Below are 72,089 nucleotides of genomic sequence, written 5' to 3'. Positions count from 1 at the left end.
TAAGGCAATATATTAAAAAGTACCTTATTTATTTTAGATAAAATAAACATATTCTATATCTACTTTAGTATTTAGTTCAACATTTGAATTTGAGTAGCAAATATAATAAGGAAAATATTTAGATCTTGCAACAAAGTAAAATAAATATATAAAATTGAAGTATGTCCTAACCTCCCTTAGTTATGGAAACTGAAGGGCTTTTTAGTAGCATGAGAATTCATTTATTACTTGGAGTTAGTATATGAGATTTTAATATGAGAACCAATAAAGGGAAAGAAAATAGCTATACTGGTATAAATACACCCCTTTAATACTTTTTGAAAATATTATGTGATACAATTGATAAGTTGTACCATAGTTTGAAATCTACATCCACCAGTGTTATCAAATATTTTAAATCTCGAGCCCTCTAAAGTTGTTAGTTTCTAGGTGTGGTGATAAAAACAGACTGCTTCTTCCTAAAATAGTTTTTAAAAAGGCATATCATATAATAATACTTGGTAATCAATAGTAAATAGAAAATGGTGCAGAAAGGGAGAAAAGCACGATCTCCTTTAGACTGGCATCTGTCTAGCAATTCTAGGAAGGGCCTCTGACAAAGTCCCACACATGTCTTAGAAAATACTTCCATGGACCTCTTTCTGTATCTTTTTCACTTAAATAGCTTTCCTTGGGGGACCAATTTTCAAGATTTAGTGAACCAGTCTCTTGAGTTCCTACTGGAGTTACAATCACTTACTTCATGCCAAGAATGAGATATTGATTAGTGGTCTGATTGAGAAGTGGAGAATCAACTTCTGGCCACTTCATAAAGCAACACTGCAGGTGGACATCCAAGTCCTCTGATTCTCTAAGCCATTAGATAAACAGTGGAAGAAAAACCCAGCTGTCCCCTGACTTATTCTCACTGGGAGGACTGCTCTGGGACAGAAGGAAAAGAGCTCATGGTCCATTCATTCATTATATATCTATGTCTATCTCCATGGCTGTTTTCTCAGATTTTGGCAAAAATTTGGTGGCCAATCTTCGTTTGGGCACTGTGATTAAGCCTTCATTTGTATAGTCTTGCTTTTATTAATGTATGTATTTTCTTGGGCCTTGGTTGGTATTTCAATGGGAATATAGTAACTATAACAGAGATTGTTAGCTATTCTCTATTTCGTTCCAATGATAAGCAAAAAAGATTTTGAAAACCTGACAATAGTGAAAAGATAACAACACTATCAAATTATAAAGGTATAGCAAATTTATTAAATATATAATGGAAAAATACAGAGAATTTCTAGGTTTATCGGCTCTATTGGATTGAGTAGGATACAAGCAATTTTTTGTCTTAGTTTGTCTTCAAATCCAGTCTGTCAGATTTGCTTTCCCTGCACCTAGATTATAACACAAGTAGATTTCAAAGCTTCCAGGTCACTGTCAGATATTGATGACAATCCCATTTTCAGACATTAGCAAGTCCAGTCTGATCTACATCAAATCTCTTGTTCAGCTCAAAGCTTACCGCAAACAAATCTTGAGTAGAGGGAAAGGATAATGTTGTTATTTCTCTCCATTGATATTCTATTACTTCTCTCTTAATAATTTTGGTGTTTGTGACTCCCCTGAGGTTAGTAGACAAAGAGAATGAGAGATGAAGAATTGATTGCAACCTGTAGTTTGGGTTCTACCATTTGGTGTAAGGTGACCAACTGTTGCATAGTAGGAGATATCCCCACCACATAATCACCTCCAAAGATTCATGGTTTCCTGATGCAACTATATAACCTCTGGATAACTACCTGTGACTACGTCTCTGCTTCCAGAGTAAACCCCATGCAGACTCTTTCTGCTGGTATATATCATCTGTCTATCATCTATCTGTCTATCTATCTATCTATCTATCTATCTATCTATCTTTCTATCATCTCTCTATCATCCCTCTCTCTCTCTCAACGTGTATATGTATATATATGTCTATTTTTATATATCTCTATATTTTATATCTCTCTTGACATATATATAGCTCTATTTTTATGGAGAACTCTCATACACTGAGGTTTATAGAATATTTCAGCCAACAGCAGCAGAATATACATTATTTTCAGTGAACATGGAACATTCACCAACATAGATCATATTCCACATTTGGGGCCATAAAACAAAGCATAAGAATGTAAAATAAATGAAATAACAAGAAGTGTTCAAAGATAAAAAGGTAATTAAACTAGAAGGTAATAACAGAAAGACATCTGAGAAATTCCATATATTTGGCAATCCCGCACTTTTATTTTTTTTTTAAGTTTATTCATTTATTTTGAGACAGAGGGAGTGAGCAAGGAGCACAGAGAGAGGGAGACAGAGAATCCCAAGCAGCGCCAGGCCCGAGGTGGGGCTCAAACTCACGAACATGAGATTATGACCTGAGCCAAAATCAAGAGTCGGACAGTCAACTGACTGAGACACTCAGGCACCCCATTCAACACACTTTTATTGTTGTTGTTGTTTTTAACGTTCATTTATTTTTGAGAGACACAGAGATCCAGAGCATGAGTCGGGGAGGGGAAGAGAGAGAGAGGGAGACACAGAATCTGGAGCAGGCTCCAGGCTCCGAGCTGTCAGCACAGAGCCCAACACGGGACTCAAACCCATGAACCATGAGATCATGACCTGAGCCAAAATCAGACACTTAACCAACTGAGCCACCCAGGCGCCCCTCAACACACTTTAAAACCATAGAAACTTCTGCCTCTGAAATGGAGTAGCAAGGACTAATTTACCCTCTTTCCTGAAGCAACAACGAAACTTGACGAAATATGTAAAACAGGTTTTAAGACATTGACATCAGACAACAAAAGAATGTGATTTCTCAGAAATGGGAAACAAATGAGGCAAGCTCTTCATGTGCCCTAGTTTTTGCTTTGAGAGAATTTCCAGTCCAAAGTGTAGGGAGGCAGAAGCCAGTCAGAACCCCTGGGACACTGAGTCGGGGAGCTGGCGCTTTTGTGGAGTTCAGGGAGATCAAGACAGCTGGAGTTCACAGGACAGATGGCAAGAGAGGAAAGAGGCAAACAGAGAAACAACTGTCTCCACCTGCAGATGGTTGGTCTTGAGATCAGTGGAATCCTGCTTAGCATATGTGTGTGAGGAGGCTACCTGAGGCTGTGGAGAAGAAAGAGCCAAAAGGATTTGAGGCAACAGTATTCAGATTGGTTCCCCTTCCCACCAGCCAGAAGGAAAACTTCCAATTCACAGGACATTTAGCAGACTGCTCAGAAGGGTCCCGTTCTCTTTGGGACCAGAGAGCTTTTTAAAAATAGCATTATCTCCCATCTGCGTTTCTGTCAGAAAAAGACTAAGTTTCCTTTACCAAATGGCAAAGTATTTCTTAAATTTTTGGCAAGAGGAATTTCTTTTGGGCCTTCTCAGTGGACATGATTAAGAGAATCATGCCATGCTTCAGTATTCCCATCCCCTCAAGTTTTTGAATTCCTGCTTCTACTATATACCAGTGATTTCTGGTTGACAATCTTCTTTTATGTGAGCCAATGATAGATTTAATTTTGTACAATAACCCAGAAAACTGTTAGAATTCATGCCCATTTGAGTACATTGACTGTAGCCTCTCTGGTTGGAGCACTAATTATCAATAAATTTACCCTCATCTAAAATATGTTCAAATTCCGTTGGGTGAGCCACCCTAAAACCCATTCCCATAAATAGTCTGAGATATAGTCTAATATTAATGACCAAATCTCTGGGTATATCAATTTTTCTTCTTTATTCTAATTCTGTTTCATTCCCAGGGAGTGCTAACATCTGGCCTATTGATTTAACAGGTTGGGATGATTGGTCTTGTATAAAAGAGCTCTATCCAGTGTGAGATTAATACAGAATGAGCTATAAAGGAGTCTCAGCCTTGGGTAAAGGAAGCTCAATGAGGTATTATAGAAGCTTTGGGGTTTAGGGTTCTGTAAGTCATTTTAACCCTTCCAACAGCCCCATTTCCACCGTTGGCATACCTCTGTTTCCTGCGTGATGCCACAGTTTCATATAAGGAATCTGAATCTGAAAGTGGTATTGTGGTTATGTTTTTAAAATAGTCTTAATCTTTTAGAGAGGCACAAAAATATACAAACGAAATTATTTGATTTTGGGGAATAAACTCAAGTTATTTTGGGGAATAACTCAAAATAACAGAAGAAGGTAGTGCATGTGTGGGAGTGTAGTTGAAAACCAGTTAGCCGTGAGGCCCTAATTATCAACGTGTATGTTAACATCTTATTATATACCTCTGTATATTTTTACGTGTGAAATATATTTCACTGGTAAAATAGGAGTGAATGGAGAGAGACAATTAATATGGCATTTTAAGCAAGTCAACTCAGAAGCTTATCTGTGGTTTTGAGAAGTAATGGGAGTTAGCAAATGGGAAATATGACCGAGAATTCTTGAATATTAAATATTTATGGGAATGACTTTCAGAGAGAGAGACATTGAAGACACAGGAGCAAGTGGGTATAATAAAGATACGAAGACTTTTATAATGTGAAAGAGAATGATAGACAATAAGGGAGGGGATTGGTCTCTTCCAGAAAAAGTACATACCTATCTATGTAGATAAGAGGAAAATCAGAACGGAAAGTAATAAATAATAGAGGTAGGGAAGGATGCGGAGATTTGGGAGATGAGAAAACATGGAATTTGCTGTTTAGTTTTACCTATTTTGTTCAGGGAAGCACAAGGCAAGGTCTTCAGATAACATTGTGTGTGGAAGGCTGGAGAGAAGTTTGAGGAAATGAGAGAGGTATGGCATTGCAAGATGTCTATGCCATGCTGAGTGCCATTACCAAATAGCTAGTTTGCATACTTGTTTGTCAGTCTGTACCCAATGTCAAGACTCTGTTAGGTCTCCAGACGCTGCATTGGAGAGAGTCGTTGCCTGTCTCGAACCGAACAACTGTCAGGGTGGTGGGTCTGTCCTTTTTTATTTTCTTGATAACCTCTTCTCCAGAGGCAAGGCTCTGGTCCTGAGAATTCTTCAAATTATCTGCCCCACCCCATCAAACACTGGGTCAAGATCACCCAACTTTATGCACTGCAAGGCAGTAATCATTTTCCTAACTCAGCTGCTCAATAAGGCATATGGAAATATTTTCCCAAGAAAATGATATTTTATTAAATAATGCATATCAACTTTCTCTGAAACCCAATTTTTTTTTCCAAATTCACATTTTATCATCACACGAGTCATTGGCATTTTTAAAATTCTAACTCATTTTTATAATAACTACATAAATTACATCAAACCTTTTTTTGTGTGCAATATGCCAACACTTTCAATTAAGTCTATTTTCTTAGATGCCTAAATCAATTATAATTAACTTAATTAATTAATGAGGTCTTTCAGGAGAAATTAAATAACTCAAAGATAAGAAAAATTTATTTATTGTACACATATTATTGCAGTCTCTGGGGAACATAAATGGAATAAAAATATATTTATGTACAGGGATCCTGATGTACTGAGTTCTCTTTTCTAACTCAGTGACAGACAGTAGAAAAAAATAATCAAGATCTGTAAGAAAACTCTCCACGATGGTAGGCACACTATATGAGCTGCAATTAAGTTTATGTGCTGAGTTCCTGTCCAAAAATATCAGTTCATCTGCAGTGTGATTTAAGTGATTTTTTTTCTTTAAATATTGAGACACATTTTGCAAGTTTTGGTAATTTAATACATAAATGACAGTTCAGCCGCGTTTGTTCTCTGCCTTGACTCTGCCTTCAGTTCCATGGACAGATGTAATCATATTTTACTCAAACAACTTTTTGTTAGCAGAGGAATTTCATTTATATGCTTTTATCCCAGGGAACAAGGTTTGCTCCATATTTGAAAATCAATCAATCTATTTTACCGTATCAAGTCTAAATTAGAAAAGTTCATATGATCATGGAAGATAGATTCAGATGTGATCTTGTGGCCCTGGGTTAAGCAAATATTTCTTAGATAAGACATTAAAATCAGTGGCTATGAAATTAAAAATATGATAAATTAGACTCCATCAAAATTAAAAACCTTGGCTCTATGAAAGATATTATTAGGAGATGCAAAATGGTAAAAATGTTTGCAAAACACATATCTGGGGAAAAGCCTTATATACAATAAATATGAAAAATTCTCAAAACTCAGTAACAAGAAAAAAAAGAAAAGAAAAAACATACCCAATTAAATGTGGGCAGAAATTTTGAATAGGCACTTAACCAAAAAATATATGTATTCGGCAAATAAGGGCACTAAAAAATATCCATATTAAAACTACAATGACGTATCACCATATACACATCAGAATGTCTAAAATTGAAAGACTGCTCATACCACATGTTGATGAAGATGTGAAGTAATTGGGACCCTTTTTACACAAAGGAGGGAAATGTGAATTGGTGCAACCACTTTGAGAAGCAATGTGGTAGTTACTCATAAACTTAGGCATTCACTTACCATACGACCCAGAAATGTGCCTCTTAGGTGTTTAACCAAGAGAAGACAGGTGTCTGTGAACCAGGAAGCAGTCTTTCTCCAGACGTAGAATCTGTGGTAACATAATCATGACAATCATAAGTCTCCCAGTCTCCATAACTGTGACAAATAAATGCTTGTTGTTTAAGCAACCTAGTCTATTGCATTTGGGTTATAGCAGCAGCCCAAATGGGCTTAACTGTGTTCCCCAGAATTTCTATGTTGAAGCCACAACCCCCAGTATCTCAGATGCAACAGTTTTTGTAGATAGGACTTTAATTTTTTTTTAATTTTTTAATGTTAATTTATTCTTAAGAGAGAGATAGAGCATGACTGGAGAAAGGGCAGAGAGAGAGGGGGAGACACAGAATCTGAAGCAGGCTCCAGGCTCTGAGCTGCCAGCACAGAGCTGGTGGCACAGAGTTCTATGCAGGGCTCCAACTCACGAATGGAGAGATCATGACCTGAGCTGAAGTCGGACGCCTAATCAACTGAGCCACCCAGGCGCCCCTGTGGACAGGACTTTAAAGAGATGATTAAGACACTATGAGGTCAGTAGAGTGGGCTCTAATCAAATCGGACTGGTGTCCTTATAAAAAGAGCTCAGGACACACAGAGAGACCAGGGATGTGCATGTGCAGAGGAAGTAACACGTGAGGACACAGCAAGAAAGCAGCATCTGCAAGCCAAGGAGAGAGACCACAGGAGAAACCAACCCCACAGACACCTTGATCCTGAATATCTTACCCTGCAGAAAATCAGTTTCTGTTTAAGCCACACAGTCAGTGGTATTTTGTTAGGGCAGCCCTTGCAAACTAATACGACATCCCAAGACAGGATTAGCTTGGCCCATTAAAACAATACAGGGACTGAAAAATTCAACAGAGTGTTAAAAAAATGGTCACTGAACCAATATCAGAGAAATATGCATCAAATCCTACCAATAAGTTTGTCACTAAATTATCGATTAGGTTTTCCCTACAGAAGGTAGTTTACACAATTCTGATCAAAATGGAGTCTCTGGATTTTGAAGCTGGAGGTTCCCATGTCCTCTTTGTAGAGTAAAACAGAGATGCAGAGGGTTCAGAGAACTTGTCAAGACTTACGGTTACTTGAGCAAAACTGTACCTGAATAAGCATACAATTTTACTTGAAAATAGCCTGTATGTCCTTAGACAGTCTCTGTTGTTCCCTTAAGAAAATAAGCTATCTGTCTCTGACAATTCCTCTGCCAACAAGACTTCCCTCTTTGCATATTTCCCTCATTATTCATCTTAATTTTCAGTTGTTCTTTTTTAGCCCATTATCAGGAGTGTGAATCCCTTGTTAAATCTCCAAGTTCTGTCTCCTTGGCAATTGGAAGATCAATATCATTGTAATTTTTTTTTTTCACTTAGCCATTCAAATACTCTGGCTTTTATGTAACATCTTCATTAAGGTTTGCTAGTTTTTTTCTCCTGATTCAACTGAAACTAGTAGCTTGCTAACTTTGGAAAAGACAGTCCTTCTCTTTAGCATTGGAAACTTTTCATTTACTTTTAACACAATGATTAGCTTAAATTTGTGTGCTCTTAGACTTTTACCAAGTGAACTCAACTTCTGTCCATTAAGTAAAATAGTCCAAATTCTTCAGTAATTTGCCAATATTTCAACTTCAAATTATATTTGGAATTTTTACAGTGTAGTTTTGTTTATGTTACTTTTTAAAAAAGATTCTTTGAGTAGCTTTAGTGACCTCTGCTTTTACAAATTATGTGAAATTTGCCTCAATATTTCATAATGCTGTTCTTGACTTTAGCTCCACGTGATGCAATACTCAATTAAATTATTTTGTGTGCTAAATGAAGACTAAAGTACAGTTTCATGTCATAAAAACTGGGCAAAAACTTGATAATGAACTTAATATAATAATACTTATACTTTAAAAATATTATAGCTTGCCAATATCACTATCTACCCATTTTTCTTAAAAGCAGAATGTGAGTCATTGCCAGCCGTTCACCTTTTTCCTTCATTTTTGAGTGAAAAAAATCCTTTTCCTCCAAGTCAATCGATTTCTCTAAATTAATTTTCAATAAGCACAATCTTTCCCATTTCAAGTGCTCATGCATCGGGTCAAAATTTGAATAAATGCAAAATAGATTCTTTTTTAGTTTCATCATCTTTGTCACCTGAATCACAAGACTAAATTCATGACTAGAAAACTGTTTTATTATGATAGAAGACTGATGTTTAAGTCTTGTAAATGTCATATAACAAATTATATCCCATATATATCATTCCTACCTGATTCACAGGCTTATCAGGTCTTAGATAATATATGTAGAAGCCCTTTGAACACTAAAAACTAATAAAGTATCAAATGAAAAGAATAATAAGAATAATATTTGAGCAGTTTTCACCTGCTTCATCATTTTCTTCTGTTATAATTCAACCTTCATTATTTGGGATCAAAGTTCTCCCTCCCTCATTTAACTTTTTCTCATGGTCAGACCATCTCTAGGAGCATCACTGGGGAGTGAGGTACTCTATTTAATTGAGGATTTCTAGACTGCATCACAAACTTAGAATCATAATCTTGGGGGATATGACCAAGGGATTTGCAATTTAATGAATATCTAAGACAGTTCTTTTCCCCATTAAAGTCTGAGAAACATTAATCAGTGTGTTTTTCATATCTTTCTCACTTTGTTATTCTTTAAAATCTTCATGTAGATTGTGAAAATGGCCAGATTTTTCATCCCTGTTTATATCCATGCTTTCTGAAATGTGACTTTGTAGTTCCTCCCATCAATAGGTAGAATTTATTTCCCCATCATTTGAATTTGACTTGCTTTGGTTAATCAAATTCCACAAAAGTGGCAGTGTACCAGTTTCAAGCCTAGGTAATAAAGGGATGTGGGCACTTGTGCTCACTCTCTTGGAACCCTGCGACTACCACCATGAGAACAATTGCAGCTAGCCTCCTGGAGAATGAAAAAACACATGGAAAGACCTCGTGGTCTAAGCTGTTTCAGTTTAGGGCCCCCAAGACCAGCTACCTATCAACTGCCTTTGTAGCCATTTACAGACGTATAACTGAGCCCAACCAAGACCGAAGTCTCCATCTGACCAATAGACCCATAAGCAATAATACATATTTAGTGTCTAAGCCACTGCAGTTTAGATGCTTTGTTATACATCAATCAGTAACTAATACACTTCATGCATCAAGAAACTGAGTTTAGGGAATTTTGGTAGTTTTCCAAAGTCTTCATAATCAAAGTCAACCCTTTACCTTAAACATACACATCATGTATATACTTTCACAACTTGAAATTCTCCTCTGAATGTTTCTAGCTTTATAATTGGGGGGGGGGGGGGGGGGGGGGGGGGAGGTGGTAGTCATAAGTATCATCATGTTATTTAAAATGCATATATAAAATAAGATTATTCCTTTAAAACTCACCTGAAACTTTACCTCAATTGTTTTTTTTCTAAATAAATAAAAAATGGGCATGTAAGTGATTTTCATTGAATTTCACAAAGCAAAACCATAAATCCAAGTGAGTATATTTAGTCCACATCATTGTCTAACTTAGAACTGCCTTCAAGTTTGAAGTCTTTGCAGCACTTTTGTATACCTATATAATCTACATCATCATAGGTAGTTTGCATTAGCTCCAAACTTCATTTGAAGAGACAGAATATCTACTTGGTTAATTAAATATGTTTAAATATGTAAGATAATGTGACTCTATAGTATCTGAAAAGGGAGACATAACAATGGAAATTTTCTATTTGCTCATACACCCTCCTCTTCTATACTTTTTGCCTCTCCAAATTCAGTCACTTATTTACTGTTATTAATTCCATGCAATTAACTTCAGAATCTCTGTGCCTAACCACAGCTTACTTTTGAAGCATCAAATACCCTGTACCAACTACCTGTTAGATAATTAGACTTGGTATCCTGCAGGCACCTGTCAAAGCATATATAAAATTTGAGGTCATGTCTGGTACAAACTTTCAACTTTACTTTTTCAAGGTCTTATTTAAACTTTATGAAAATCATGTTATGGCTCAATATAATTTATTTTCCAAACAAAGCAAAGACACTTTGGAAATATTACAACTCTAAAGGTTAAACTTGTATATCAGAAATAAAGCAATTTGACAGCAAGAGAATGCTTTCAACTTTTTAAGCATTGAATTTCCAATATAAACAACTTATTATTTAATCCATCAGAGTTAAATTTAACCCTTAACAGATTATGTCAACACTTCTATTTAACAGATGTACTCTGCTTAGCAATGTATTTAATCCATGATTGTTTGTTAGTTTTAATATAAATAATTCACAATATAGTGTCATTAAAAAAACAAAAAATATTTTAGGTTTGTGAGGTTTGTTTCAAATTTTCCTTTTAATGAAACCTGTTTCCCTAATTAAAAACTGACTAACATTTATGATTCCATGTTTTCCTTTTTCAAAGAAGGATTTAGTCATTTCCACACTCAAAAACAGATGTGTTTAAAACTCAATTCTTCATTTTCTCCAGAAAACCTCCAATAAAAGCTTTTGTTGCTGTTGTTATTAGTGTAAAAATTATCTCTTTAAAACACAATTATACTTTTAGGTCTTTCTTTCATATATCACATGTTTGTAAATACTTGCCAAATGTATGAAAAGCAAATACTTAGTTTTACAAATAGGCGCATTCTGTTTTTACACTATTTATATAAAAGGGCCATATTTAATGGCAAATAATGGTAATAGCAATGCCAGGAAGAGAGGGAGTGAGCAACTTTTAAGCTTCCAGCCACTAATTCCAAACTGGGAACTGGACAATGCAGTAAAGAGTATCCTTACATTGTCTGCATAGTAGTTTATTTTAATAATTTATGTAATAGTCTATTTTACAAAGTGTAGAGTGCTTCTTTGTAATGGTAGAAGATGCTTTCTAGGTGGACTGAAAATATCATCTATTGATGGGTAGCAATCGTCAAGGAGACGAAACCTTCCTTTCACCACTTAGTGCAGTAACAGAAGAGAGAATATTCAGGACAGCTACAGCAGTTGGTCTGCAGATTTGACAAAGATATTTATAAAATGTACTTATACTCTCGGTCCTCAATAAATCAGATTTCATGTAACCTGCAAAATGCCAGGTTGTCAAAAGACAACCCAAATCTTGAGCATTCTGTAAGCAACATGAAGGCAAAGACAGAGAAGCTATCTTTCTAATTTTACTATCAGCCATGAAGCAAGAGACTCTTTTTGTTGTTCATGGATTTAAGTGGAAATTCATGGAATAGAAATGGTAAGGGAAAGATCCAGGGTTAAAATAGTGATAATGAAAGAGAATATCTTGTTATTGCTTGTGCAATAGTTTATTTTAAAGATAATTCTGGATAAGTGGTTTGATGTTTGTGTACAAATGTTAGTTGATTTTCAAAGAAACCCAATCAGAAATTATGGGGATGGGGGTTAAATAGCATAAAATTTGCTTAATTTTGATTAACACCATCAAGCATCGTTAGTATTTACCCATGGAATGGAATAAAAGAATCTAACAAGCATGGAAAACTTAACCGATTACCCTTGGCCTCAATGTCTAGAGTTCCTGCATTCCTCCACTTTATCGAGGTCCTGCCATCAGATTTGATCGTAAGTCTGGCCAGTTCTGCCATTAGAATATCATTGTGCTGCCTTCATGAGTTTTCTGTTTAAGGAGTTAGTTGGAGTGCTTGACCATACAGACAGACTCTCCTATACTTCAGTGTATGAACACATAGTTTAGGTTTGGCAGAATTTGATTTAGGGCTTGCTCTCATTATAATTTATCACTTGGTAACAAGGTTGTGGTGGAGGACTGCACAATTCTCAACTGTCTCTAACACTTGGAAAATATCAACATTTAAACAAAGAACCTAACATTTACCAAATGACTAAATTGACTAAGCCAAATATAGATGAGAGTTAAAACAGTAAAGTTTCTTTTAGTTCTGCTCAGATAAAAGCCTTTCCAATTGATTGTTAAAAATGACTATTATTTAATAACAGAACCTTGCAGTGAGTATATCTATGACACTGGTTATTCTGTGTTGTACCACTCATAAATATATATGTATCTTCACGTATATTTATACACGGTAATTGTTAAACCAACCCTAACCTCCTCATTTCATGGGATAAAGTCATCAATGATGACAATCCAGTCATCAGACGTGTACTATATCTTCTACTGTGTGCTAGTACTGTGTGCTGTGTACGATATCTTCTACTGTGCACCACAGTGTGTAATTAATGTGCAATACGCCCTGTCATAGGTCATTTTTAAGACAGCAAGAGAGACAGACCAAGTAATAGGTCATATGTAACACAAAAGTAGGATGTGATGAATTATGATGTCTTAAACAAAATGTTGTAGGCAAAGACAGCGTGCCACACAAATATTCATACTGGAGAATCAAAAGAGTTCTCACAATAACGCAGAGTTCTCACAATAACGCTCAATATGAACGCAGAGTGAGGGTTTCCAAGCAAAGAGGGAGTTAAGTAAAGGTATACCAGATGAATGGAATAGCACAGCTTTACAACAATACCTCTATACTTCAGGAATACTAAGAAGCTCAAAGTCAGTATAATAAGGAGATAAGGGTATGAGAAGGGGAAAGAGATGCCACTAGAAATTGTTCTGTTGAAATCAGATCATGCAAGGCTTCAGTCACTAAAGAAATGAGTGATCATTTTAACTTACGGTGATGGCAAGAGAGTTATTTCTGTCTGTTTTTAACAGGAAATGAATGATGTAATGAAATCCACAGTGAGGAATGTGTGAAATCTACAGTTATGAGTATGTCGCAATGGAGACTGGTTTCAAGCGGGGCAAGACTGGGGGAGGAGAGAAACATGAGGAGAATATTGTAGGATAACAGTCCCATTTCTCTCTTTACTAAGTATCAAAGATTAACAAAACATAACAAGGTCTAGGGCATGAAACGGACAGCAACCAAAGCCACCCCGAAATCCAGTGGTATAAAAATGATGTGGAGAATCTTGCTAAGACCTGTATAGACACAAGATCTCCAAAATGTAAGGAAAGGTATCACAAATAAACAAAGTACAACAAGAAATTAATCTGACGTTATCTTTACATTTTCCAAGAAGAAGGAGAACGGGACAAGCAGACAAAATTTGAGTAACTTCTGATGTGTTATTAGCCTTACAACCCACCTTTAAGTTACATTTAAAAATTAGCTTAGTTTTTTTGGATGGAGACAAGGAAAGCCCTTTTTATGCGTGCTCACTACGTGCCCTATGATGAGAAGAAGCTTCAGGAATCCCTAGGTCTTTGATGTATGCTCGCTTAGAATGTCAGAGTCATATATGCTCTTCAGGGAAGCTCCTTGAATCTATGTCAGCTTAAAAGCTGCTTGAAACACCAACCCATAAAGGAATTCTGTCAAATACTATAAAAACATGCAACCCATGCTTGAGGTTCTATAGTTCTATACTTTGTTGTGACCTACAATGATTTGCCATTTAATATTAATAATAGTTCTTAGACCAGGATTCTTAAAAAAGCATGAAAAGCTGACTTTGATGTGTGTTTTCTTTGAAAAGTCGTGATTTCCAGCCCTGTGCGACATTAGCAATTTTCAATGCACTATGACCCTTTAATTTGGATTGGAAACTAAGGCTACATGTTTGCCACGTTCTATCTGCCATATTCTTAAAGGTCATAATGAATTTTTTATTTGCTTTTTTATATTTCAGTGTCAATTAGAGCATAATTCAGTACTCTTCAATTTCCAAGATGAGAAGTGAAAAGGCTGAGAAAAGCAATTACTGAGATTTCTTATTTTCACCCCAGACTTTGTAAGACTCTATTCTCACTCAGCGCTAGGTCTCTAAAATAACAGATGTCCTAGAAGTTTATAAACTAGCTTATGTCGACGGTTTTGAGTTTTGCTGCAATGTTAGATATAGAAAAAAAAAACGTCGGATACAAAATCCACCCAGAATAAAAAGGCCTTAAAACTGACCAGAAAGGGATAATAAAAGGGCACCAAACTCAGTGTGGAAAGAGAAAAAAATCTATTAAATAACTGCCAGCATGTGACTTGCTATGGGTCTGCACTCTTGTTGCTTTATTTCTTAGTGTTCTAGTATTCTTATTTATAATGGAGGTATCATACCTGCCCTACTACTTGGCATTATGTATTACAAATTTTCCTAAAAGATAATATATAAACTGTAAGTGCGGGAGCACACCATAGGAAATGTTTTATATATTTTATGCTTCCTCCATTTCATTGAAAAATAAGTTTAGTGAAGGATCAAAAAGTAAAATGATAGTATGTAAATACAGAGTTTCAGTTTCCAAGACTAAAGTAAAATTTCTACCCAAAGAAACCCTTCCACATTTTAAAAATCTTCCAAAATGTAAGACTGGTTTAAGTGTAATAGTATGAGAAATACTAAACAACTTGGAAAAGGAAGGGAGGAAAGAAAGAAGGAAGGAAAGAAAAATGGATTTAGAAAAGATGCTGTTTACCCTTCCGTATTCTTGACTGGGACATCTAAACAGTCATATTTGCTTAGAGTTTTGCTTCAGTGGTCCATTTAAAGAGATCAGAAGAAAAGCCAAAGGTAACATGAAGTAGAACCTTTTGTATCTGAACCCCCGTAAATGGAAAGAACCAATAATGGTGGCAAACTGAGTGGATAAATTAGGGAAAATCTACTGTCTAGTGAAAGACTGTAAGAATATTATCATCAGCATTGACTCTGGATGACAGTTAAAAATTATTTTCCCCGAAAAACTCTCTAACACAAGCCAAATTCTATTTAAATTAAGAACAAGTATTCTTAGTAGCTTCATGGCTAAATACCAAAAGACAAACAACAACAACAACCCTAGGAAAAATGTGCACCCAAAGAAAATTTTGAAAGATTACATTTAAATATACAAGAGCTTGTAATGGAATAGACAATGGACTAGACAAAGAGTCAGAAGAAATAACAAATAATATATTCTAACCCAGAAATACAGCAAGTTTTGGCATTATCAGATAAATAATATGAAGTAATAAAATTTAACATGTTAAAGTGTTAAAATGGAAAATTAACAAATAAGAAATATATAAAAAACTATACAATTTTACCGGGAACATTTGAAAAAAGTCACATAGAATTTTGTTAAATACAATATAAAACAATTGAGATTTACTCAATAAAGGTGCTTAGTAGCAAATTCAAAGGCACCAAGGAAAGAATTAGTAAACCAGAAAATCAATCTGAAGGGATATCGAAGAATGGATTACAGAGAGACAAATAAAAAATACGAAAAACAAAATTTAAGAAACACAAGAAACTAAGAAAGTCTAATGCTTAATCAAAGTTTGAGTAAAAGAAAGAAGAGGTATAGGTTCCATTTTGTGATAATCCTAGGCTTTTCCCTCTAATATACTCTGTCGGAAGAAATAATGGCTGAGAACTTTCGAGAAGGATAAAAGACATAAATTCTTTGATGCAAGGAGCTCAATCAATCCTTCCCCAAAATGACAGAAGATAGATAGATAGGGAGATGACAGACAGAATAATAGATAGAAGATAAAAAAACAAAACTAGAGACATTTAGATCACCAAGGCATATTTAGGAGTGGCAGAAGAAAAGACAATAGAACAGGCCACTAACTGCTTCAAAGCAAAAACTAGAAAACAGAAAAGAGCGCTAGTCTGCCCAGAAAAATATGGAAGATTAGTAAACACTCAATTACATATAAATTGAGTGAAACTCAATGCCAAAGAAAGAAATGTATTCAGATTGAAGGGAAACAATAAGATCAGCAAAACTGGCATAGGAAAGCACAGTGGGGAAGCAGGTGAACAAGCTCAACTAAAAAAAAGGGGGGGGGGTTGTTGAGACATCCTACTGATAGGCAGAGCCAAGAATTACCAGCCAAAAGTCCCTTCAAGTGAAAAAAGCATCCCACTACTTTTAAGATCTAAAGAGCCTAAATGTCCATCAACTGATGAATGGATAAAGAAATTGTGGTCTATATACACAATGGAATACTACGTGGCAAAAAGAAAGAATGAAACCTGGCCTTTTGTAGCCACGTGGATGGAACTGGAGAGTGTTAGGCTAAGTGAAATAAGTCAGGCAGAGAAAGACAGATACCATATGTTTTCACTCTTATGTGGATCCTGAGAAACTTAACAGAAGACTATGGGGGAGGAGAAGAGGGAAAAAAAAAGTTACAGAGAGGGAAGGAGGCAAACCATAAGAGACTCTTAAAAACTGAGAATAAACTGAGGATTGATGGGGGGTGGGAGGGAGGGGAGGGTGGGTGATGGGCATTGAGGAGGGCACCTGTGGGGATGAGCACTGGGTGTCGTATGGAAACCAATTTGACAATAAATTTCATATAAAAAAATTAAAAATTTAAAAAACGATCTAAAAACAATCAGGATAGGGAAGAAGCCTTGTGATGTTGAAGAAAATAAAGCATGGAAGGTATGCGGAGGACAAAGGAAGCAGAGCAAAGTCAACACAAGATCTAAAACAGAAGGGACTATCTTGGGCTATGGGGGCAATATCTGTAAGAGTCAAGGTAAAGAGAAGGAAAGAAATGTTTATTAGTAGAAGCCCTCCAGAAATAATACAGCATCACAGGAGCAGATTTTTTTCTGGCCACAAAAAAACAACAAATATCAAAGAAATTACTCATCATTTTATCAGCAAAAAGGTATCCTTTGGGCTAAGCAACCAGTTAAGTACGCTAACTTCTTATCTTTCAGAAAGCCTTCTACTAAAAGCCAGTCGAGAAAATCCAATTTATTCAAATATTGACGACATAAAAATAAGACAGTACCACTCATACAAAGACATTTCAAGATAAAAGAAATACATTAAGCAGAGCCTCTTAGAACCCAAACCAAACTCACCAGAAAAAAATGTCATCACCAACAGAAAGTTGTAATGAAATATTTCAATCTGAACTTAAAAGAAACTCAAACAGAACAATTGCATCAGCGAAGAAACATCACAAAGCAAAATTAAGAAAACAAACAGAAAATGTCAAGAAAACTTGGGGTTATAGCGCAACAATGAGAAACTACACAGGGAACTCACAGATTTCAGGAAAAAACTGAAGAAAAAGACAAAAAGTTTTCATAAATGAAAGCTAAGTTACAAGGAACACCAGTGGGTATAGCCACCACAAAAAGGTGTAATAAGGGACAAAAAAAACAAACAAACAAACAAAAAAAACAAAAACAGAAAAAGGACATGTGAAAAAAAAATGAAACAAAAAAAGATTAAAAGGGATTAGAGAAAACATGATTTCGGCTAGAATGACTGGTGTCCTTGCCAAATGTGGATTCTACCTTTTGCCCAGGGTGACAGGTGCATCCCCTAAAGGAGTGGCAGCAGTCGCCCTTCATTTCTGAGAAAATACCACTTCCCCCTGGAATTGTGGCCCCTTCTGCCTTTCTTCTGAAGGATGGCATCCACTTTTCCATCCCATGTCTTTTTCATCTTCTGGCATTTCATTGTCTTCACTACGTTCTTTGGGGTTAACAAGCCCCTTGCTTGTGTTCTCTTGATGTTTAGCTGCCTCCATAAACTTTACCCTGATGGATAGACTCACAGGATGAATGTGTGGCAGGCAAGTGATACCGATGAACTAAGAGGAAATCGAATGATGATAATAGTCCTGGAGATGCTGGAGAGTTCAAACCTACCAGAATTGTATAGGTGGATATACTAACATTTAGAAAAAGACATTTATTTTCATATAAATCTTCTAGGGAGCAGAAAAGGGCCAGACTTATGTGATAATATTTATATACCAAAGCCAGACAAAAAGTGCTAGAAATTATAATTAATATCCATTTTCATTTCATTAATATGCAAAATTATTAAGGAATGTGTGATATTAGAAAATAAAATCTAACAATGTATTCAGATTAATGTATCATTACCAAGTTCAATTTATTCCAAGGATGCAAAGTTGACCCGTCATTTGAAAACTTATTTATTCATCATATTAATAAACTAATTATATGTTATGTGTATATGATCATGTCATTGTACAAAAAAACCCACATTTGATAAAATTCCATTTCTAGGCAATGTTGTATTTGAATTTTAACTGGAAATCAAAAAAGTTTATATCATGTTTCACATCCCACCAATTTCATCATCTATGGCAAGATACTCATTGACAAATGTTTACGGAACAGTGTTTTTAATTCCATATGACCCCAAAGGCACATATAGCAAATTATGAATTTTTGTCATTTTGCAATTGTGAGTGATAAAAAATATTGGCCAAATAATGGTAACAAGTCAAAAATAACCACTCAGGCCCAATAATCATCAGTTGTATTGCTAACCCAGATCTAGGATCTGATACTATATTTCATCACACAATTCAATCAATTATGAGTAAGTTTTCTCATCTTTGAGATTTTTAAGTACATTTTTAAGCAAATAGTTGAAAAAGTCTCATACCCTACTGAGGTTTTTCTTTCATGTGCCAGAAGCAGTCTCACAATATTTAACACACAGCTCTCAAGTTAGGCCCAGGTAAAAAACACACAACTTATTTTTAAAGGGAAAATGTCACCCTTTGACACAAAAGCCAAATGTGTTTATACTCACACTCTACTCGGAGGTCACACATGGTCATGCCAATGGAATCACAGAAATTGAAGACTAAACCTGTCTTGCATGAGAAGGGCCTCCAGAAATACCAACTTTGCTTCTTAAGTAGAAATAAAATTTATGAAAACAACTACAGTTTTTAGAAGAACAAATTATATGTTGATGACTTGCATTTTATTTAAAAACATTTCTACTTCAGTCAAAATGAAAATAAAAGAAAAATTAAATTCGACTGAATGCAACAAATTTCCTTGAGTTCTAAAGTATTGTAAGTGAAGAAAAAAGGCTTAAATGCATTCAAATTCCTTTTTCAGGGCCCCAGTACAAACAGCGCTGCTGTCTCATTACCTGCCCCTACAACAAGAAGGACAACTGCCAGCTCTTGTGTTTTCGTCATTTTCTTTCTTTCTTTCTTTTTAAATGTGGAAATCAGAAATAGGATGAGTAATTGGAATCCATTAAGGTGTTATCTGTGGGCATATCATTGTCTTTAATTCCTCACCCATGTAGAAAGCAGAGCAACAAAACTTAGTGATTGAAATTATTGTTTCTTTTTAGTCCCAGGTGTCAAATGCCACAGGGCACAGACCAAAAGTGTGGGCAGAGAGAGAAAGAGACTATATAGGCCATTAACAGGGTAATTAGCACTAGAACAACAATTGAGAACAGAAGTAATAGCCTATTTTTTGTTTTCTAAAAGGCACTAGAACATCTCTCTACCAAAATGCCACTTAATCGGGTGCTACCCAGCCTGAAATTCTGTAGTTGTAAATCTGGTCCATTGTTTTAATAAAACTGTTCTCCCCCTGACTCAAATTTATCCATTTCTTTCACCCTTCGGGGCCACCATCTGTCAACTTTTCTCTGGAAAGTTCTGCTCCTTACCCATTTGCTTTTCTGTCTTTTCTCTTTCACTGCATTTTCCTTGTAAGAGTAATTTTTATAAAATATAAGTCAGGTCATATCGTTACTTGCCTCGAACACTTTGGTGTCTTCACAGAGCACTTGAGTAAAATCCAATCTTTATCCTGAGTTCCTAAGCTTTATATTATTGGAACCATGTCAATGTCTACAGCCTCAACATATGTCCCTGTTCTTCTTTATCACCAGGCAGGAATCACACTCCCTTTCCCTAAAGTGTGACACTCTCCACTATCAGTCATTTGTACCTGTGAAATCTCAGATACTGTGTTCTCCAGACCTTGCCCTCACTGGTTTCTAATTCCTAATCTCCGGGTTTAAATGTTGTCTCCACTAAAACTTCATTCTCTTTCTACCTTAAATCAAGTAGTCCTTCTCTATAATTCTTTGTCACCAGGCACTTTATTTTTTAATGGTTATAATCACAACATATACGTGTTTATATATACATGTTTTTATTGTTTAACTTTCATAATTGAACAGAAGCTTCTTAAAAAATTTTTTTAACATTTTATTTATTTTTGAGACAGAGAGAGACAGAGCATGAATGGGGAAGGGTCAGAGAGAGAGGGAGACACAGAATCTGAAACACGCTCCAGGCTCTGAGCTATCAGCACAGAGCCCGAAGCGGGGCTCGAACTCACGGACCGCGAGATCATGACCTGAACCGAAGTCGGACGCTTAACCGAGTGAGCCACCCAGGCACCCCCCCCTTTTTTTTATTTTTTTTTAACATTTTATTTATTTTTGAGACAGATAGAGACAGAGCATGATTGGGGGAGGGTCAGAGAGAGAGGGAGACACAGAATCTGAAGAACAGAAGCTTCTTGAGGGCAGGGACTGTTTGTGTCTTATCTGCCATCGCATACCCATCACCTTGGACCGTGTCTACCACAGAGTGGACAACAAATACTTGTTGAATGAATGACCGAAAGAAGGACTGAGAAATTTCAATTACGTATATATACAAATACAGAGTCCAAAATTTCAAAGAAGAGTTTAATCTCATAATTTTATTCCTATTGTTCGTTTCATTTTTCATCCGTCTCCTGAAAAGACTCTTCAACTCTAGTCAAAGATATGAAGTAACCGTGATCCATACAAATGCAATGTTTTTCATCAAAAGGTATTTCTTTTGAGTGGCAGTAAAGCCATTGCCGAAGTAAAAGTTCACTCTTTTATTTAGTTTTGTAGAAGACATTTTTAGTAGAAATACTGAAAAATAAGTCTATAAATCCTCAGTCTCCCTTGAGAGAAAGCTTTCACAGAGAATGATTTATAAAGCCAAGACATGAAGAAACTTGCAAGTAAACTCACATTAAACCTCATTTTTCTAATTAAGCCATATATTCCACAGTCTTGAGGAAGCTGGAAGAAATAGGAGTGAGGAAAAATAAAACAAAACATACAGAAGGAAAATATTTGCTTTATATATACTGCAGACTATGATTACTTCTGACTACTTCTATTGAATTTACTCATTATATATTTATAGTTTTGTCTTAAATATTACTTTAAGAAGTTGTTTCAAAATGTTTAGCGAGATGTTGAATCACCAAAACTTTGGTATGAGATAGACCAGGATCTGAGGACTTGCACAGCTCTTAGTGGCGTGGACTTAGGCAAATCATGTCATTTGTAAAAAGTGGGTGAAAATATCAAGCTCAGTGATTATTGCTTAATTACAATAACGAAGATATGCTAATAATACAATTCCTGGCACAGACAGCATACAAATATACTGTTGTGATTATAACTCTCATTGTTTTGATGCAGCTATAAGATGACAGCTTCTAAAACAACACACACTTTGTTCCTGCCTTCTTGCCGCCTCCAGCCCAAAAGCACAGAATCTGAGCTGTTAGCAAAGAATTGCTATGACATTAATTTAATCCATATCGTGTTTCTTAGAGTGCGTCTTCTCCTGACCATTGAACAACATTCTCAAAGAATTGGAGGAAATAGAATGTTAGATATAGTGCTTTTTAAGAAAGCAGTAGTTACCGGGGTGCCCGGGAGGCTCAGTTGGTTAAGTGGCCAACTTTTGGTTTGGGCTCAGGTAGTGATTTTGCGGTTCATGGGTTCAAGTCCCACATCGGGTTCTGTGCTGACAGTGCAGCACCTGCTTGGGATTCTCTCTCTCACCCTCTTTCCCTGCCCCTCCCGCTCGCTCTCTGTCAAAATAAATAAACTTAAAAAAAAAAAGAAAAGAAAGCAGTAATTACAGTCACGAATAATAAAGAACAAAGAATAATAATAAAGAATGAAGAACATAAAAATGTTGGAGCCTGAATTCTAAAAATGTAATATATATAAGAGAAAACAAAGACAACTGGCTCATTCACTTACACAACAAAAGTTTATTGACACCTTTCGTGTACCATGGACTGTTATCTGCACCAGAAATAAGGGCTTTTTTTCACTTATTTTTTTGCCTATGTTTATTTTTTTCATCTGTATTGAGGTATTATTGTCAAATAAAGTCAAAATACATTTAAAGTATGCTATGTGATGATTTGATTTATGTATATATTGCAAAGGGATTCCTACCATTGATTTGATTAACACATCCATCCGCTCTTTTCTTTTTAGTGAGAACACTTAAGTTCGCCTTTCTTAGCAATTTCAATGATACAATGCAGAACTACCAAATTTAGTCACTGTCTTATACATTAGATCCTCAGACCTGTTCACTTTATAACTGAAAGTTGGTACCCTTTTACCAGCCACTCTCTGTTTCACATTTTCTTTATCCATGTATTATCAGTCAATGGACACATAGATGTTTCCATATCATGGCTGCTGTGAATATTGAATATTGTGAATATTGCTACAATGAATGTGGGAGTGCAGGTATCTCTTCGAGACAGTGAATTCATTGGATTTAGATGTATACCCAGAAATGAGATTGCTAGATCATATGTAGTTCTATCTTTAATTTCTTGAGGAACCTTCATACTGTTTTCCATAGTGGTTATACCAGTTGGTATTCCCTCCCACAGTGTACAAGTGTTCCCTTTTCTCCACATCCTCATCAGAATTTAGCTCTTTTTTTTGATAATAGACATCCTAACCCATGTGAGAGGATTTCTCATTATGGTTTTGAAAAAGTGGTTTCATGTAGGAGATGAATCTCATCAATCAGCCCAGCTGGAGCTCCCGTTTGCCTCTCAAACCTTATTGACTGTCCAAGCCCCCATCTTTATTCTTAGTGGCTTTCAGCAGCTGAGGGCGTGCCAAGACCCATCAGTGTCCCCAAAGGGAGGATTGTAGTCAAAACCTTCATGTAAGTGGATTAGAAGCTGGACCCTTAGGTTGCAGCTGAGAAAGTATGAGGTTAGGTCCCTTCCAGGGAGAAACAGGGTGATGGATGTTGTTGCTTGTTCCACCTGTGCTAAACCCAGTTGCATAGCAATGGGGATGTTCTCCTGTGTCCATTTAAGACTTACTTCTTTGGGGTGGCTCGGTGGCTCAGTAGGCTGTGTCTGACTTCAGCTCAGGTCATGATCTCACAGTTCATGGGTTCAAGCCCCATGTAGGGCTCTCTGTTCGGCACAGAGCCTGCTTCAGATCCCCTGTCTCCCTGTCTCTCCACCCCTCCCCTGCTCATGCTCTCTCTCTCTTTCAAAATAAATAAACATTAACAAAAAATTTTTAAAAAAAACCCGGATCTAAACCTGCCTTCATGGAGGCTTATGAAGAAAGAAGACATGAAGAAAATAAATCAAATAATTAATATAAAACATAATTATCACTTGAGATAAATGTTGTTGAATAAGAAAATACGGTTCTAAAAGTTATATATGACATACAGAACCATGAACTTGTGTAATAGAAAGACCTGAACTGACGGTATAATGTGTTGAAAGATCAGAGTCATGTTTCATTACCAATAGATGGCATACAGGTAAAGAACAGAAGCTAATGAGCAAAAACAATGTTCATAAAGGTTCTAAAAGGTCATAATAGACTAGATAGGTTGTCATAGTAGCAATGGAAGAGAGTAAGTCTCCTCATTTCAACACTTGTGGAAACTTACAATGGGCAAGTGAGTGCAATAGACAAGAAAAAAAAATTAGTAAGGAAAAGTTAGAGTGACTAGAATGTGACCAGTCACTATCTAACACAAGAAGCAAATAATCAGACGGTCATCTCTTAATTGTTATTAGAAAGACAGCAATTCTAGGCACCATGACACTGGGGCTCTCCTCCCAGCTCTGTCACTGGAAAATTGTGTGACTTTAGGCACACAATTTAACCTCCACTGGTTTTGGTTTACCTGAAAATCCTTACCAGTAAAATAACCAATTCACTACTAAATCTAATTACCTCTCGTAGAATAAAGGGAATTGAAAAATTGTAACACTTTATTTTTGAGTGACAATTTCATCATTATTTGTTCTTTCCCTCCAGGGTGGAAATCAAGTAGCTTCCCTCCAGGGTGGAATCAACTCCAACTGTGTAGAGTTAACAGAGTGTTCCTTCATTTCTAGATGGTACTTCAATTGAAAAAAAAAAAATCCTGGGGAAACCATCCCCACTGAGTTTGTCAGTGGTATAGAGAAGTGGGTGCAGCTAAATTGGGATTGGATAAGAGCTCTGCCTGAAATGAAGGTATACAACACAGAAGATGGTAAGTATGAGCTGCATTTTTGACAAAATGATACACTGCAGCCTAAAGCTAAGTGGAATTTTCTCATAACAGGCTGCAGGCCAAGCTCTAAATTTTGTGGCTCATACTAACTGTATTGTTTTAAGGGAATATTAGAAATGGGAAGGACCCGCTTTCTAAAATATTAGTGTGTAATTCCTTGGGGCTTCTTCATTCTTAAATTGAATATGGATATAATAAATATTTCCCCAGGATACCAGAATAAGTAGTATAGAGTCAGAATGCAATTAAGTAGCAGAACGGTGTTTCTCTGTGTCTGTTGCTGTGAATCCATTCCTCTCCCGAGAAAGAGAGAGAGAGTTAATGACAGGTGGACCACATGGTTAAGGGAGAAAGGTTTTTCAGGGTATTGTGTGTGTCATGGCCTCATCCCCTATGTTTCAGAATGAGATACATTTCTCTGCTGTGATAAGGTCGTTTGACAACCTTAGAAACTAGAAAAGATAATCAATACTAGGATTCTGGCCAGTGCAGCTCCTATCCCATTCATATGCCCAAGGTGATGCTGGATAAGCACCTAGATCTAAAACAAAAGAAATAAAAGCTGGGACAACACGTGTTAGAAATAGGAACAGTGTCTTTCATGCTTCCCCAATCAGATTTTGGGTTTTTAGAGTGTATGAAACACATGTGTTTACTTCTGTTTACTACTGACACCCTCCTGAAATTACATTTAAGTGGTATTTTCTTTTAAGGAATAAACTCACAAAAACAAAGATGATTGTAGAGGAGATGTGGGTAGACAAAGTGTTAGAAACCAAGAGTGAAGAAGTGGTGCAGAAAAGTGGTGACCTAACAGAACAGAAATAGCTGAAAGCTTGGCATGGTGGACACACGATGTGCCATGGATTGGACCCTCCTTTTGGAATAAAAGACATGTTAAAAATCCACCTGCTGGGAGAACTGAGGATAGACAGCCCTCAGCTTTGGGCATAACAGCTGACAAGTCCTGGGGCATTCCACCTTCCCAGGGTATCCTGCATCCAATGACTGACTAACATTGTTATAAAGGCCGGGCCCCTCACTCAGTTCTGAAGGACAGTTCCCGCTTAAGCTGGAGGCAAAGGGGGTCTTCATTGGAACTACATTGGTACTGAATTTCTTCCTCTTCTCCACTTCTACCTTCTTCCCTTCCCCAAGAGATAATCTTAAAGGTATTCCCTAATACGTTTCCCACATGTTGCCCAGGGAAATTAATTTGTGGCAGTCGGTTTTAGAAGTAACTTGAGGAAGTAGGTGGTAAATATGGAACTTAGGCTTAGATCCTTGTCATCCAGAAGGCAAAGAAGACTCCATCACTGCAGCTGCAACACACGGTCCCTGGCAAAAAGTAGCAATGAGAGTGTTGAAATTTTCATGGGCAGTGAACCTGGCTACTATTCCAGCTTGAGATACTGCATTAGCAGCTATAATATATCTGGCAAAGGACAAATATGGAGTCAATTGTGACCATAAAACAATGGAATTGGAATTACTGATAAGTGCCAATGATGATTTTGAGGAAAAAATGTAACTAATGACTGAGCATGCATAGTAGGCAAAACAAAGAGCGAAATTCAGAATTCTCCTTTTAGCTCCTAAAGACATTGTCCCCTCCTACACCCGACAGCAAAGCAAGGTGAAGGGTAGATATAGCACTTAATATTAGAATAGAAGAACTTCAACAATCTCAAACACTTGCCTATATGCCAAGGTCAGAGTCCTGGCTGAAAAAGGAAGGAGCCCTGACACTTGGAATAGGATTACTTAGTTTGATGCACTTAAAACTGTTGAATTCCAGGATTCCCCTTAATGCACGGTGCCAGCAGAAACAAGCAGCGCTTGTTGTTGAAGCTAAGCACTCCCCTCTTGCTTGAAGGTGATGAAGGTTCTCACGCCTGCAAGAAAGCATGCACTCTCCCACCCCAAGCTTCTGCCTTCTACATCTCCTCTTGATCACGAAGTCAATAAACAGTGCCATGCCTCGCCCTCACCAGTCAGCTTTGCTGCTTCTCCTAAGGGAGAAATGGGACTGTACTTGGAAGGAACTTCAGGAATTAGCCAACGTGTACATTCAGGAGTCCAGAGAATAAGCCTGAGACTGGATTCTAAATGTACGAGACCAAGATGCACAAATCATAGATTTAGATAAATGAGAGTTTATCACTATGGGGGCATTCTCCCCCATAGGATTTAAAACTCCTGCAAGGACCCTGGGAAAAGGTGCATTCAGCTTCCAGGTGGTTCCAAAAAGCATGCAAAGTGACTATCCATGTACGGTGAGAGAAGCAAAATGTGATGGAATTATCCTATGTTCTGGTAATTGTACATCAGAGAATTAATTTTATAGCATGTCACTTAATAACCTGTGATACCTGACATATATTCAGTTCTCAGAAGAGGAAAGCCAGTGGTCAAAAAGAATGGGACAGAATGCTCTATCATACTCGTAAGGACAGAAATGCAAAGTTAAACCACAAGGAAACACCAGTGTGCTCTCAATGAATGGCAACAATTGTACATCTCTGCCAATACCAAACATTGCCAAGGCGTAAAAACAGCACTAATTCTCATACGATATTGATTTCGAGAGCATATAGACAATATCTAGGAAATGTGATAACGCATTACCACAAGCAAAGCAATTCAAATCTTAAATGTATACACCATAGCAGAAGTTAGACTATTTTTATATTTGAACATTTTATAGCCTTAAAATGTATTGAGGATGATGGACATGCAGAATATTTGTTTATAAGGATTATATTCATCAATATTTAATGTATTAGATACTATGTGATTCCCATTATGGGACATTCTTGAAAGGATGAACTATAGAGATTTAAGAGCAGAACAATGCTTGCCAGAGATTGTGAGGTGAAGAGGGTGACTGTACAGGAATATCACAGAAAGAAAAAAATATTTAACATATTAGAAATTAAAACAGAAAATTTACAAACACGGTTTAATTTTTTAAAATCAAAACAAACCAATCACACTAACACATAATACATTTTTCATAAAATGGCTGTATTTTTAAAAACATAACGATTGAAAGGGAGGCATGGTTTTACAGTTCTGCAAATCTTTTTACTGCCTGTTAATAGAAGACAACTGGAGTTCTCCTACCCACTTCCACATCGTATTTGTAGTCATAGCACGTGCCGTGTTACCTCTGGAAAACTCCATTCTGCAGCCACGAGACAATGAGCGTGAAAACTATAATTATTGCTTCATAATTAATAACTGACCTCACAGACCCCAAACCACACTTTGAGCACTATTGCACTCGAGAAACACCCAACTTGTTTATAAGGAAACCTTCAAACATATTCATCACAAGATTTTTGAATGAAAGAAAACTGGAAATAACACCAGTATCCATTCATTTGGAATGCAATGTACCTCTAGTGGTATTCATGTAATCAATATCACTTGACCATTAAAATGAGCACCTAGAGATCCACGTACCTGCATGGACAAATCTCACAAATAAACTTAATGGAAGAGAAAAAGTGGCAGGATGCACACAGTCTGATAAAATTAATATAAAATGTTGAGACATGCAAAGAAAAATCATATTTTCTGGGCATACATAGATTTGTCTTAAAAGATAGAGAAAAATACCTATGAGGTGCATACATGAATTCAAGAGAGTTGCCTGTTCTCTCAGGGTTAGTAGAAAGAAATACAGGTGAAGAGATATACAAAGGGCATTATGATTCGATTTGTTGTTGAATTTCTCATGTTTGGTTATTCTTTTATGGGTTAACTTCATCTTATTTATTTATACCTTTCTGCATATTTGAAGTAGTTCATACTTCTGGTAATGTTATTATTAATTAATAAAAATAACCCATGAAATTATTAACTGGTGATTAGAATAATTGCTCTGGTAATGTTTACAGTGCGAATGGTACAGTGGTACAATATGAAAAGGCACAAACTTCCAGTTATAAAGTATATAAGTCATGGGGATGGAATGTAGATCATGGTGAGCACAGTGAAGAATACACAATTCCATATTTGGAAATTGCTAAGAGAGTAGATGTTAAGAGTCCTGGTCACAAGAAAAATACTGTAACATTGTAACTGGTCACAAGAAACAATTTGTAACTATGTATGGTGATGGATGTTAACTAGACTTCGTGTGGTGATAACTTTGCAATATATACAAATACTGAACCATTACGTTGTACGCCTGAAACTCATATAATATTAGAAGTCAATTGTACCTCAATTTTTAAAAATTGGATTAAAAAGTAAAATAGCTACAAAGAGAAATGGCTACAAAGGAAATGGCTACAAAGGAAAAGGGAATTATGTAGGGATTTTTTAAAGTAATATAGGATTAAAGAAGGCATTTATTTTCTTTTAGGCGGGAGTGACCTGAACAAGGGAGGGACTTGAAAACATGGGGAAGATAAAGATACAGGTAAGAGGTGGAATAATGGAGGGAGCAAGGTGTGTGTGTACTGACGAAAGGGGATAGAATCCATAGCACAGGAAGAAATGGATCTCAGGAGGAAAGCCAACTTTCACTGGGGATTCTCTTAGGGGGAAAGAAGGATTAGTGTTATTGCAGCTAAGTTTGGTCAGAGATTAAAAGTTATGGAGAGTTCACATTTGATGGATTCTATTTTTTTCCTTTTTTAATATAGCATGGGGTAATGGACCGTATCAAATGGAGTATGGAGGACAGGTGGATGCATCCTTTGAAAAAAAGAAGTTGACTTAAAATATTCAATTTTGTAAATAATTATACAGAAGGATTTCTGGTAACTTCCTTTCTGGTGTCTTCTTTGTCTTCCCTATTATTGCAATGAGTGAACTGTCCACACGCCTTCATAAAGCCAGGTCTTCCACACAGTAGCTCCCTTAGCTCCTATCACCTACCTAAGGTTATTCCTCCTGTCGTTATATTCCATACCCTCACATTATCAATTCCCCACATTTACTGTCGCATTCCTGTGTCACCAACAGAATATGTTACCTCTATCTTCGAAGGAAGTCTCTCCCTTTACCTCAAATCCTCTTTTCCTTGTCACTCCTTCCCTGCTATCCCTTAGAGCAAAGCTTATGTGTAGAATCTGAAAAAAGTCAAACCATAGGACCAGAGAATTGGACAGCAGTTTCTAGAGACTTCAGGAGGGTAGGAAGAGGATGGGGAGATGTTGGTCAAAGGGTATAAACTTAACAGTTATAAGATGAGTAAGTTCTGGAGACCTAGTGTGCGGCATGGGGATTTCAGTTACTAACACTGTATTGCACACTTGAAATTTGCTAAGGGAGTAGACCTAGAATGTTCTCACCACACACACACACACACAAAATGATAACTAGTGAGGCGATATATGTGTTACATTAGCTTGATTGTGATCATCATTTCAGTCTATACATCTGTGAAATCACATTTTACACCTTAAAAAAAAATCACATTGTGCAAACTGAAAAATAAAAACAAAACTCAAAAGTGTTGTCCTGACCGCTCTCCTGTGCTCTCTCTCTTTTACCCCAGTCAAGCTTTTGTCCCCAACACACAACTGAAACAGTTCTCACCAAGATCACGAAAGATCTCTTAATTTATTTGTAATCTAGACTTTATCCACTCAACCTCTGTGATCTAATGACACAGCTAAACTCTACCTCCTTCCTGGGCTTTCACCTCCTTGCATTCAGAAACACTCCCAGTTGGTTCTCTGGCCATTCTTTCTTTGTTTCTTGGTTCCTTCTCATCTCTCCAGTGCCAAAACATTTAAATGCTTCAGAGTTTAGTCCTTGGATTAATTTTCTTCTCTATCTAAACTCATTCTTTAAGTAAATCACAACCAGTCCCATTAAGACATGTAAAATTTCGATATTTTCCTCATGGACTTTTACATTATTTTTATTTTTAAAATGTTGAGTTAAAAGATTCTTTATGTTGGTTACCAGGGTTTTGGTGCCCTTCCCTTAAATTCTGCACTGGAAATGAATGCCTTATTCACCTCTTGTCCCAGACTTACTAAATTCTACCTATATTCTAACAACTCACATATTTTTATCCTCTCCCCCCTGAATTCCAGGTCCTTCCATTTAAATATCCTTTTGAGGGGCGCCTGGGTGGCGCAGTCGGTTAAGCGTCCGACTTCAGCCAGGTCACGATCTCGCGGTCCGCGAGTTGGAGCCCCGCGTCAGGCTCTGGGCTGATGGCTCGGAGCCTGGAGCCTGTTTCCGATTCTGTGTCTCCCTCTCTCTCTGCCCCTCCCCCGTTCATGCTCTGTCTCTCTCTGTCCCAAAAATAAATAAAAAACGTTGAAAAAAAAATTAAAAAAAAATAAATAAATATCCTTTTGATATCACCACCTGCCTGTCTAATACACATCTCAAGAATTTAGCATAACCAAAATTGACTCTTCTACCAGACCACCAACAGGTTGCTTCAGTATTCCCCATTTTGGCAATTGTCCATAGTTGACCAGTTCCAGGAGTAGGATTCTACTCATTATAGCTGCATTCAGTCAACAGTGTGATATGGTGTTGTTATTCCTCCACATCCATTCATACCCCTTAATTAAACCAGCTTCCATCAGAAAGTACAGTTATTACAGGTCTCTTTATCTCTTTCAATGAAGGGTCTTTAATGCCAGCAACACCTGCTCTCTTTTCATATGCTCATGATTACATTGTGACACCTCCCCTTATCTTCCAATGAGATGTAGATCTCAACATCTGAGGAACTTACAAGGTAAGTAACTCTCCCCCAAATTCTAGGATTTCCAGGTCTCTCTTTTGGTGTATATTGCCATGATACTCTCATGTGCTCTTTCCTAAAAATCAAAGTGCATTTCATTTTCCGCCATTTGTGATCAAAGTAATTATGCCATTATCACTGCCCTAACACATATAAACACATGATTATTTTAAAATTAAAGAACAAATTCAATGACACACATCCTATTTTTAGAAGGTTAAAAACCCTTCTGATTATAAAAGATGAATTGATTTATGTAATTTTCTTTTATTTAAATTTTAACACAGCAATAGTGTTACGGTCATGAATCTCTCCCTTCCTCAGGCCAGCCACGGGAGTATTTCACACTGCATTCATCCCTAAAACGAGCTTGTTTAAAAGGGAATGAACCTGATCCATGTTACCAGACTCCATCCCTGCACGCTAAATCTCTGGCTTGTTACTTTTCTTGCACTGCTATCATTTTGCTTGTAAGGCAGAGGTTAGAGAACACGTGATGATTGACTGAGCTTCCCCAGATCAGACTGACCATGTGATTACTTCCCCTGTACAATATGAGTGCCATGGGGAAAGTAAGATACATGCATAGTTCTTTCATCTGAGGATAGATTTCTTAGACCCAAAATGTTACATGTGGGTCAGCAGGAATGGTTTTTATTTTGACAATAAGAGCAGTATTTTATTGAAAGAATTTTATTTAGTAATTGTCTGAAGATTTTTTTTCTTCCTTGAAGTGTATTTGTACTTAGGGCGTCTACCATGCAAAACAAACGTACTTATCTTCTCTTTGGCTATTTATTCACTCACTCAATGTTCTCAACCTCTTGTGCCCCCATCCCTCAAACTTCACCAATGGTTTCCATTTTACACTATTTTTCTCTCTCCCCTTCTTTCCCATCTATGCCCACTGCTCACTTTTCTCCTCCAATCTGAGCAGATGTCACAAGAGCCAAGATGATTGTTTAACAACAACAACAAAAAAACAAAAATAACAAAAACCCTCTTGTTTCAAGAGTCACAAGCAAAAGACATATGTTTACTTAATATCAGTAAATGATAGCAATACCGGAAGATAACCAGATAGAGCATCACCATCAAATAGACAGATGAGCTACACCAACTCAAAGGTCCTACCAAAGCACCCAGTTGTCAATTTCATCATCTGGCAACATTACAAATTCCCTTTGTGAAACTACTAACTTCTTGACCTGGGTCAGAGACCAATAAAATGATAAACTCTTTCTAGTATTTCTTTATCGTTTATGAAAATGTATGGCTGTGAATAAACAAGCTAGCTTAGACTTTTGCACGCTTGACACCATTTGTCCAAATGGAGTTGCAACAAAGATGTCCAGAATTTTAAATAAAAACACACTTGTCAGAATTCTGGCAGCATCTAAATGAATGCCCCACAGGCTTCCTGATGAGGTTATAATCTATTGATTGATGACTGTTGAAGCTTTGACTATTGATAATACTATAATGTATTGACATTACCATTTCTGACAGAAATAACTCGAATCTGGCCTTCATACATTTCACTGGAGAGATAAACTTCTTACATAGGTTTTTTATCTCAGTCTCTTGATGGTTCTTTAGACCCTGCATTACCAGTTGAAAGCTCTAAATATTATTCTCTCAGCTGCTAGAACAATTCATTCAAGAATTCAAAGACTTTAACAAATATGTCAGGTACTCTGCAAGGAACTAAAAATAGGACAATAAAAGAATAAACATTAATTTTCATGCAGGGCTTCATAAAATAGAGGAAGATACCAACATTAAAGACAGAAGAAAGGCTTGCAACTTCAGGGCAGAACTCAACTGAGCACCAAGCAACACTAATGACAGGATATCCAGATATCCATGTCAAAATATGTTTATTTTGTTTTTAAATTTATGGAATTAAGAAAAAATTTTACAACCATCTAGCTAGTAACAAATAACTTATTGACAAAGAAAAATTAAAAACTGAATTGGCCATCTGATGAGTCTTCCACTATAACAAATAGTAGAACACATTTCAAGTGGGCAATATTTATTGTAAAAATGCAACTTTTAATCTAGCTTTTATTCATGCCTAAGGACATTCTTAGACATGGCCAATGATGGAAAACTTTCCCATGTTTTCTCATAAATAAAAACCTGTCAACGAAATATTCCACAGAAAACAGAAATTAATAAAAATTATGATCTACACAAAAATGAAATTATGAAATTTAAAAGTAGTGGTCTATGAAATCAGTAAAAGTGATCTAAAGTCTGATAAGTATATTTTAAAATGGTATAAAGCTCAACTCAAATATTAATGTACATCATGAAGGACTTCTATAAAAATTAATGAAAAATAAATTAACTATACAAAAATAAATTAATACTAACATTGACCTGTGTCACAGCTATCTCACAGGGTTATTTGTGAGGATTAAATTTTTTAGTACTTGCGAAGTGCTTAGAGCTATGAATGGCACATACTCAACAATAAGGTAAGCCATGCTGATTAAATAATGATGACGAGATGATATTATCATTCTTTAATAGCCCAAATCATCTCAGTAAATCCAGAATATGAAATGAAAGTATAGGGGAGCAAAATTTGCCCCCTCAAAATGTCTTTGGCATGAATTCGTTTAAGCCAATCATTTCTCAGAAGCAGAAGGCTTGGGAAGAACACTTGACCTTCCTCCAACCTGTCTAAAAGAATTTAGATAGTGGAACCGCTCCAGGAAGAGGGCTATCTCATAGGTAACTACTGGTATAATATGAACTAGGTATGGTAAACAGGGAACAACCTGGCAAAATCTGTTAAAATTTCTCTCTACCTCCCATTGTTGTCAAGTGGCCTTGCAAAAACTGTTTACCAAACATGTAGTCTTTATCATCTTCCTGTGAATTGTCTTCCTCCCCTTTGTAGTCTCAGACCCTTAACCCTTAACCCCTTCTCCTTAGCTCTAGATGGCATTTAAGCCATCTTAACTGCCCGGAGGCCTCAGAATTTTACAGAACTGCCGTATGTACGTAATTAAATTTGATTTTCTCCTGTTAATCTCTCTCATGTCAATTTAATTCTTAGACCAGCCAAAAAATCTTGAAGGGTAGAGGGAAGGAAAGGTTTTGTCCCCAGGAAAGGGAAGGTAGGGTATTTTACAATCTTTTAGAAGAGATAAGTACTGTTCAATCTCCTTTGGAGATTGGATTAACATTTTTCCTATCCCTAGACAACTCTTTTTCTGGATCTCCAATGTACTCATTCTAGGTGTTTATATTTAATACAGTAATCAACACATCCTTCACTAGGTCACTATCACTCTATTTTCCCCTTTTCTTCCCTTCACGGTGAAAATTCTTAAAAAAACCATTTTGGAAGGATGTTAGGAAAGACCAATAAATATCATACATTTTACCCCAGAATCCAGAAAAAAATTAAATAATAAGACTGAGCACACTGAGAAGTATCACTTGCATCTTTCGCTGCTACTTATTGCCTCTACACTCTACTGGCTTGCTATTCTTAATGAACATTCCCTTTGTATATATTCATTTTATTAATCCATCATAATATTTAAAATAAATAAATGATAAGTGTCCTGCTATTTTGGAAATGCATTTAGTGGTTTGCATAATTATGCTCTTTTCATAATTACCCTCACAGATTTTCTGAAAGGCGTAGAGAATAATTTTATCTACTGAGAATGTTCTTTTCCTCTCCAGTTGAAACTAAATACATGCATATAGCAGAGTTACGTTTACTCCCTGCAAAGTTGCTAATGAACATTTCTGGACTCAAAAAATAACACAATCTCCAACCAAGCATATATTTAAACATTACAGGAGCTTAAAAGAAAAAAATAACAATATTTAGCATATGCAAACCGAAACTTTTTATACACTTAAAAGAAACGTTTTAATATTTGACAACTTGCATAAAGTCTTAGAAATAAAAAGTTTTGTTTGTTTGTTTGTTTTTTCATTTGTTTAAGTATTAGTTAAGAAGGCCATAGACATAGGAACTTCCAACTTTGGGTCTGCTTATTCCCAATCATCCTGATAGATTTACTGAGAAATTTATATTAAATTAACATAAATAGAAATCAAAGCACAGATATATAATTAGACGAGATAATACCTAGAACTACAGTTTTGGTGTGCATTTTGAACCAGCAGCTTAATTGGGGACTTTCTTCCCACTAAAACCCACATATAATCCTTGGAAATTATTAACAGCCTCTGGCTGGCTGTACAGAATTTTAAAAGTCAAAAGAAAAGGAAAGAGAAAGGATTCATTGGCCAATCTACCTAAAAGCCAGGCCACTTCAGCTGACTTGCTAACTAGGTGTGATAAACAAAGAACTACACTGATCCTTCTACACTGATCTCTCAATGTATGAAACACTAGAATATGTCACATGAGCAATATTGTGAAGTTCTGTGTCAAAGACCAGAATTTTTCATGAATGAGAGGACAGAAGGAAAAACAATGAAGTATGTGGCCCTAATGGCAAACAGAGACACTAATCCCCATAGAAAAACTGCATAATACAAAATTATCCAGGAAAACAACTTGTCCTTTTTTCCATTCTCTGAGCCCTTAGGCTCAGGTTGTTATCATAGCAAAGATTTCTCAGTTTATGCTGTTATCCAAGGCTTTATCAATGAAATTAAGCCTGTAATAATAATATCACCTGCTTCTCTTAAAATTTTCTTCCCAATGTAAATACATATAATCAAGAAGTTCATGGTTTGTGTTCAGAGATTTCTTTCATCCCTTGCTTCTTCCTTCCACTTAAAGTCAACAAACATCTTTGTCTCCTCAATGAACCAGCTAACGGTGATTTGGATCTAAGATTCAAGAACGAATAGTGAATATGGAAAGAAAGTGTGGCCAAGGTGGTCTTTGAGGTAAGGATACATGGGAAATAACTCAATAAGTAGAAGGTCAGTAAGTTTTGTTTCCAAGGGAACTCCTGATGGGAAGGGCTTATTGAAAAGTAGAGCAAAGACAGAAACAAGAGGAGAATAAGGGTAGATTTATTTCAAAGGCTGTTTTTTTTCTCTCTAATTATTTTCAAATTTTTGGTGAAGGCAGCTATCTGGAACAGCTGGTTTACCACCCCTGAATTTTGTTTCAACAAAACCTCATAAAAGGGGCATGGAGATGAATGTTCCAAGTAGTCATTTTATAGTGTTGCAAAATTATATGAGCTGCCAAAGAAAATTAGGTGAAATAAAAAAATAAAATTAAAAGTGTATTTTAGAAAGCTGAAGAGCAACAAAGAAATCTACATGGCATATGGAAAAGCAGAAACCATAAACAAAAGTTTATACAAACTTCATACATACAAACCACAAACTAAAGGAATTCAGAGAATCAATTGACGTTATGTGAGGCAAAGAGGATGTTAACCCCAAATCAAAGAACTGTCCTCCCAAATAGATGTTCCCATATGAAACTAAAGCAAAGAATCTGTTTCAACTACATTCTTTGATATAAATGACACCATAAGATACCTAGACACCAAATACAATAAAAGGTGTATAATATAAAGCATACAGCATATTCAAAGTAGGATTTCAATCAATTCTAACAAGTAAAATAAAGAATTTAGAAAAACAAAATTTAGTAGCTAATACTAGGTACTAGGTAGTATTTTTAAAAGTATGTTTTGGGGTGCCAGTGGCTCAGTCAGTTGAACGTCTGACTCTTGATTACAGCTCAGGTCATGATCTCACAGTTCATTGGATTAAGCCCCACATCAGCACTAAATAAATAAATAAATAAATAAATAAATAAATAAATAAACAAACAAACAAAATTAAAACATATACACATTAAAAATTAAAATATATATACATATATATGATATATAGATACAGTATATATATTTTGAAATCTAGACCTGGTTTTAAAGCTAACCTAACAGAAGCATTGAGTCATATTTCGAACTTGCTTAAATCATGAACGATTAAGCATAGGCCACATTTAGCTCTGTTGTGCTAGTCTATAGTAAAACTCTAGACAATTAATATCTTATCCAGTTTAATGTAATGTCTACACGAGAGAATCTTGGTAGAAAGCATATTAGTTAAATGTGCTTATCTGTCTAAAATAATTGGATGATGCAGTTTACAAGTTTAAAGATTTAAAAGCTAATTTTCAGCAAGTGAGTTAGACTTACACTAAATTTTTCCAAGTCATGGAATAAATAAAACCAAATGAGATTTCTATGAAACTTATTATTACTCATTTTAAGGCCCCCTTTCATTTACACCAAAATTAAACATTGTTCCAAATGGTTTTTTAAATTAATATCTGAATATTACTATATTTATCTAGTAGCAATCTTAAAAATGATCACAATATCTTATCCACACAGTGCTGCTATGCTCTACGTATTGTTCTCCTAAATTTAATCCAAACAGCTACCCCAGAAAGCAGGTATTACTGCTATTCCCCTTTCCAAGACAAAGAAGCTGAGGTTCTGAGAAGTGAAGTGATTTGCCTCAAAAAACACAGCTGGGATTCAAATACAGGCCAAGGTTCCACAGAGACTGATGCCTTAATCATTTCATTATATGAACGGCCTCCCCAGTGATATTGAATGAAGAATAAAGATTAAGTGAATTGTAGGGGACCATCCATCCTTTCCAGAGATACTGACTTTTTCTCTTAATACTTAGCTTGGGACTAGACCTGAAATATTTAATAATCATCATTATTTTGCACATTCTTTGTACCCAAATGACTACTTCTAAATTGTCTCACAATCCTGAGCCTATACACTCTACACAAATTCCTCTCTGTTTCTGTTTCTCCCTCCCTCTCTCTTTTTTAAACACCACTGATGGACTAGGGTGTATCTAGTGAAGAACATCTTATGGAATATGTAGCATATGCACTAATTGATTATTGATAATTGATTATGATTTGGTTATGTACAAAGGACCTCAAACAGAACGGCCAAGAGAGGACATTTAATAGAATTAAATGTCAGCGACTCCTGAATTATTGTTTCTGCCCATTGGGAATCTGCTTTTAGTTGAGACTCCAATAAAAAAGGCACTCTTCCCACCAAAACTTCTTATCAAAAGTCATTCCTGTATTATGATAACATAAAGAACCCATCCTTAGAAAAGAACATTATCCTTAGAAAAAAAGAATATTGGTTCAAGACAAAGCAGAAAGAGAGAGAAAGAAATCAAGAGAACTCTAAAGTTAAGTAAGAAAAAAACAAGAACGGCATCAAACAAGCAAAATCTTTTTTCTCTGGGGTCTTTAGATACGTGTAGTGCAGCCAACACATTACCAAACACTATATACCAGAGAGTCACAGAAGAGAACACACAAATGGACTCTAAGAATATAAAAAGTTGTTCAATCTCAGAGGTAATCAGAGGAAAGACTGATGAAAACACAGATCACTGTTAGGTCAAGAATACCAACTGGATGTTTAGCCTCCCCCTCTTCTCTTGCCCAATTAGCTTTCTTTCCTCAAGGAATAATTGTCCTTTGATTCATCTGCATCTTTCTTTTTGAGCTCTTGCTCCCCTTCAAAAGTCTAGAAATCTCTGAGTATCAATCACATTTATGAATGAAGTCCCTGGTTGCTGTATAGAGTTGGGTTGGACCAGTTTTGTTTCTGTTATATAAGTCTGTGTCCTGTTTTCCCAATGGCCCAACTGCACTGAAGGACACAGAAGGTGAACTCTGTGTATATGGAAAAGGGACAGCTTAGCTGCAAATGGCAGGGACAGGCCTTGAATTGCATTTTTCGGGAAAACTGCAAGAAGTCACGTGCAGATATCTCACTGGGGAATGCTCTTGGGAGATACAGCTGGAAGGAAGTGAACATGGCCTCAATGAGCAGAAACAGAAGCTGACTGACAATGCTGTGGCCGATCCTACCAGGAGCTATTGAACTGGGATGGCCCTTCAAAGTTGTCCCAAATTGAGGCACACACTCCTGGTACAGCAAGTTTTCTTTAAGTATGGCAAAAAGACTATGCCTTTTAAATTTTGCCTTGGATCATCAGTGAACCATCATTGTTCTAAATACATGAATCAAACACACTCAGCAACTGCTTCCCAATTCATAGTCCTTATATAGTTAATCCTTTCCATCATACTTCTCAAGTACTGGAGACGCTGAGCACCAGCCAGTGAATGCCCTCCACCAATTACACATTCCATGTTGCCACTGGTGAATATTTTAACAACATGCCAGAGCTACCCATAATCCTATCTTTCACCAGTAATTGCCAGACAGCTGATAAAAGACCCAACACTAAAATTCTATGTAATGTCTGTTTCCTATACCAATCCCGAGATCAAATAGCTTGGCATAGTTTCCATGGTGATAGACCCGGAGGTATGAAGTGTTGAGGAGTGGTCTTAAAATAGAGACTATAAAAAGTGAAGAAGGAAGGATGGGACCCAGGAAAGAGCTGGCCCTCAGTGGGGTTGTAAATGAAACCTTAGTTGATCCTATGGGAAGCTCCGGAGCTCTTTTGATCCTCCAAAGTAGTCCCAAGTTGAAGCAAGATGGCTCAAACATTCTACTTCTGTATCAACCAGTTATTATCCTTCTGGCATCCTCTGCCAGGGGTTAAAACTTCGGGTGGTACATTTCTCTGTTTCTGAGAGCCGTTCCCTGAGAAGAACACAGTGGTGACTTTTAACAAACCAATATTCTCAGTGGCTCAGGGATGGGTGCATTGGCCCCAAGGAGGGAACCTAGGGGGAAATACAATAAACCATAGATACACAAGTGGAAATTTGAGTTTTGACATGAATACCTCATGGAAAGGATTGCCACAATCAAGATAATTAACACATCAATCAACCTCAATAGTTTTCGCACGCCCTTTTGCAATTTCATCTCCTGCCCCTACCCCAGCCCCAGGCAATCACTGACAGGATTTCTGACACCATGGATTAGTTTTTATTTCCTATAATTTTATATAAATGGAATCGTACAGTTTGTACTCTTTTTGTCTTGCTTCTTTAACTCAACATAAGGATTGTGAGTTGCATCTATTCTGTTGCATTTATCCACGATCCATTCCTTTTTTTTGCTGAGTGGTATTACACGGCATGGATATATCACAGCTTTTTTATTCATTCTCTCACTGATGGACATTGGTTGTTTCCAGTTCTTGGCTATTACAAATAAAACTACTGTGGACATGCATATCCACATTTTTGTATAAAGGCAGGCTTTCCTTCCCTTAAGTAAATACATAGAGGTGGAATGCCTAGGGGGCAAATGCTAAGTGAAAATTTAACTTTTTATGAAGCTGCCAAACTATTTTCCAATGTGGTTGTATCATCTCACATTATGCCCAGCAGTGTATGAGAACCACTTGGTAAACATCTTCACCAAGACTTGGTGTTGGTAAACCTCTTCATTGTAGCCATTCATTCTGAGAGTATAGTCGTATATTGTTGTGGTTTTAATTTGTATTTCCCTAATTATTAATGATGTTGAGCATTTTCTAGGTGTTTATTTGCCATTAAGAAATAGATATACCTGAAAAAATGTTCAACATCATCTGTGTGTACACAAACACACAGACGTGCACACACACTAGTCAAATAGTCCAAATCTTTTGCCCATTTTCATTGGATTTTTTGTCTTATTGAATTATCATAGTTCACTATATATTATAGACAAAATTCCTTTGTTGGCTAAATATTTTCGAAATATTTTCCCCCACGTGATAGCTTTGCCTTTCCATTTGCAAAGATCCCTTAAAGAATAAAAGTATTTAATTTTGATGAAGTCCAATATATAGTCTTTTCCATCAATTTACATCGTATTTAAGAAATCTTTGTCAAACCTAGAATCGCTATATCCTTCTGGGTTTGTCTACAGATTTTATAGTTTTTAGCTATTACTTTTAGGGCAACAACCCATTTTGGGTTAATTTTTATACAAAGTCTGAGGTCAGGGTTGAGGTTAACATTTTAACATATGGCTGTAAAATTGTTTCAACACCATTTGTTGAAAAAAATTTCCTTTCCCCCCGTTGAATTGCTTTGGCACCTTTCCCGTGTCTTTGCATGCTTGGTAATTTTTATTGGATGCCATATATTTTGATTTTTAACTCCTGAATGATGGATGTTTTGTATTACTACAAATATTTTTTAGCTGGGTTCTAAAATGCAGTTAAGTGACTTGGAATTTGCCTGATCCCTTCACATCTTATTTATAACGTTAGATGGGACCAGGGAAGCCTTTAGTAGAGGGCTAATTTTTCCCCGTTCTTGAGGCAAGAACTTTCTGTGTGTTCCACCCAGAACCCTATGAAGTATGTTTTCCCTCTTGGGTAGGAAAACAAATTCGTGCTGGCTCTGTATGAGACCAAGAATCAACGCTTTTGCTTCTTTTCAGTATTTCTTTCTCTTGCCTCCACACACGTGCTAATCAGTACTCAGCAAAGAAGTACTCAGCCCTGGGCAGATCTATAGATTCTTGCTCTCTCAGTGGGTTCCACCTTGGTTTGCCTTCCTGCTCTGTAGTCAGTAAACTGGGTGGTAAATTGAGATAATCATAGGCTTCACCTCATTTATGTCTCCTCTCTCAGTAATCCTATACTACTTGATGTCCAGTTTCTGAAAAACTTGTCAAAACTTTTTTTTCAGATGGGAGGGTAACTCTGGCTCCTGTCACTCCATCTGGGTCAGAATAAGAAACCTACTACAGGCTTTCAACACATTTTAAAGGAAACCTTGCCACTACAAGTCAGGTGGTTCATTTTCTTTAGTGTGATAATTCTCAAAATATAACGGGAAGCAGAAAAATCACTTGAGAAACTTGTTTAAAATACATATTCTAATGTGTTGCCCCAGAATCTCAATGGAGTAGTTCTTGAATGGAATACATTCTCTGGATTTTTAGTAAGTCTGCTACAAGTCTGATACTGATATTGAATTTTTAATAGCTCTGATACAAGGGGTTAGCAGGTCATAATTTGAGAAATTTGCTTCTGTGATTATTCTGTCCAGGGTAACTTGGGCAACAATAACTCAGCTGCATGCTTGAGGTAGGAAGAGCAGAGACTTTGGCACTATTTGTGTTGTTGACCCTTTGGTTACCACTATTATAGCACCCTTTTCCCCTCCAACCCTTAATGCCTTCTTATCCAGAATTCGGAGTCTCTCCATAGCTGAGCAGGGCGAAAAGGGCTTTCATGTGCAATCTAGCCATAGTCTGTGTTTGCTCTGTATTGCTGTGTCAGCTTTAGATTGTCACAATCCCGTCTTCTCTCTATCTTTCAGAAATTTTTCAAAATCTTTGGGTTGTTAATGACCTTTGTCTCATTCTCAGATTGCTAGGAATCCATTTCTTTATAAATATTTCATTGTCATTTTAATTTAATATGTCAGGGAATAGAGTAAGGATAGATTCAATTTGCAATCTTCAAATGGAAGACATGATTTTTAAATGGCATTGGAAGTAATCTCTTGAATGGAGTGGTCTCTTATTCTTTGAGGAAGGGAATTTCTATAAATTTCCACTAAGGTAAATCTTGTATAGTCTTAATAATAATATTTGCATTTTCTCCAGTGATGAAATCACTTTCTAATATTTTTTTTATTTATCACTTAATTTCATCCTTTGGTCATGCCTTTTACAAGGATCAGAATTATTGGCACATTTTACTAAGGTAAGTTCAATGACTTACTGAAAGTCACACAGGCAAAATAAAATTCCAGGCTTTCTGAATTTTAAGATCATTAAGTCTTATTCGTATGCTCTGTTTGTTTTTTGTTGTTCATGTTGTTAAAATCACCTTAATTATAAAAGTATGTATTGCTGCTAAAGTCCATATTGCTGCAAAACTTTGAGGATGAGTAAAACTAAATAAGTCTATAGGGAATTTTGATTTATCCTATTGATATTAATATCTTAACGTGTTGTCCTATAGCGACTACTAGTTGCTAGGCACTGGTGTAAGTGACTCTTGTAAATCAGCTCTTCATCTTCACAAGAACACCGTGAAGCACGCATCATTATTCCTGAAATTTTACTAATGGAGAAACTGAGGTACAGAACAGTTCAGGTTACATGGTTAGAAATTGTAAAAGCTCACACCCAAAATCTAGAAATTTTGCTCAAAAAGCGGTGCTTTTAGCTACTATACTCCACTGCCTCTTATACTGAAGAATTCTCTGTATTTAATCTAAGAAATCCTTTATTAGTTGATCAGTTCAATATTATAAACACTGTCAGAGGACATTTTAAGCAGTCTGCTTCACAAAAACACAATTTCACAGAACCTCTGATTGTTCTCTTTAGTGACATTAACCAACTCTGATTTTTGCAGCCACCATCGATTTCAATCATCATCTTCTCACTGGGGAGTGAAGTATTAGGTTTGCATATTAATCTCTATTGCAAGAGACCTTCTATTAGAATCTTAAATTGACTTAGCAATAAAAACAAAATATAAAAGTCTACCTAGGAAATTACTATTTCAATATTTTTGTGGTTTAAAAGTGGTCTTGTGTGTGTTTAAGTATGATTGTTTACCTTATCCTTTGATTTTTATTCCACCTCCCCTTTTTAATCAGCTTTGACTTTCTAACTGCTATGTCTCCAATGCAGTAGTTAACAGGTGACATTATGAGGACCAACTTTAAAGAATAATTTAATTATTTTTTTTTTTTTTGCTTTCTGAAGAAACAGTTTTATTGAGATATAATTTATAGACCATACCGTTCACCCACGTAAGTTGTAAAACTGGCAGCTTTTACTAATGCACAACTTTGTGCCTCCATCATGGCAATCAATTTCAGGACACTTTCATTACCCCATAAAGGGGAATGCACTCCTTAGCCATTTTCTCCTTCAGTCTCCCTCATTACCCTTCTGAGCCTTAGGCAACCACCGATCTCCATTTTTATAGATTTCCCCATTCTGGACATTTCATGTAAATGGGATAATACAACATGAAGTCCCCTGTGACTGGTTTCTCTCACTTAGCATTTTATTTTTGAAGCTCATTTAGGTCGTCATGTACAAGCACTTCATTATTATTTTTGCTGAATAATATTCTCTCATAAAAAACACACCACATCTGATTTATCCACAAATCATATGATAGACATTTGCGTTGTTTCCACCTTTTCTCTTTCTTTGTTTTTTTGTTTTTGTTTTTGACCGAACTACCTAGGTGCCCCTCTTGTGTCATTCTTAATGTTCTCCTTTACAAGTTTTTTTTTTTTTTTTTTTTTTGCTGCAGATTCTCATCATGTAAGTAATAACTATAAACAGAATTGGATGGATGCCCTTTCACCATTCTCCCCAGAATCAAAATTCCCTGTGTCTCCCTCCCTCCTTCCACCCCAGGCCCCTCTCCCCCACTCTCCTTTTTTTTATTATTTAAATTCAAGTTAGTTAACACATGCATGACTGCATTATTTTCAAATTTCCAAGTATACCCATCTCATTATTTTGGTCCCTAACAACAAAATACAGAAGCATCTGTTTGTTCTTTAATGTTACTATTTGACAATAGGAAGAAGTAATTTTTCCAGGAATTAATGGAAAACTAAACTTACTCTAGCTTTTGTAAGAAAACACTGCTCTTCAGAAATATAATAATTGGTTATTTTAAAAACTAAAAATAATACTATTGTAAACTGTCAGAAATTCAAAATAGCAATTAAAAAATGTTTTATGTTTATTTATTTATGTTGGGAGAGAGAGAGAGAGAGAGAGAGAGAGAGAGCGCACACCAGTAGGGGGAGGGGGCAGAAAGAAAGAGAGACAGAATTCCAAACAGGCTCCCCACCATCAACACAGAGCCCAATGGGGGGCTCGAACTCAAACTGTAAGATCATGACCCAAGCCGTGATCAAGAGTTGGAAACTTACCGGACTGAGCCTCCCAGGCACCCCTCAAGATACCAATTTAATTATAAGCTCAAAGTTTTTGTTTGTTTATCTAGGATCATTATTAACCAGCCATTTTTACATTTGAGATCATCTTTTAGACGGCATTTAAGGAAAGGGGACTGCACTCTGAGTCAGGAAACATGAATGTGTTCTTAGCTAATTATCATCAGTGAAATGAAAAAGAAAATTGCATTAGAATACCTCTCATCTCTATCCCTAAAAAGTTATAAAAATATAATTTATATACTATAGTACTATGTAATAATATTGCCTACTATATAATCAGCCAGCTAACTGGAAAATAAGGAATAAAATATAGATGTAGAAGAAAGATAACTGATTAAGATTCCTAGATCCAGCTCCATCCAGCCCTCATGATATTACCTTTAAAAGTCATATAAGGTGTCTGGGCCTCAGTTTTGTCATCTGTAAAATGGCCAAAAAGATTAGCCCATATCCCTTCTAGGTCTCAAAATCATTCATTTTGAGACACTGGGTTACATCTCTCAGATTGAATCTCTACTGATTTGGACAAGGTTAAATATTTGAGTACTTTTGAACTCAGAAATGATTTAGAAAGCAGAACTGTTCATACAATTATACACCTCTTGAAACTTCTTTTCTGGTAGATCACATTGTGAGCCAGAATTGGCATCCACCAGATGGCACTATGCCATCGTCATGGGACCGGCCAGCCCTTAAGTGCAGGTACTCATCACCTCTCAATCAGCAATCTTAATCATCTGCAGTAATTAACAGTGCCACACTTTTTTTCTTTGTAATTATAAGATGATCTCCATACTTTCTAATTTGAATAATTATGTTCCACTTCATTCTTCTTTCTGTGTCAGGTGGACAAAAGCTGAAGAGGGAGTTTGCTAGTTCTAACTCTTGAGCAAATGACAGAGACAGAGGTGATGAAGTTATCCATTCTCTGATAGAATGATGATTGAGTCATTCTCAAGAAGACTGCTGAATCCAATGGTGAGGCTGTGAACTCTTTGAAGGCAAGAACCATGCCTGTTCATGTTTGTATCCCCAAGACCTCCCTTATTAGGAGATACCTAATAAATCTGTTGAATGGGTTAGAAACAAAATATAGGATCAGTGAACACAAGAGGTGGAAGAATGTAGAGATAGTAATCTGTAGAAATTCTGTAGTATCCGTTGCTTCAATTTTTCCAAGAAAAGTTTGCAGCAATGTGATCATCTGAGAATGAAGATGAGGGAGGAGGTGTTAGGGAAGTACAGAGGGCAGAGAAGTTGTAAAATGTTCCTAGGAGATGTGAGAATGAATGAACTGTACTGCAGTAACATGGTTTGATTGCTGACCAGTTTTGAGAACACTCTGAATCTTGGGCCACTTGGGTGACTCACTCGGTTAAGCGTCTGACACAAGTCATGATCTCACAGTTTGGTTCCTGGGTTTGAGCCCCACATTGGGCTCCACACTGACAGTGCAGAGCTGTTTGGGGTTCTCTCCCCTCCACCATCCCCACCAATCCTCTGCATTCTCTGTCTCTCAAAATAAATAAATAAACTTTTAAAAACAAATAAATAGGGGCACCTGGGTGGCTCAGTCGGTTAAGCATCCAACTTCAGCTCAGGTCATGATCTCACGATTCATGGGTTCAAGCCCTACATTGGGCTCTGTGCTGACAGCCCAGAGCTTGGAGCCTGCTTTGGATTCTGTGTCTCCCTCTCTCTCTGCCCCTCCCCCATTTGCATTCTGTCTGTCTCTCTCTCTCTCTCAAAAATGTACATTAAAAACAAACTTAAAATAAATAAATAAACAAACAAACAATAAGGTGAATTTATCTCCAATTGTATGCATGGGTCCAGGAACGGTATATAAAAAACCTATAATACAGTTGTGTATAAGATTTATCAGGAAAGATTCAGAGAGCAGGATGGGGACAAGAGAGTAAGCTTATAGGAATGATTATAATGGTGGACCATGGAGTTTAAAGTGAGTAAAGAGGAGAGAACGCCAAGGAATGAAAATGAGGGAGTATTAATGAATTAGAAACCCTGATTGGCTTGCAGGATTGTTGGAGCACTGGATGAAGTCAGATGAAATGATAGGTGGTGGTAGTGAGCATGAGGAGTATATAATTATGAAGAGATTGCAGTTACTGGCAATGACAGGCTCTAGGGTTTGACCACTAGAGTTAGAGTAGACTGATGGGCAAGATTATTGAAGGAAACAAGTCATAGAAAGTAAGAAGCAAAGTAGTTGAAAGTATTATCTCAATGTATCTTTATTTTTTTTAAACATTTATTATTGAGAGACAGAGAGACACAGAGCGTGAGCAGGGTAGGGGCAGAGAGAGGGGGAGACATAGAATCTGAAGTAGGCTCCAGGCTCTGAGCTGTCAGCACAGAGCACGACGCGGGGCTCGAACTCACAAACTGCAAGATCATGACCTTAGCCGAAGTCATTGTCCCAACCAACTGAGCCACCCAGGGACCCCAATGTATCTTTAAATCAATAGGAAGAAAGTCGGGAGAAATGTTAGAGTGACAGTCAACAAAAATAAAGAAGAATAAGACAAGGGCCTCTTAGATGACACTAACCATGTTGATGATATGATATTCAAAGGTAGAGAATTTTAGGTAGGAGGGAGGGATCATGGTTTGAAAACAACCGTAAGGAATTAAGAATATTGCCCATAGGTAAAATACAAAGTCATCACTTGAAAGGGCTGTAAGAAAAGCAAGATAATCAGACAAGATCTAGATTTCTGTTCGAACAAGAAGCTGAAAGAATCTTACAGAGTGAGCATTTAGCGTGTAGAAGTTAAGGAAGACTGTACATGAGATTTTGTCAATGATGAGCCACAATAGTCAAAGGGAACAGTGGAAAAGGTTTCAGAATTTGTGAAGTGATGGGGGAAAGGAGCAGAACAGGGGATAGAAGAACTTTATTGGGATTAGTATAAGAGCTAAGTGATGGCACAGGGGTGATGAACATAAAACAAGAAAAAAGCATGTAATAATGCTTATAAATCCTTATGGGTTAAAGACATCATAGCAAGGGGGCTCTTGATTTGGAAACAAAGGAAAGAGTAGGTTATAGGGCTCCTGTTGACTTCTGCTGATGGGTGGCAGTGAGATCTATAGATCTTATTATGGGTTTGGTCCCACAGTATGAAACCCTGTTGACCCACACCAGAGGGAATAGAACCTTCCTCCCTTATGCTGGGGTTCACTTTTGACACCTGTTAGGAGAGAGGCAACCCAAAACACAAGTGCACAGTTGCTGCTCTGAAGCCTGATAATGAAATTAAAGCTTCTCAGGAAGTCATCTGTTACTCTGCACAGATAGGAGTCCACTCAGCACTGATGATGGCTATAGAATATCTAGATGAGACACATACTCTCCAGGAAAATTCTCATGTTTTTTTTTTCTTTCTGGAATTCCTATTATTTAGATGTTGGACCTTCCTAGGATGATGCTTTAGTTTTCTTCTATATTTTCTGCATGGCTTTTGCTTGTTCTGCTTATTCTTTCTGAAAGATTTCCTCTCTTTTATTTTTTCTACATTTGTATGCATAATGGGGGTGACATTTAAGAACTTTTTTTCTCTTTTCAAACAACAACAACAACAACAACAACAGAGGATATAGTAGTTGTCTTATGGGTGCAAGATTTTCTTTTTTCTTTTTTTTCTCCCAGAAGATATGCTTTTCTTTCCATAAATTGTGTCTCTATAGAGTTCTTTTCTCTTTTCCTCAGGAATGAAAAAGTCAGTTATAGTATTGGAGAAAGACCTTGTCAACTGGTGGGCTTAACCAAAGGAGAGTGAGCAAGCACCCAGAAGTTTCACTAGACTTCTGCCAAAAAGCCATCTCTGTAGATATTTTCTTTGAGACATTCAGTTCTCCCATAGGAGAATATTTCAATATCCTTAGGAGGTGAAACAGTGAAAGTCATCTAAAGTATATAAGCTTCAATCTAATTTCTGTTTTTAATAAGATATGTTAGTCTCCACTTCACTGTGTCCTTATTCTCTTTGGTTCTAATTATGCAGAAAACACATGTGCTGCTATCCTGGGATAGGGTAGTTGTCTATAAGCATAGTTGAGGAAAAACTTTTAAGAAGTCTATGGGCTTTTTAAGGAGATGCATGACAAATGTCCTAGTTTATCTCACTCCTCGCAGCACCTAACTCCTTAGCCTTTCAGGGTTCTGCCCTGTAGCTATCTTCTTTCGAAATGGCTTTGCCTTCTGCTGGCCCTGGATTTTGGCTTTCTCCACTCTGCAAAGCCTCTTGCTGCTAATACATCTGTTTCCCAACCTCTGAACATTCACTGATGTTTCTCATTTGCTAGAGTCCCTCCTCCTCTTAGACTTGTGATTCATTCCTTTTTTTTTTTCTTTTTCCTGTGCTCTTGTTTTACTGAGATATTTGAATAAGGCAAAGATTTGCACATGTTTTTAAGTCCCACTGTTACTTACATCCCTTTCACCAATGATAACTAGAACCTGGATTACAATGCAAAGAACCTTGCTGGGGCTTCCGTTGGAGCAAGTGTGGCCTGGAGTTAATGCCCATATGGTCATATCACCAGCAATGATTTAGTCCTCAGTGCTCTAGAAACCACAGATAAAACCAGGAAGGTGATTCTCTGGATTTTGCCATTTTCTCAAAGGAAAAGTGATTTATTTATACCCCTGCCTTATTTATTCCTATGTGATAAATGTCATTATCAATCAACATCTTATAGAGTTGTCAGCTGAACTTCACATAGAGTTGTTTAACAAGGCTGCCAAGGGGCGCCTGGGTGGCGCAGTCGGTTAAGCGTCCGACTTCAGCCAGGTCACGATCTCGCGGTCCGTGAGTTCGAGCCCCACGTCGGGCTCTGGGGGGATGGCTCAGAGCCTGGAGCCTGTTTCCATTTCTGTGTCTCCCTCTCTCTCTGCCCCTCCCCCGTTCATGCTCTGTCTCCCTCTGTCCCAAAAATAAATAAACGTTGGAAAAAAAAAAAAAATTAAAAAAAAAAAAAAAAAGGCTGCCAAGTAAAGAAATGCACATTTGTCTCAGGTCTCTCTGAATCCAGAGATCATCTTCTGGACACTACCCCACACATCTCCCTTGACAACCTCAAACTACCATGGTTAGAAGTTATCTGGAATATGCTATAATTTAGTGAATTCACATGAAGATATAGTCACTGTAATTTTTGTCACAAGTTTGCATTCCGTTTGGCATAAATAATCTTAGAAATTATTACAAGAATTATGAAATATAAATATTAAATATTATAACATCAAAGTATTCTGTGAAATCACACCAATGATTTCAAAACCTCCCAAATATCTCTACCATACCACCCTAGATTAGCCATTTTAAACTGTTTCCTAAGATGTCCTTTGGGCTTGTGGTGGTGGTAATCAGAAATGGGAGGCAGAGAGAAGAAAATGGAATAAGAAACGTGAGAACTTGGGTTTCATGCTTAATTTATGCCTGTGAATCATATCCTCAATCCATTTCAAAGTGAGAGACCAAAAATAAATATAATAAAATAGAAGACATTCCCTCACCTCAAATAAAGTGGACCACTTGAAACCAATGTATCTGAAATATTTGCAAGTGAATTTCCTGGCAGAGGCAAGACAAATGTGGTACCATAATTCAGCAGATGAGAGTTAAAAATCCTTGGGGAAATGGCCATTACTCCTTCTACAAATTGGATTTACATGCCTGTATATTTCATCAGTGCTTTCCCATCAAATCCATCACATCCTAAATGGCATTACAAAAACAAATGCTCTTCTTCTAATGAGTTTTTCATGTTTTTCTCTTCTGTTTCCCTACGAACATTCTTTCCTCATCAGTGAGGGCAACACACTTGTTCTTCAAAACAAATTTGAGTTGAAATTCCAGAAGACAAATGGGTAGTAAGTGCTTGGCAAGGTAAATAATTTGATGAGACATAGAAATAATGAAACTTCAACCACCTTTACTGGAGTTTGAAAGTCTACTTGTACTAAGAAGTATTAGGGAAAAAAATAGCAATGATATGCTAAAATTGCAACATTAATCCTTACTAAACCAAAAAGGATGATTCACTGATGGAAACTTTCATGTCTGAATCATTGATGTCAATATTCTTTTCACTATAGTAATTAGAATCTGAATTGTGATCTATTTTTATCATTATTGTTTAGATTTTCTTTTCAATATGTGAAGAATGTGCAGGGGAACTCACTTCAAACACGATGTAGCTCATGATAGAACTCTATTTCCACCCCCCCTACCTCTTACCCCTTAGCCTAGGCAGTAATAAGGAGCATGGGGGTGATTGAAGGGAACCCTCCCTCCCCCTTGTGTTTCTATATTTATTCGTTTCTTGTTTTTGCAACAGTGTAAGATTTATCTCAGAGAATTACTTGAAAGATTTTTAAAGGATTTTTTTTTAGAAAGAGAGAGCACGTGCATGTGCAGGGGAGGGACAGAGGGAGAGGAAGAGAGAAAATCTTAAACAGGCTCCAGGCCCAGTGCAGAGCCCGACCATGAGATGTCAGAACCATGAGATCATGACCTGAGTCAAAATCAAGAGCAAGATGCTTAACCAATTGAGCCACCCAGGTGTGCCTGAAAACTTTTTTTTTAAAGAACTAAGGTAAAGATACTTTTTAGCCATGATCAAATAATATATTGAGTATATATTTTGGCACTTTACATTATTTTTGTTAGTTTAATACTCAAAATTACCATTTTAGGAATACTATTATTTTTACAAGTTTGCTTATGAGAAATATGAGGTTTCCAAGGGTAAACAACATGTTCAAGGTCACACAACTGAGAAGTTAGGCAAGTTCTTCGGAGTATTAATCACTAATAAATATTTAAATTGAATCAGCAACATTATACTACTTTAGTAGAGTTCATTAACTTAAAATCAACTAATAGTGAACTTTTTAAAATGCCAGTTCAAGCATCTATTAAATTCTGTTTAAAATGTTAGTAATTTAATGACCTTAATTAGGAATGAATTATTCACATTTATAATAAATTATTCCTTTTGGAAAAGACCAACATAAAAGCTGGAGGGAAGTTAATGATTCATCAAACTTGGGCCACAAATGAGCCAACACATTTGTCTTATAGAAAATATGCTTTGTCCAGCTCACATGGGAAGAATCTAAAGAATTCTGGGAAAGACCAAAATGTGTCTCCCAAACCAAATTAATATTTCCTTTTGCTTAGTATATACCCCAGCAGCGTATAGCTGAATTGGAATTAAATATATTGCTAGCAAACATGCTGTAGGCACTCAATAAATAGTGATTTATTGACAAAACTTACTGTATAGAAAAAATGGTTTGTAAATTCAGTCAGAAAATGTTGCATCTGTTCATAAGCTTTTCCTTTCTGAATTGATCTCATCTTGTGGAGGATTACACTTCAGTGTGGCAGGGGCTTGTCAAAAATGGAATCCCTGGGGACTCCTGGGTGGCTCAGTTGGTTAGGCATCTGACTTCAGCTCATGTCATGATCTCATGGTTCTTGGGTTCAAGCCCCTCTTTGGGCTCTATGCCAGCAGCTTGGAGGCTGGTGCCTGCTTCAGATTCTGTGTCTCCCTCTCTCTCTGCCCCTACTTGCACTCTCTCTCTCTCTCTCTCTCTCTCAAAAATGAGTAAACATTAAAAAAAAATTAATGGAATTCCTTAATATGGGTATAGCTAATGAAACAAACAAACCAACAAAAAGAAACAAACCAAACACAAAGTCCCATATTTCTTCATGAAATATACCTAAGAAAAAGCTAATGGTCAATTTAATTCCTATAATGTTCACTTTTCTGCATCTTTGAAATTGACTATACCTGAATTCTTTGTGTCAATGAAATATGAGATTGTTTGTTTGGCAAGAATAACATATGTTGCATTGTTTGCCATTTAAATAATCAAAATATCTTAAAATAATAGTGACTGTCATGGGGGGGGGACTTCTTATATGCCAATCGCTATGAGAGTTTTATTTATATAATTTCACTTTATTTTCACCCTCTTGAAAAACGCTGCAAACATTTATCTCAAGATTCATCCACTATTCTGTGATACAGATGGTACTCTAACCTACATTATGGAAAAGATTAAAATACCAAACAGGTGAAATATCAAATTCCAGAGAAAGCACGCTATGTCTCTCTAGAATAAAATGTGCCAGGACACCTGGGTGGCTCAGTCAGTTAAGTGCCTAATTCTTGATTTCAATTCAGGTCATGATTCCACAGTTCGTAGGTTCAAGCCCTGCATCAGGCTCCATGCTGACGGTGTGGAGCCTGCTTGGGATTCTCTCTCTCTCTCTCTCTCTCTATCTCTCTCTCTTTCTCTGTCTCTGCCCTTTCCTCACTCACACCCTCTCTCAAAATAAATAAATAAATAAACATTAAAAAATAGCATAAATATGCCAATCTAAATGGAAACCAAGATACCCAGACTGACAGTAGAGTGTGGTTCCTTGCAGTCCAAACTGTGAAGTTCAATGGGTCGATGAAGATGTGTTGAGCTCACTGCCATCAGCATTTCCATTCAGGCCCACACATCTCCTTCCAATTTATAAGGATAATGAAATATTTCAAAATGGTCCTATTGACTGTTAGGAATTATTGCATTAACAGAGTCCTTTGGCCTTATTCTTGCCAGGCTTGTTCCATGTAAATCAAATCAGAGCAAAATGTGTCTAGGCAAACCTCAGATGTATTTTGCTCCCAAGTTTCTTAATTTTGAATGAGGAATATGTAATTTCCAGTGAGTATCTCCCAAGACACATGCAGTGCAGAGATAAATTTATGCACCTTATGATTAACCTTAAATGATTATGATGCACCTTAAATGATTAAGTACAATTAACTTAATTGGGAATATTATTTTGCTTGTCTCTATTAGTCCTGTTCTAGAACAGGAACAAAAATAAATGTCTGCAAAACTGAGTCCTTATTAGATTCATGTCATGTCTTCAAGATGCTTTCCATTTAAAAAAAAAAAATCAGGACTCCCTCTCTCTCTGCCCCTCCCCCGTTCATGCTCTGTCTCTCTCTGTCCCCAAAATAAATAAACGTTGAAAAAAAAAAAATTTAAAAAAAAAAAAAAAAAAAAAAAAAAAAAAAAAAAAAAAAAAAAAAAAAGGGGCGCCTGGGTGGCACAGCCGGTTAAGCGTCCGACTTCAGCCAGGTCACGATCTCTCAGTCCGTGAGTTCGAGCCCCGCGTCAGGCTCTGGGCTGATGGCTCAGAGCCTGGAGCCTGTTTCCGATTCTGTGTCTCCCTCTCTCTCTGCCCCTCCCCCGTTCATGCTCTGTCTCTCTCTGTCCCCAAAATAAATAAACGTTGAAAAAAAAAAAAAATTTAAAAAAAAAAAAAAAATAAATAAAAAAAAAATCAGGAAATAGTTAACATCATTAGCACTAATAGACATTTCTTATTTTCATTGTTTATATTGTGATTTGGAGGTGAGGGGATTCTCAACTAATGCAAGTAAGTGAAAATACATGAAACATTAGTTTGTTTTGTAAGGATAACAAATATGTTGCATTGCTCATTGTTTAAATATTTAAAACATGTAGAAAAAATAGAGGCTGGCATTTAGAGGCACTTGCTGTGTGCTACGTACTATGAGAGTTTTATTTATATTATTTCACTTCACTTTCTCTATCACCTAATGTGATAGGAGTCAATGCCCCATGAACAGGTGAGGAAAATGAGAGCTTGAGGGGTTGGACATTTTGTTCAAGGTCAAACAACTAGTAAGGAATGGGTCCTGAAACTGAACCATTGTTATCTGAGCCCCAAACCTGTTTACTTGATGGCTCTGCTGTTCTTCCTATCAAGTGTTTGACTCAGGCGAATCTATTGCTTCATAAAGCATAGTTCTCTGGATGTTACAAATGCCCTTTTGAGTTTCTTAAACAAGTTTGAGTCTACCTCCACAAAGCATGCTCGGCACATACTACAGCAAGTGTCTGAATCTCTAGGTGCAGTCTTGCTGGAAAAATAGGGAGAAAGTTCATGTCACCCCCTTGGCTCAGCAAATGCCCATTTGCTAGGAATAATTTGCTCTATAACAATAAGGAAATGATCATTAATCACCAAAGTACTGTGTTGCATTTCTCAGTTTAATTCTCAGTCCTTGGAATCTGTTTTTGTATCAAATATCCCCAGGCATTGGCCCATTAGGATACTTCTCAATTAGGCAGTGTTGCTGATCAAGAAATATTTTTTCCTGATTTAAATGCTAAAAAGTTTGGAACAGGATATGTTGCTATGACTTTGTCTCTTGTCCTTGTTAAATATAATTATAATAAACAATACTTTACTGTAGTGTCCTTGCAACTCCATATCAGTAATGAAAGAGCTTGGATTCAACTTGTCTTTAATAATTACTGCATTTTAGCTCTGTTGACATTTAGTGTGTAGTTGCTACAAAATCATTTAAAATTATTTACCAGGGTGCCTGGGTGGGTCAGTTGGTTAAGTATACAACTCTTGACTTCAGCTCAGGTCATGATCCCAGGGTCGTGGGATCAAGTCCCATGTCAGACTCTGCAATGAGCATGGAGCCTGCTTGGTATTCTGTCTCTGTTTCCCTCTGTCCCTCTCCCCTACTCATGTTCTCTCTCTCTCCAATAAAAAAAAAAGATGGGGCGCCTGGGTGGCTCAGTTGGTTAAGTGTCCGACTTCAGCTCAGGTCATGATCTCACACTCTATGAGTTTGAGCTCCACGTTGGGCTCTGTATTGACAGCTCAGAGACTGGAGGCTGCTTAATATTCTGTGTCTCCCTCTTTCTCTGCCCCTCCTTGTTCACACTCTTTCTCTCAAAAATAAAATAAAAACATTAAATAAATAAATAAAATTAAAATCAAAATAAATAAATAATTTATCAACAATTTATCAAGCATATTGAGCAAAAACAATGTGAAAAACATATTGGAAACAAATATTAAGGGGTTCTTTCTGCTCAGATTTATAGATAGTAACAAGTGATTTAAAGAAAAAGTGGTATGAAATAAAAAAAGAGAGGAGTTTTTTTAAAGTAGGTCAATTAAATAGTTATGGTTCTCAAGTTATAAAACCATGGATTAGTTGGGAGTAGGGAATGGAAAGAATTAAGCAGTTTTAAAAGTCAGTATATTGGGAATAAACTTATTGGTAAATAGCCATAATGACATAAATAACAAATACATGTCCATTAAATGCTTATTTGTTAGTAATTTTCTATTATGCCTCATGATATATGATTATAGTGAACATTTTTTAAAAAAAGAAATATAGTGTCAGAACTTCTTTAGTATATCTTAAATCATATTCAATGTTACTGGAGCCAAATTTAAATTCAGAATCTACCTGAATTAAGCCAGATGGCACAAACACACAAAATGTCTCCAGTATCCAAGTCTGTAGTAGAACTGAGGACATGATTACCCCTATTTGGGATCTATTTCAAAAGACCCACACTGCGTTTCATTTTCCAAAGCAAATAAGAATAGATCCTAGGAATTTTCTTCAAGTGAACTGTCAATTCAAATAACATAAAACACTCCTAGTGGTATTAGAGACTGTTTGGGGTATGAGTTCTGGGAGAAAGACAATGTAAATTCCTATTGAACCATGATTAATTCATTTTAGTACTAAGCTTATATTTTTAAGGAGTATGTTTTGTTAAAATGAGGCCATATGCACCCTCCACAGGCAGAGGTCCCAGCAGACCCAAGAGAGCAGCCCCATTTGCTGGTATTGAAACAAAGACCCCATAGTGCAATGAAACCTGTGCTAGCATGGTGTTGTGATTTGCCATAATCTCTGAACCTCTGCTGCTGTGGGATTGCACAAATGTTTTCTGGGGCAAGCCTGCACCTGGCCATTGCTCAGCAAGACCCTCCCCCAGACCAAGCTGTCTGAAGTGTGGGGTTTTGAAGCATAACTCCATCTGAGATAAAACTCTGGAGAGAGGTGTACTTGGAAGTCAGAAAGCTTGGACACTGACAGGGTAAGGTAGGGAGTGGACAGAGGCCTGAGACAAAGGAGAGGTACTTGATCCTGGGGGGGTGAGAGCCTGAAGTTCCTGTGTCAGAGGAACCTAGGGAGCTAGGTGAAGCCATTTCCACCTCTCCCACATATGCACATGTGTGCCATACTGATCCACCCCAGTGAGCTAAGCAGCGCCATCTCATGGAGAACGGAGCCAGTACATCATGCCCCGCCCAACTGCACTCTCCAAGCACACCCACTAGAAGACCAGCAACAAGTCCCTCCACCTGTTTAGTTTATAGACCATAGATGGCCCCATAGTTTCAGTTCTAGGGGAAACTGGATGTGACTTCATTCGGGTTTCTTTCTGTTTGCTGGTTCATTTATTTATTTGTTTTCTTTGCTTCTGTTTTTGCTTAAAGCATTTTCTTTATTTCCTCTTTCTTGGACACAGAAAGACAAACTTTTATTTTTGTTTTCTTTCTTTTACATTATATTTTATATATAAATTTTTTGCTCTTTTTAATTGTCTTCATTTTATTCTATAATAAAATATTTTTAATTTTAAATTTTTTCTTTTCTTTCCCTTTTTTTCCTCTATTTTATCAAGCTTCTTTAAACAGGTAGGCCTTTAAACAAATACACCTAGAATTTAACTTCCATTATTTGTCTGTTTTGTTTTAATTTTAATTTTTTATTTTATTAATTTCTTCCTTCCTCCAAAATGACAAAATAAAGGAATTCACCCCCCAAAAAAGGACAGGAAGAAATGACAAACAGAGGCTTAGTCAACACAGATATAAGCAAGATGTCTGAACTACTGACCTATAATTTAGAACCATGGTAATAAGAATACTAGCTGGGGGCACCTGGGTGGCTCAGGCAGTTAAGTATCCAACTTCAGCTCAGGTCATGATCTCAGTCTGTGGGTTCAAGCCCTGCATCGGGCTCTGTGCTGACAGATCAGAGGCTGGAGCCTGCTTCAGGTTTTGTGTCTCCCTCTCTCTCTTCCCTCCCCCACTCGCACTCTGTCTCTGTCTCTCTCAAAAATAAATAAACATTAAAAAAAAAAAAAGAATACTAGCTGGGGTTGAAAAAGCATAGAATCCCTTCTGAGGAGATAAAAGAAGTAAAATCTAATCAGGACAAAATTAAAAATGCTATAACTGAGGGGCGCCTGGGTGGCGCAGTCGGTTAGGCGTCCGACTTCAGCCAGGTCACAATCTCGCGGTCCGTGAGTTCGAGCCCCGTGTCAGGCTCTGGGCTGATGGCTCAGAGCCTGGAGCCTGTTTCCCATTCTGTGTCTCCCTCTCTCTCTGCCCCTCCCCCGTTCATGCTCTGTCTCTCTCTGTCCCAAAAATAAATAAAAACGTTGAAAAAAAAAATTTAAAAAAAAAAAAAAATGCTATAACTGAGATGCAATCTCCAATGGATGCCATGACAGCAAGGATGGAAGAAGCAGAGCAGCGAATCAGGGACATAGACTATAAAATCATGGAGAATAATAAAGCAGAAAAAAGAGGGAAACAAAGGCAAAAGAGCAGATACAAGACTTAGAGAATTCAAAGACTAATTAAAGAGGAATAACATCTGAATCATAGGAGTCCCACATGATGAAGAGAGAGAAAAAGGGCCAGAAGGTTCATATGAGCAAATTATAGCAGAAAATGTTCCTAATCTGAGAAAGGACACAGACATTAAAATCCAAAAAGCACACAGAACTCCCATTAGACTCAACAAAAACTGACCATCAACAAGGCATATCATAGTCAAATTCATAAAATACACAGACAAGAATGAATTATGAAAGCAGCAAGGGGGAAAAAATTTCTTAACCCATAAGGGAAAAAAAAAACGGGTTCACAGCATACCTATCCACAGACACTTGGCTGGCCAGAAAGGAGTGGAAGGACATATTCAACATACTGAATCAGAAAAATATACAGCCAAGAATTCTTTATCCAGCAAGGCTGTCGTTTAAAATAGGAGAGATAAAGTGTCCCAGACAAACAAAAACTAAAGGAGTTCTTGTCCACTAAACCAGCCCTGAAAGAAATCTTAAGAGGGACTTTTTTTGTGAACAAAATACTAAACCAAACAAAAAAGACCAAAAGCAAAAAGACTAGAAATGACCAGAGAACGTCACCAGAAACACCATTTCTACAGGCAACACAAAAATTGCACTAAATTCATATCTTTCAGTACTCACTCTAAATATCAATGGAATTAATGCTCCAATAAAAAGACATAAGATATCAGAATGGAAAGAAAACAAGACCTATCTATATGCTGCTTACAAGAAAATCATTTTAGACCTAAAGTCACCTTCAGATTGAAAATAAGAGGACAGAGAACCATCTATCGTACTAATGATCGTCAAAAGAAATCCAGAGTAAACATACTTATATCAGACAATCTAGATTTTAAAATAAAGACTATAACAAGAGATGAAGAAGGGCATTATATCATAATTAAAGGGCCTATCCATCAAGAAGATCTGACAATTGTAAATGTTTATATCCCCAATGTTGGGGCACCCAAATATATAAATCGATTAATTACAAACATAAAGAAACTCATTGATAATAATACCATAATAGTAGGGGACTTCAACACCTCATTTACAGCTATGGACAGATCATCAAAACAGAAAATCAACAAGGAAACAATGATTTCGAATGACATACTGGACCAGATGGACTTAAAAGAATATATTCAGAGCATTTCATCCTAAAGCAGCAGAATACACATTCTTCTCAAATGCACATGGAACATTCTCCAGAATTGATCACATATTGGGTCACAAATAAACTCTCAACAAGTACAAACTGATCTATATCATACCTTGCATATTTTCAGATCACAACACTATGACTCAAAATCAAACACAAGAAAAAATTTGGAAAGACCATGAATACTTGGAGATTAAAGAACACCCTACTAAAGAATGAATAGGCTAACCAAGAAATTAAAGAAGAAATTAAAAAGTACATGGAAGTCAGTGAAAATGAAAACATGTCAGCCCAAAACCTTTGGGATGCAGCAAAGGTGTTCATAAGCAGGAAGTATATAGGAATCCAGGCCTTCATAAAGAAGGAAGAAAGGTCTCAAATACACAACCTAACCTTTCACCTGAAAGAGTTGGAAATAAACCCCACAAACAGCAGAAGGGAAATACTAATAAATAAATAATAAAGATTAGAGCAGAAATCAATGATATCGAAACGAAACAAAACAAAACAAAACAGTAGAACAGATCAATGAAACAAGGAGCTGGTTCTTTGAAAGAATTAACAAAATTGATAAACCCCTTGCCAGATTGATCAAAAAGAAAAGGAAAGGGCCCAAATAAATGAAATCACAAATGAAAGAGTAGAGATCACAACCAACACCGCAGAAATACAAACAAGAATAAAAGAATATTATGAGCAATTATATGCCAACAAGTTGGGCAATCTGGAAGAAATGGACAATTCCTAGAAACATATAAATTACTAAAACTGAAACAGGAAGAAATAGTAAATTTGAACAGACCCATAACCAGTAACCCATAACCAGTAAAGAAATTGAATCAGTAATCAAAAAGCTTCCAACAAAAAACAGTCCAGGCTTTCCAGGGGAATTCTAGCAAACATTTAAAAAACAGTTACATATTCTTTCGAACCTGTTCCAAAAAGCAGAAATGGAAGGAAAACTTTCAAGCTCATTCTACAAGGCCAGCATTATATTGATTCCAAAACCAGACAAAGACCCCACTTAAAAGGAAAACTACAGACCAATTTCCCTGATGAACATGGATGCAAAAATTCTCAACAAGATACTAGCCAACAGAATCCAACAATACATTAAAAGAATTATTCACCATGATCAAGTGGGTTTTATTCCTGGGATGCAGGGCTGGTTCAATATCTGCAAGTCAATCAATGTGATACATCACATTAATAAAAGAAAGGATTTGAACCACATGATCCTCTAAATAGATGTAGGAAAAGTGACAAAATCCAGCATCCTTTCTTGATAAAAACCCTCAAGAAAGTAGGGATAGAAGGATCATACCTCAAGGTCATAAAGGCCTTTTACAAAAGACCCACCACTAATATCATCCTTAATGGGGGAAAACTGAGAGATTTCCCCCTAATGTCAGGAACACAACAAGCTTTCAACATAGTGCTGGAAGTCCTAGCATCAGCAATCAGAGCATACAAAGAAATAAAAGGCATACAATCAGCAAGAAGGAAGTCAAACTTTCACTCTTCGCAGATGACATGATACCCTTAGTGGAAAACCCAAAAGACCCCACCAAAAAAGTGCTAGAACTGACACATGAATTCAGCAAAGTCACAGGATATAAAATCAATGTACAGAAATCAGTTGCATTTCTATACACCAATAATGAAGCAACAGATATAGAAATCAAGGAATTGATTCCATTTACAACTGCATGAAAAGCCATAAAATACCTAGGAATAAAACTAACCAAAGTGGTGAAAAAACTATACACTGAAAACTATAGAAAGCTTATGAAAGAAATTGAAGAAGACACAAAAAAGTGGAAAAGCATTCCATGCTCCTGGACTGGAAGAACAAATATTGTTAAAATGTCGATACTACCCAAAGCAGTCTACATAATCAGTGCAATCCCTATCAAAATAACATCAGCATTCTTCACAGAGCTAGAACAAAAAATCCTAAAATTTGTATGGAACCAGAAAGGACCCCAAATAGCCAAAGCAATCTTGAAAAAGAAAACCAAAGCAGGAGGTATCACAATCCCAGACTTCAAGCTGTATTACAAAGCTGTAATCATCAAGACAGTATGGTACTGGCACAAAAAAAGACTCTTAGATCAATGAAACAGAATAAAGAACCCAGAAATGGACTCACAATCATACAGTCAACTAATCTTTGACAAAGCAGGAAATAATATCCAATGGAATAAAGACAGTCTCTTCAGCAAGTGCTGCTGGGAAAACTGGACAGCGACCTGCAGAAGAATGAACCTGGACCACTTTCCTACACCATACACAAAAATAAACTCAAAATGGATGAAAGACCTAAACGTAAAACAGGAAGCCATCAGAATTCTAGAGGAGAAAGCAGGCAAAAATCTCTTTGACCTCACCTCAGCAACTTCTTACTAGATGTGTCTCTGGAGGCAAGGGAGACAAAAGCAAAAATGAACTATTGGGACCTCATCAAAATAAAAAGCTTCTGCACAGCAAAGGAAACAATCAGCAAAACTAAAAGGCAACCAATGGAATGGGAGAAGATATTTGTAAATGACATATCAGATAAAGGGTTAGTATCCAAAATCTATAAAGAACTTATCAAACTCAACACCCACAAAAGAAATAATCCAGTGAAGAAACGGGCAAAAGACATGAATAGACACTTTTTTTCCCAAAGAAGACATCCAGTCTAACAGACACATGAAAAGATGCTCAACATCACTCATCATCAGGGAAATACAAATCAAAACCACAATGAGGTACCACCTCACACCAGTCAGAACGGTTAAAATTAACAACTCAGACAATGACAGATGCTGGAAAGGATGTGGAGTAAGAACACTTTTGCACTGCTGTTGGGAATGCAAACTAGTGCAGCCACTCTGGAATATGACCCAGCAATTGCATTACTAGGCATTTATCCAAAGGGTACAGGAGTTCAGATCTGAAGGGGCACATGCACCCCAATGTTTACAGCAGCACTATCAACAATAGCCAAATGTCCATTGACTGATGAATGGATAAAGAAGATGTTTGTTATATACATTGGAATATTACTTGGAAATCAAAAAGAATGAAATCTTGCCATTTGCAACAACGTGGATGGAACTAGGGTATATTAGGCTAAGTGAAATAAGTCAGTCAGAGAAAGACAAATATCACATGATTTCACTTATATGAGGACTTTAAGAGACAAAACAGATGAGCATAATGGAAGGGAAGCAAAAATAACATAAAAATAGAGAGGGAGACAAACCATAAGAGACTCTTAAATACAGAGAACTGAGGGGGTTGCTTGTGGGGTGTTGGGTAGGGGGATGGGCTAAATGGGTGAGGGGCATTATGGAGAACTTAATGCTTGTTGGGACGAGCACTGGGTGTTATATGTAAGTGATGAATCACTAAATTCTTTTCCTGAAATCATTATTACCCTATATGTTAACTAACTTGGATTTAAATAAATAAATAAATAAATAAATAAATAAATAAATAAATAAATAAAAAGACTAAAAAGAAATTTTTATATTTCCCAAATTTCTCCAGTGGTGGTTTAATCATTCGTTTCCTCTTCTTTCTTCCCTTCCTTCCCCCCTTCTTTCTTCCTTCCTTCTTTCCTTCCTTCCTTCCTTTCTCTTTCTTTCTTTCCTTCCTTCTTTCTTTTTCTTTCTCTTTCTTTCTTTCTTTCTTTCTTTCTTTCTTTCTTTCTTTCTTTCTTCTTCCTTCCTCCCTTCCTTCCTTCCTCTCTCTCCCTCCTTCCTCTCTCTCTCTCTCTCTGTCTTCCTTCCTTCCTTCCTTCCTTCCTTCCTTCCTGCCTGCCTGCCTGCCTTCCTTCTTTTCAGAGACAAAATTCTTGGGATTACAACTTTGTTAATCTTTTGTGATATAACTTTAATTTAATCCTGATTTTTCTGACTTATATAATTATACTTCTTCCACTTACCACAACTCTGTACTTCCCTTTCTTTAATCTCTACTTGTTCTATAATTTCAGAATACCCCCCCCCCAATACACACACCTCTCTCCTCCTCTGGTCCTTTTAAAAAAAAAAAGTCTTCAAATGTCCATCACTTATCTCTCTCTCTAACATACCTCCATGATTTTTCATTTTTTGCATAAGCTCCAGATAGAGCTGTATATAGGGCAGCAATTTTTTCTCTTCCAACACCAGTCTTTTTTCTGCTTTGTTGCTATAGTGTTCAATAATATAAATTTTGATCATTTTACTACTTTGGATAAATTTGTTGATTCTTCTCCATCCAACTTTCTTAATTTACTCTACAAAAGTTCTTTTCATGGCATTCCTAAGAAATCATTATGGAATCAACCCTTCATCCTTGTCTCCTCACTATGGAATTAACTCCTCATCCCCTGTCCACTCTCTTTACCACATTAACTCATCTCCCAGATCATCACCATTTATTGCATGCCATAAAATGTTTCTAAATCTTAATTTTCCCTGTTCCCAACACATTTCTGAACCTTCTACAACCCCCATAATGTTGAACCTGTTGATCTTCATACCTAGAATATCACCATACACTCTTTGATGGATTCTTTACAATCTGTCCTAGGTGAGAGTTCAATTTTCGTTCTCAAGAGATTTTGCTTATGTCTTAGAATACTATATTGAAGATGATCCATTTATCTTTTCTTAACTGCAAAATGGACCTGCATGATTTTTTCCAATGCTCTGTTTTCTGCTGGTATTTTCCAGTCGTGGTTCCAAACAAATTTGACCATTTTGCATGGAGTATTTATGCCACAAAAATATCTTGCTAACTAAGTCACTCTGCCTTCTTTATTCACTGCTTTCTTCCTGTTGAGTATAAATTGAATCTTTAACCTTAGCCCTCTGGGTAGAATTACCAAAATAAATTCTCCCAGCAGTCTTTTCCTTTGTCTCTTAATGCTTTCTCCATAATAAATGCATTTTCCTGCTGATTAAATTGCACAAAACTTCTCTACACAAGATTTTTTAAATTAAGCTCAGCAAGGGAAAAATGAAATAAATATCAGTGCGAAATAAAATGAACCTACTGATCTGTGGTTACTCATTTCTTTTTAAATAAATATTTATATAATTTCACTCCCACATTAGAGTCAAAAAATATTTTCCACACAAAGCACCTTTCTTCTCCCAAAATGGCTGGCTGATGACATGTTAAGTAGTTTATGTTTATGAGCAATGGACAAATTCCAATACCTATAGTCAAACTGCAAACAAATTGTTAATTATTTGGAACTCTGAGTTGCTTATGTGTTGCTGCCAGATCTCCATCATGTGTCTTTTATGCTCCAAGTCTGGCACCTTGATGTGGCTGACTACAGAAAGGCTGGTTAGTGACTTTCTTGTGAATCTCCAGTTCTTCTAAAAGGTCTTAAAACATCCTATTTTTCCAGCTTCTTCCACAATTGTGTAAGATCTCATTCCCATAATGAATCCTTTGTTCTACAATATTCGTGCAGGTTTGCTTCTTTGACAGAACACTGACTGATACCATTGTTAAATTTTTTTTAATATTTATTTATTTTTGACAGAGAGAAACAGAGCATAAGCGGGGGAGGGGCAGAGAGAGAGGGAGACACAGAATCTGAAACAGGCTCCGGGCTCTGAGCTGTCAGCACGGATGTGGGGCTCGAACTCACAGACAGCGAGATCATGACCTGAGCCGAAGTCGGGCACTCAACCGACTGAGCCACCCAGGCGCCCCTTGATACCATTGTTATTATCAGATGTTTGTCTGGAGAAAAGAAACTTACAATGGGAATGTGTAATTAGTTCTCTGATCTGATTAAATGTGGAAGCAATAATGTTGTTGGTAAGCCAGACACTGACAGTCCACACATACGGTGGCAGAAAGAATTCCTTTCATTATCACCTATAATCAAATGCTAACAGAAGGCCAAGCCATATGTGACCAAGTATTTACTACCATAAAATATTATAGTGAAAGATTCTCAGAATAAAGGAAGTCATTGTTTGGTTCCAACGTACAGAGAAGTTGGAGAAAGAAAATTATAAGCTCAGGTCTTTAAATTCTAAACTCAAGTTTCAGGTAGGGGATCGGAGAACTTTTATGACTACACTAATTTATTATCTCCTATAGCTTCAGGATCCAGATTTTTGAAAATGAAGTCCTAGTTCTAATCTACAGATGCCTAAACTAAATTCCTAATTTCACAAGCATTCTAAAATTATGTCAGATATTGGAAACACGAAGACCTAAACATTGAGATAAAGATTGATGGGCAGATTGTGATGAAGTTGAAGACTTTGAACTCCTAAATCCTACTGATCCTCATGTGCCTGTAGGGGCAACTTTTGTTCCTTTTTCTGAGAAGATTAATCTCCCCTTTGCCTGAAAATCTGTATTTGTCTCCAATGTCTCCCTGCTTTGCAGGGAATTGCTGCATCTCGTTGTTTCTACACCTAGAACTAGAACCAAGTCTGAGCAGACTTCCAGCATGTTGGCAAAGTATGATCCATTAGGAGACATCCTGTATGTACATCAAGGTAATTGCATCATTTTTCCAGCTTTTAACACAAACGTACAGAATATGTATAGGAACATAATCTAAGGTGTAGGATCAGGGTAGAAGGAGAATAATGTTCAATCAGGTCGAACATATTAAAATAGGTGCACTAAGCAGAGATTCTCTATTCACTGTGTCAGTTTGAGTGACTGGGAATGCTCCAACAATTTGCTTAATCAACATATTCTAACCTGGACCCAAAGACAGTCCATACTAAATAAACTTGAGATTCTAGAACTTCCTTGGTATACTCTAGAGGAAAATAATCAAAGGCTGGAAAAAGAGAAATGCTGAATGGAATTTTTAATGTGAGATCTTCTCACTCACACACTAACTGTGAGAGTCCTGAAGTCATTTTCTTCATCAAACCTTTGAGGTTTGATACATTGGAGGAGGGTTCTCCAGCATCTGTGAAGAGCTCCATAAAGGCCAGGAACAACAGTGGGTGCTTTTACTATCAATGTGGCCTCTCTGAATCCGGGGAAGATGATGAGATGCAGGAGTGACAGGGACCAGGTGGAAGCACTCGAACTCCAAAGACCTGGAACCATTATGGGTGCCAGATCAAAAACAGTTATCAGAACATATCAGAATGGTTTGGCTCACAGGGAAATGTGATCAGTTTAATAATATCAGTTATTTTGTTGATATTATCTAACTGATCACAGTTCCCTAGGACTGAAATCGATAGCAGCCCATTATTCTTACTTGATTTGCAAACTGTAAAAGTTTCAGGTAGTGTGAATATAAGTCTGACCTTAATTCTCACAATAGAGAGTGGTGCACGTCTATATTCCCACATTGTGCCAGTTCATAGAACGAAGGCCTTTAAAACGAAAAGTGAGTTCATTTTATACCAAATGAAGACTGGAAGTGGAATCATAGCTTAAGGAATGCACTCTTCTCACCATGTTCCCCATCTCTGTGAAGAAATTGGCTTCATAGAAAACAGAATAGCATTTTGAACCATGGCACAAACTGAGTGATGACACCTTGTATATCTATGGTCACAAAATCTATAGGGCATTCTCCCATGAAGCGATCCATCTACAGTGGTGCTTCTTCTGTAACTAGGATACTAGAAATCCTAACCAGGCCAATATTGTGGGGGTGGGGGAAGGAAAAGGCATGCAGATACGAAAAGAAAAAAATTAATCAGTCACTATTTACACATGGTCTTTGTGGAAAATCCCAAGGGCTCTAGGTACTCCAACTTACTATTTAACCTCTACAAATTCATGTTATTTCCATTGACACAGTTAGAAGGTTGACACCTTCAAAATGCCATCACTCCAAAGATTTCTGCAAAGCTAAATTTCTCTGCAATGAGCTGTACGGAGGAACTTCATCCTGTTGTAAAAGGAACTGCTCTTTCTTGGATAATGAATTGTAAATCTAAATTAGATGAGTCAGTTCCATCTGGCATCCTGAACGTGCTTAGTGTTCAAATAATCTTTGACCTTTAGTGTATAATGAAGATAAAGCTGGCAAAAATTAATTACATATGGGGCTGAGGGTCAATAAGTTTAGCTTTAGCTTCACAGAAGCCAGTTTGAATTTCTAGGCTTTAGACTTATTATCTCTAATTTAGACAAGGTTTTGGACAAGCTGTCTAAACATCAGTTTCATTATGCAGAAAATAGGCATAATTTCAGGGTTGGGGCAAAAATTATTATGTAGAGAGCTTAGTTCAATGTTTCACACAGAATAAAAAATATATGAGTGGTTCCTTTCATTATTATCATTATTGCTGTTGTATTTTCATGGTAAACTAGAAGTTCTTAGTTAATGACTACAACAAGACATCATTACAAGCATTACATGAACTAAAGTAACTTCTGGCTAGTTTTATTTCATACCTTTGAATTTTTTTCTGTCATCTTCTATTTCTTTTTTTTTTTTTCAACTTTTTTTTTGTTTGTTTGTTTTTTTTTTTTTTTTTTTTCTTTTTTTTTTCTTTTGGGGACAGAGAGAGAGACAGAGCATGAATGGGGGAGGGGCAGAGAGAGAGGGAGACACAGAATCGGAAACAGGCTCCAGGCTCCGAGCCATCAGCCCAGAGCCTGACGCGGGGCTCGAACTCACGGACCGTGAGATCGTGACCTGGCTGAAGTCGGACGCTTAACCGACTGCGCCACCCAGGCGCCCCTGTCATCTTCTATTTCTCATACACCTCTGATACACCATCTTGCTCTGTTGTATACATTATTGCAAGCTACTTTAAACTGTTTTGTAACGATGTTGACTTTATATAAGAAAATGGATGAGTAAATAGATAAATATACATATAAATAATCATGAGTGGTAAAGGAATAAAATGTCACAGAATCTAAAAAGTTGGAAGTTTTTATAATAAAAAAGATGCACTGGAAGATAGAATCTCAAGTATATAAATCAACTAGAATTTAAAATTTACCTACCACTCTTTTCTTATCAAATTTAAATATAAAAACTACTAAAAACAAAAAAAGCTAAAACATTAAAAGTAAATATTTGAAAAAGAGTGATTTGAGCAATTGTTTTATGAATTCATTTGGTTTCCAAGCTCACTGAGAATAGGTCCCCAAATTTGCATATTCCTCATTAAGTGGGTTATTTAATTTTACTCTTCGTTTACCCTGATGAAAAATTAAAGTTAATTTCATACTGTTTTTTTAATTTTCTAGTATAGATACAATGTACAAAAAGGAAATATTGCTACAAATAAACCAAATGAGAGAGGATCCTGAGAGAACATTATCCATGAAAACTGATTTTTTAACTGAATCAGTCTAATTATATATTGAAAAAATACCTAAAGGAATAAAACCAACATAATACTGTGTGCTTTTGAATTATCTGTCTGCATAAGAAAAACATCTTCCTTCATAACTAAAGACGTAATTTTCAAATATGGTAGAGAATTTTTATAGAATATATTATAATCACAATGTATTCTGGCTATATTTGGTTCACTATATACTTAGGTGGTAATTTATTAATGCGGGCATTTGGATAAACACTACCATATGGTGAAACACACAAAATAAAAAACAGAAAGTGTTACATAAAGGGCTAACAAATAGCATTCAATGTGTGTCACCCATAATTCAGGCTATTTAGTAATTTCAGACATTTCTGTTAAAACAGCATTATGCAAAATTGCAATTTTACTACATTGTGTATGATATGAATATGACATTCTTTTTGAAGAAGCAAAGATGTAAAGTCAAATAGTTAATTTGTTAATGTAACCTTTAAGTATATCAATAATCACTACTGACATGACTTAAAAATATAATATTGGATTTTAGGACAAATATGATTTTGGACATTTTAACTGCTTATTTTGAGATTTTATGCATACGTACATTAATTCCTTTAAATGTGTCTCTTTTAATGTTTTGTAATTGTGTAGCAGAGGTCTGAGGATAGCTAAAACAGTAAAGCACATTTATTGTCCTTGAATACACTTTTTTTTTTTAATAAAAATCACTGGAGACTGCAGTTCTATGCAGACTAGATGATTAAGAACTGTAGGCTTACTCTCACTTAGATGTTAGAAGACATTAAAATTGACTTTAAAAATCTCACATCTGAAACACATATTGTGTTCTCTATGTTGTCTACTGCTATTATTTCCAGTATAGATTTGAGTCATTAGATTTGCCAATAAATACTTCCCTTTTGAAGGAAACAGTTTTATTTGTTCTACAGAGGAGAAGAACAAGCAATAAACAAAAGAAGATATAACTTGCAAGCAGACTTTTATTTCTATCCTTTGCACAATCTTAAAATACAATTGCTTTGGTGTTTTCTTATCATGGGGTTTACATTATGAAGTGCTTAACAGAAAATCACATCTTATGTATATTTTCTGAATAGACGATAGATTTCTTAACGTTACTCTTACTGAATCAATCCATAGTGTCTATATTATAAAAATCAAACTATATATTTAGTAGCTAGATAAAGAAACTAAATGTTCTAAATGGAATGTGCTTTGATTTAAATGGTTAATTTGTTCATATCCACATATATTATGTAATTGTGTGGTTATATAGAGGTAAACAGAGCAGCTATCTATTTAGATGCATGATCTTATGGTACCATATGTTTCCCACAAGTACTTCAAATTCAACAATTCCACTTTGAAGGATTTACTTATTTGGGTCTTGAAATAATTTTTGTCACTAAGAATTTCGTGTAAAAATATAAATGCTCTGAATAAATGGAAGTTTTGTCATATAACTTCCATTGATTTGCTCACTAATTCATTCTCAAACAATATTTTCTTACCACAATTTACATGTTCTCTGTGCATTGGATGTTCCAGACAAAGTAGCATGGGTGTTAAGGGAGTTGGCCAGTGACAAACACATGGGTAATTTCAGGTTGCACTGCTATAAAGTGTTCTGTCCCAGAAGGTAATGTGATGGTGGAAGGGGGAGTTTGCCTTGGTTGATCAGGAGAGGTCTTGCTTCTTTTTAGGAGTTTGTGGCTATGAAAATGTGGGAATGAATCACCACTTTTCCTCCTTTTTGTTCACCTATCTAAAAATAATGTCCCTGGTCATAAAGGATCAGAATGGAAGCAAGGAGACTTGTGTAGGAGTCCAGACAAGGTAAGATGGGTGACCCAGACTAAGGTGGTAGCAGTGAAAGTTCAGAGAAGTAAGTGCATTCAGGATATATTTTGGAGCTAGAACAGGCAGGAAAAGGAAAGGAGTCAAGAATGAGTCTTGGATCTTAGTTTTGTCAACTGGGTGATAAGGCAGAGTAAGAGCATGATTGTTCTTTTAATTTAAATGTTTCATTAGTATGTGCAGCAGTGCAAGGGATCAAAATATAAATTTTGGTCATGTTAGTTTTAAGATAACTATTAGATATTTGGAGATATCAATTAGGCCATTCAATGTATGTTTGAAAGGCCATGGAAGAAATACATAAAGCATCAGAATTTAGGCACTGCTTAAATTACATGAGCAAAATAGACTGTCTAGGAAGAGACAATGTAGAAAAGAAGAGAAGTAAGTCCAGGGGTATTCCAAAACCCTGCTGTCTAGCAGAGGAGAAGGAACAACTCAAAGAGACTAAAAAGGAGGCCAAGAGAAAGATGGTATCACAGAAGCTAGAAGAGGAAAGTGCTCTAATATAGAGAAAGTAGTTAATGCTGTTGAGAAGTCAGCCGAAGAAGACAGAGATATTGCCAACATGGAGGTCATTAGTGACTTAACACCGAGCAGGGTCAAGGTCCAACGGAACTTTTCCATTCAACATGGTGCATAGAACACATGTGTTTACCTTCACTTGTTCCCAAAACCACACTACAATGACAGCAAAGAAATTTAAAGGATAAAATGTCCTATATTGGAATCTTTGACTTAAGCAAAAATTTTGATCAGGCTGTAATGTTAGCATAGAGAGATGGGCAATGTGTGTTTCATCTGACAAGGTAAAAGAGCAAATGTATCATAAATACAACGTGGTCTCTAATTA

The sequence above is a fragment of the Lynx canadensis genome, chromosome B2 (assembly GCF_007474595.2).
Source record: "Lynx canadensis isolate LIC74 chromosome B2, mLynCan4.pri.v2, whole genome shotgun sequence".
NCBI lineage: Eukaryota > Metazoa > Chordata > Mammalia > Carnivora > Felidae > Lynx > Lynx canadensis.
Note: the sequence above shows the minus strand (reverse complement) of the source record.